This window comes from Bubalus bubalis, chromosome 2 (genome assembly GCF_019923935.1).
Source record: "Bubalus bubalis isolate 160015118507 breed Murrah chromosome 2, NDDB_SH_1, whole genome shotgun sequence".
In the NCBI taxonomy this organism is placed as follows: domain Eukaryota; kingdom Metazoa; phylum Chordata; class Mammalia; order Artiodactyla; family Bovidae; genus Bubalus; species Bubalus bubalis.
The window spans coordinates 24,402,120-24,452,678 of NC_059158.1; the positions used below are offsets into that span (position 1 = coordinate 24,402,120).

Consider the following 50,559-nt stretch of genomic DNA (forward strand, 5'->3'; position numbering starts at 1 on the left):
AGAGGTCTAGGCAGTGGATGGGATTAAGCACTTTTGCACTGCTGGCCTAGCACAATGATCCTTAAATGGAGTCTGTGCATACTCTTGGAGGTATATGAAGGCTTCTAAAGAGTATGCAGGAGTAGAGTGTCTTAATGGGTGGGAATCATCTTCCCAATTTTCAACTTCCATATGGTTTTCTTTCCCTGTGGTCAAAGCATCAGCTAGTTATACTTTTCTAGTTCCCCTTCTAAAGCCACCCACCCTTTACCTTCCAGCTCCTATATTATTATGGTGCATTTCCCTGGGTTGTGGAAAATTCCAGGGTGCAGACTTCCCTGGTGGTCCAGTGGTTAAGAATCTGCCTGCCAATGCAGGGGATGCAGGTTTAATTCCTGGTTGGTGAACTAAGGTGCCACGTGTCGCAGAGCAACTAAGCCCAGGTGCCACAAGAAAAGATTCCACACAATGAAATGAAGAGTCCATGTGTTGCAAGTAAGACCCGACGCAGCTAAATAAATAAACATATTTTTGAAAAGTCTACAAATAATAAATGAAGGAGAAAAGAGAACCCTCCTACACCATTGGTGGGAATGTAAATTGGTACAGCCATAATGGAAAACAGTATGAAGTTTCCTTAAAAAATTGAAAAGAGAGTTACCATATGATCCTGCAATCCCACTCTTGGGCATATATCCAGAGAAAACTCTGATTCAAAATGATACATGAACCCCAATGTTCATAGCAGCACTATTTACAATAGCCAAGACATGGAAGAAAACTTCCAAAAAAGACATGGAAGATATCCACTGACAGATAAATGGATAAAGAAGATGTGGTATATATATACAATGGACTGTTGCTCAGCCATTAAAAAAAATAATGAAATAATGCCATTTGCAGCAACATCAATGGATCTAGAGATTATCATAGTCAGTGAAGTTAGTCAGACAGAAAAACACAAATATCATATGATAGCACTTATATGGCTTCCCAGGTGGCTCAGTGGTAAAGAATTTGTCTGCCAATGCTGGAGACCCAGGCATGATCCCTGGATTGGGAAGATCCCCTGGAGAAGGAAATAACAAGCCACCTCAGTATTCTTGCCTGGGATATTCCATGGATAGAGGAGACTGGTGGGCTGCAGTCCATGGGGTTACGGGAGCTGGACACAACAGAGAGACTAAACCATCATCACCAAGAGTCAGGTACCAGACAACTAAAGACCACCCCTATTGCCCAAGCCTGCTGAAATTATTCATACTAGCCAATCCTATGGAGAAAGCAGTGGCACCCCACTCCAGTACTCTTGCCTGGAAAATCCCATGGACGAGGAGCCTGGTAGGCTGCAGTCCATGGGGTCACTAAGAGTCGGACACAACTGAGCGACTTCACTTTCACTTTTCACTTTCATGCATTGGAGAAGGAAATGGCACTCACTCCAGTGTTCTTGCCTGGAGAATCCCAGGGACGAGGGAGCCTGGTGGGCTTCTGTCTATGGGGTCGCACAGAGTCGGACACGACTGAAGTGACTTAGCAGCAGCAGCCAATCCTAAATATATAGAACCTAAAAAATGACACAAATGAACTTATTTACCAAACAGAAATAGACTCACAGACTTATGGTTACCAAAAAGACAGTCAGGGGGAGGGAGATACATTAGAAGTTTGAGATTAATATATGCACGATACTATATATAAAAAAAGTAAACAACAAAGGGCTTCCTGTATAACACAGGGAACTATATTCAATATCTATAATAATAATAATAATATAGTATAATCTATAATGGAAAAGAATCTGAAAAAGAATATGTATAATATATATTATATATATATATGTATTACTGAATCAACTTGCTGTACACTTGAAACTGACACAGCATTGTAAATTAACTATACTTCAATTTTAAAAAATCCTCAAGGTGGGAAAACCTTGGGAAAGGATAAGCCATTCATTTTTATACCTCTGACTTTTTAATCTAGATCTTCTACAATACATTTACTGTGCTTTGCTTTGCTTACTGTTGTTAATTTCAAGTTCACTTTCAGTAAAATAAATACCTGGAAAAAAAAATAAGAGTTTGTGATTTTAGTCAACCAACCAGGTGGACTGTGAAATGTGAGAAATATTCACATCTTTCTCTTTTAGAGGGATACTCTTCTGCCTCTGAGAAACACTTATTATACCCATGATTTTGGCCTGAGTCCACTGTTCTGCAGCCTTAACAATAAACTGAGTCATGGAGGGGCCTGTGGCCTTGGCCATGAAGAAAGCTACAATGTGGCCCATGAGTTGAGTCACAGTCATGAAGGTGATTGTGAAAATGAGTCACTGAGGTTTCTACTGAAGAGGCCATGATGAAAACCACAGGCTTGGGGCCACGAACGAAACCACGGAAGAGGACACACCAGTGATAGCCACAGAGCAGATCTTAGTGGAGTCATTGAAGAGGGCATGGCCATAGATGCTGGGGAGTGGGAGACATTTTAAGGGAGGAAACCTTGATGGAGAAGAGGATAATGGAGGTGAAGACAAAGAACCATGATGAGGGAGTGAGTCATGATGGAAGACCAGAATGCTCCCAGGGAATAGCCATAGATTATAGCCTGTATCAAGGACAAGAATAACCAAAGCCTTCCTATGTCTGACAACCAAAGTTACAGTGTTGGAGCAGAGTGTTGTTTCACAAGAGACTCATAGCTTCATCAGGCTTAGCAATGATGTCAAGTAAGTATGTTCCCAGGGCTCTCCTCATAACTTAGAATTCTAGGATCAAGGAAGTTGCTTGACTGGGTATTGGGATGGGCACAGTAACAGCTGTTATGGTCACTGCTTCCCCATCTTTCCTCCATTCAGTTCACTTCAGTGCCCTCCAGAGCTTGACTTTGTCTTTAAAAAGAGTCTCCCTCCCTTCTTGTGTCTCCTCCAGACGTTGTGTGATGAAGAAGAAAATTACTAGCCACTCTAAAGAGTCGGACACGACTGAGCGACTGAACTGAACTGAACTGAAGAAATAAAAGTTTATTAATGCATGCTGTATTTAGATGAAATGGTCATTTTTTTTAACTTTGTTTGGCTATCATTTTGCTTCTGAGTGACTTCTACGATTTTTTTTTAATATACCATCATTTAGTCCTCACAGCAACCCCATGAAGTTCAAATTATAATCCCTATTAAGTAGATGAGAAAAATGTCACTCAGAAAAACAGCTAAGGTGCGGAGCCTTGGGCAAGCGGAGGTCGGGCGGCCCAGGCACTGCCTCGGACCCGGGACTCAGGGCGCAACAGCGCGGCTGCAGGGGTGGGGCGGGCTAGACGAGTAGCAGGGGACCGGGCGCCGCGGGTTCGAGGCTGGGCGCCGCGCAAGGAGGCCGCGCCACCCCCGGGGGAGCTGCCCGGCGGCGAGTTTGCCCCGCAGCTGAAATAAGGCTGGAGCCGGCGGGGGCCCTCAGAACCCTCTGGCAACCGGGCTCGGAGTCTTTGGGGAGCAGCTGCTTCCTGGGACGCCCTCCTGGACGTCCCCGCCGAAGGGTAACGGTTCAGGGTCCCCGGCAGAAGGCGCCTCAGGGAGACTCCCGGCGGAGCCCTGCAAGCCGCGGGAGACCACCCTCGGGCCGCGAGCAGGGAGAAAGGGGCTCGATGGGGACGCGGGCCGGGAACCAAAGGAGCCGGAGCGCGGCGGCGCTGGGCCGGGCCTCCCGCGAGCGGGGCTGGGCAGCGCCTTGGCTGGAGACGGGCTCTGGGACTCTCTTGTGCGGGGGGCCTCGGCGACCTGCCCCGCGGGGAGCACGGCTACGGAGTGGCCTAGGGGACCTTCCTCCAAAGAGGCCGGCCCGGGACGAGGAGATGAACGTCTTTAGCACCGAGAAGAACTGCCGTGAAGGGCCCCCGCCCCCGCCGCCGCCGCGGGCTACGGCCTGAGCTGCCTCCTCACCGAGGACTGCGAGCGCTGGGTCCCGCCCGAGGGCAACGCCTCCTTCAAGGAGAGTCCAGAAGAGCATCTCACAGAAGAAACTCAAGCTGAACATTGACGAGAGCCTTAGCGCCTGTATATTTGCGAATTCCACAAGAATTTCATCCAGAGTGTACAAAATAAAAGGCAGAGGAAGACAAGTGACGATGGCGGAGATTCTCCTGAGCACGACACAGACAGTCCTGAGGTTGATCTGTTCCAGCTGCAGGTGAACACTCTCCGACGTTATAAATGACACTACAAATTGCAGACCAGATTAGGCTTCAGCAAGGCCCAGTTAGCAAACACTGTCAGCCAACACTTCAGGAACATACCTGTGAATGAAAAGGAGACCCTCACTTCCTTCATCTACATGGTGAAGAGTAACAAGAGTAGACTGGACCGGAAGTCAGAGGGTGGCAAGCAGCTTGAGTGATGATGAGGCACAACTTCAAGGAATGAAGTATAATGCTTAATACACAGCTGACATCTGCTCCATTTAAGTCCATAATGACTACTAAATTTTATTGTAAATAAAAAAGTTTGAAAGATGAAAAAAAGAAAAACAGCTAATATATCAGTAAACCTGAGCTGTAAGACAAGTCCTATTACTCCAATATGTTGTAGAGAAAAACATCTTTCTACTTAGAAATGTTCCTTGGATTTTTACCTGAGATCCCAATATGTTACTGACCACACTCCTCATCCATCCCCACATGGGACTTCCCATCACAGACAGTGGGCAGATCAACAACCAAGGCCTTTCCTAGGACATCCTAGAATCTGCTTCCTCCCACCCAACAGCTCATTTTCTACCACAACCCATTCTCTTCCTGCTTTTAAAACTCATTCATTCACAGTTCTTTTCTATCTTAAATATAAGCTCCAAAATAACACATTTCTGTTTTGTTTACTGGAGTACGACATCTGACACATAGTAGGAAATCACTAAATATTTGTGGGATGAATATACATCTCCTGCTTGTCAGCTCACTTCCCTCCAGCTTCACAGGCAATGAATATTCTTTCACCCAAACATCTAAAGAATCTGAAATGGAGGGGATTCCCTAGCGATCCAGTGGTTAGAACTCCATACTCTCACTCCAAGGACCCAGGTTTGATCCCTGGTTGGGAACTAAATCTCATAAGATGACCAGCCCTCCCTAAAAGAATCTGAAATGGTTCCTCTACCAGAAAACCTCTGTGGCTGGAGAAGGTGGAGACAGCCTGCTTTGATTACCCATAATATCAAATTAAAACTCCTATAGAATCCTTCCCTGATTTTTTTGCCGTGAACTGTGAATGAAGACACTATCAATCCCATCAGGGGATTGTCAAAGCCCCATTACTGTATTTGTTTTATCCTCCTCTTCCAGCTGTCTTTGTTTCATTTCTGCTGGTCTCATTTACTGTCTAAACGAGGTGGTAATGTGCCCTCAGCTCTCTGGCAAACTGGCATGGCCCTAAGTGTAGGAATTTCTTCGATCATTTCGCTTGTCTGGCATGCAGCACTGATGAGAAGAACCAACTGAAGTTCCTTGGGTGGATAAGTTAACATGTCATCTGGATATGTTAGTCTGGATGATACTGGACAATGAGATTCACAGTGACAGTGAATCTCGTTTTATGTGTCCTCCCAACTAAGTTCTGTTCATCAAGTCTTTCTTTTCACACTCCCTGCCCTGCCCAGTCACCCCGGTTACTCAGGACTTCTCTCCAGGAAGCAAGGTCTTGACCTGAACAGATTTTTAACCCCATCTGTGCCTCAAAGGAGGAGTTCCCTCCACCGTGACACTTTGATCCCCTTGAACTTCCTGCTCCTCCCCAGGCCCTGCCTAAGGGGACCACGTCATCTTCCATTCTCATGCATCTCCTGGCCTCTACAGCCCTCTTCTCTGAGTTCAGATATTCTGTTACCTCCCCATAGCTGGAAGAACAACAGGTCACATACCCAGCCCCTGCCCAGCCCCAGTGATACTATAAAGACCTTCTTCGAAAGAGAAAGTAAGAGGTGACATTCTGTGGAGGGATCCTAAGGGACCAGGCATCCAGTCTGCAGCCCCAGGTGCCCCCTACTGGTGTTTTTCCTTGGGTTGAGGACCCATTCTTTGGAGACCCAAACTCCCAGCACTCCAGCCTCAGATCTCCACCTTGAGATTCTTCAGAAAGAAGAATCTCAGAATTTTTTCTTTCCATTCTAGGCCTAATCACATCTGGGACTCAGGAAACCTCCTTTCCAGGCGTGGCAGTCAGAGTACCTCAAGATGAAGGAAAAAGCATTTTCCCTTGAATGCTGGCTGTTGTTTCATCTTCTACTACTTATAGGAAATGGTGAGTGATATAATCTTGAAGTCTGAATAGCGTTTGGGGAAAATGTTGTCCAGTCCTGGCACACACACTCTGCCTGTTAGCTCTCATTGTCATCAAAGAAGTAAGGACAGATATTTTGCTTTATTCTCTTCCATCCAACCTAGCCTTTGCTCTCTATCCTGTTCCCAGTAACAACTCTTCTGCCCAGAAGTCTGGCCTATTTCCTCTGTAATAAATCAACCCTAAGGACAGATGCATTGGAGTTGGAAGGTATCTTAATGTCTGACCACCCGCAGTAGGCAGGAACCCATTTCCAACATTCCTGACAGTGGTCACCTAGTCTCTAATTAAGCTTGTAAGTGTTCCACACTCACACAGATTGGATTCTTTCTAGAATTTGCCCCATGATGACGTTGACTCATCTGTTTATGCCCCTGAACAAAACAAATCTATTCCCTCTCCATAGGCCAACTTCTCATCTCAATTTCTCACTTAGCTTCTCTCTTTCTCTCTCCCACTCTCTCTCTCTTTTGCATTTGCAGGATTTTAGTTCCCTGAACACAGATTGAACCCACGCCCTTGGCACTGAAAGCATAGAGTCCTAAGTACTGGATCGCCAGGAAATTCCTCTTTTTTCTCTTGACCCTGATCATAACCCTAATCAGAGGCATTAACAAGGAATTTTTGGACTCTTCCTCTAAATCTAAATTTGTGATATTTATGTTAGTTCAGATGATACTATGAAAGGAATAAGTAAGGGGAAAAAAACCACATCCTAGCAGGAGAACAGAGCCATAGGTGAGGTGAGGGTATATATGCAGCTGGAAGGCCAAGAGCTTGGTTGTTGTTGGGATGGAAAATCAGAACAGGGCAGGAAAGAGACATGAAATAGAGGGGAAAAGCACAAGCCTCATCTTAATGCTCGCTCACTAAATAAGGAAGTTGGGTCCCTTCCCAGAATCCTGGGAGATCTTATCATTTTGGGCTACCTGCAGCAAGTTCTATGCCAGGCCAAGTGTCAAGATCACTTGGGGTCCCGTACCTGGCAGCTCCCAAACTTTTGTGTGCATAAGAATTACCTGACAGTAGTGAAAATACACACTATTTCCCCTCCCAAACCTCCCGTTGATTATTCCTCCCCTGGAAGACAGGTACAATTCTGTTTGGAGAGTAGCTCAATATATACACGTTTATATACACATGGACCCTTCAACAAGCTCTTTTATGTTCTTTGGAGAAGGCAATGGCACCCCACTCCAGTACTCTTGCCTGGAAAATCCCATAGACAGAGGAGCCTGGTGGGCTGCAGTCCATGGGGTCGCTAAGAGTCGGACACGACTGAGCGACTTCCCTTTCACTTTTCACTTTCATGCATTGGAGAAGGAAATGGCAACCCACTCCAGTGTTCTTGCCTGGAGAATCCCAGGGACGGGGGAGCCTGGTGGGCTTCTGTCTATGGGGTCGCACAGAGTCGGACACGACTGAAGAGACTTAGCAGCATGTTCTTTATCTGAAGAGTATCATGAATAGTTAGAGAAGGAATAATACCTGTGACCCCAGGTCATGTGACTTCCCAGGTCACGTGACCTAGGACGTAGAATACACAGGTTAAGGGCTGGAGCTAGTGTCAGTCAGCCTTGGTTTAAATTCCTGCTCCATGATCCGCTAGCTGTCTAACCTGGGACCAGGCTTAACTTCTCTGAACCTCAATTTCTCTATCTATAAAATGGGAGTGCTGATATAAAATGGGAGTGAATACCTCTCATGGAGGTATTGTGAGTATTTGAAGTACTAATTCATATGAGGCACTTAGCACAACTAGGAGCATCGTCATTATTCAATAGATGATAGTTATTATTGCCACTGACTGTGTGACTGAGCACATGTGCATGTGTGCGTGCACACACACACATACACACACACACATTATTAGTAGTAGTTGCAGAGTCAAACAAAACTTCCAGTAGAACTAACCAGCCATCCTTTATTAATAAGCCGTAACTTCTACTGCTAACACTACGACCACCTCCCTTGGATTGACCACACTATCCAGTGGAATTGTCACAACCGCTACCATCTCCAGTGTCACCAGCTCAAGTACTGCTCCACCAAGGGAAGAGGAAAACCCTAGCGGACACCTGAGGCCGGGGGAGGTCGTCCTAGTTACTCTGGCCTCGGTTGCGATGGCTGTGATTCTCCTCACTGGGCTTCTCTTCTATTTCGTGAGTGTCTGATGTGCAACAAACCCCCTTTTTTTTCCTGAGGGAAAGAGAGCAGGGAAGTCAGGGAGGAACTAGGCAAGAGACAACAGGGTGACTGCGGGAGTAACGGGATAAGAAAATCAGGAAAGACAGAAACAGCAGGTTAGAATCAGCAAGAGAGGGTCACAAAGCCAAGACATTCAGAGGAAAGTGATGAGGGGAAGATGGGAGCCAAAGAAATATGAGGAGGGGGCAAGCACTGGAGGAGGGGGACAAGACTCTGAAACTACTCAGCTTCTTATCTTCTAGAGAAACTCTCCAAGCCTAAGAAACCTCTTCAACGTAGATCTCTTGCCGCCCCCACTGCTATGCCCTTTACGGCTGTTATGAAGTCCCAGAAGGGTCCAGGGCTACCGTGACTGACTTCAGAGGAGAGCTGTCTTCTCCTGCAGCCAGAGAGCTGACTGGGAGACAAGCATGGCCCTGAGCGTCCCTGAAGGCAGAAGCAACACAGTCCTTGGGGACAGAGGGGCTGCTGACCTGAATCGAGAGGTTAAGTGCCCCCCGTTCCTGCTCCTCCCAACTTGTCTTCAGCCTCCTTCCCAGCTTGATTCTTCCAACAAAAGGAGGCTGTAGCTGTGACTGAATTGTTGAATAAATGCATCTAATATATGTGGAACCAGACACTGCGGGTATGTGTTTATACATTGCTGTGAATAAAGGTTCCTAAAGACCCTCCTTCCCTATGTTCTCCCAGCTCAGGAATCCCTAGAGTGAAATCCAGACTGTGTATTTATCCCCTTTTCTTCCCCATTCCCAGAGGGTCTCCAGGCTGATGGAAGAATGGAATCAGGAAAGGGTGGGGGGAGAAAGTGCTGGGCTTCACAGGTTTGTGTTGCACAATCAGAAAACAGTTTCTGTGTGAGTTCAGAGCACAAGTTCACAGATAGTGAAGCAGAGTAGGTGTTGCTCACAGGGCTGCCCCCAGAGGTGGCACATTGCCTGGTTCCCCGGCCACACAGGTCTGCTCTTCACTGGAAAGACAGGTGTGAGTCAACACCTGTCTCGCCTGCAGGCTCGCAGCCCCAGCAGCCGTCCTGGGCAGAGAAGTGTGATCCCAGTTTCTGCAAGGGTGGGCTCAGCCTCCGCGGCCAGGAGCCAAGTTCTTGGCACTTCCCACAAAGCCAGGTCTCAGAACAGGGCCAAAAAATCCATGTGTCAGCACCCAACGCTGCTGAAAGCCAAGGCCTCGTTAAGGATTCTGGTGCAACTTGCTCATCACACACATTCACTGACCCTTCCTCATGCCAATGAATCACTCACCTTTGTTTCATGTTTTCACTTGGCTTTTTCTGTGGTTCTCAAAGTCTGGACCTTTGCCAGAGCCTTCTTAACAGGAAGACACAAACGGACAGTTCCTAGGGAGGAAGGTAGGGGATAAATTGGGAGACTGGGATTGACATAAACACACTACTATGTGTGTGTGTATATATATATATATAATAGATAACTAATAATGGCCTACTCTATAGCACAGGAAACTCTTCTCAATACTCTGTAATGACATGACCTATATGGAAAAAGATCTAAAAAAGAGTGGTATATGTATATGTATACCTGATACACCTTGCTGAACAGCAGAAACAAATGCAACATTGTAAATCAACTATAATCTAATAAAAAATAAAAAAGTTTTAGGATATCCTATAAAATGATGATTCTCTTCAAAAGTGTCAACATCATGAAAGACAAAGACAGAGGAACTGTCACAGATTAGAAGAGACTAAGGAAACCTATAAATAAATGCCATGTGGAATTCTGGATTGGATCCTGGAATAGAAAAATGACATCAATGGAAAAACACATGAAATCTGAATAAGTTCTGTAATTTAGCAAGTAGTGTTATACCAACATTAATTTCTTAGTTTTTATCATTGTATTTGTTGTTCAGTCACTAAGTCATGTCTGACTCTTTTTGACCCCAGGGACTGCAACACCCCAGGCTTTCTCTGTCCTTCATCAGCTCCTGGAGTTTGCTCAAACTTATGTCCATTGAGTTGGTGATGCCATTCAACCATCTAATCCTCTGTCTCCCACTTCTCTTCCTGCCCTCAATCTTTCCCAGCATCAGGGTCTTTTCCAGTGAGTCAGCTCTTCGCATCAGTGGCCAAAGTACTGGAGCTTCTTCAGCTTCAGCATCAGTCCTTCCAATGATGAATATTCAGGATTGATTTCCTTTAGGATTGACAGTTTGATTTCCTTGCAAGAACACTCAAGAGTCTACTCCAGCACCACAGTTAAAAAGCATCAATTCTTTGGTGCTCAGCCTTCTTTATGGTCCAGCTCTCACATCTGTACATGACTACTGAGAAAACCATGTCTTTGACTATTAGGACCTTTAATTGGCAAATGATGTCTCTGTTTTTTAATACACTGTCTAGATTTGCCACAGCCTTTCTTCTTAATTTCAAATTTCTCATTACTATTTTTGCAACTCTCCTGTAAGTCTAAAATCATCTCAAAATTTAAAAAATTTAAATAAAGCACAAAGCCTCACAGATCTATACATGAAAAAAGGTGGGTCTTACTAAATGCAAATAGTATCTCTTGACTTAAAAAATAAGTCAAGAGGTACAAACTCTGGGAGTTGGTGATGGACAGGGAAGCCTGGCCTGTTGCAGGCCATGGGGTTGCAAAGAGTTGGACACAGCTGAGCAACTAAACTGAACTGACTCCTTATGATAGTCCTTTAAAATATATTCATTAGTTATAGTTAACATATAGGAATACTTTCTTAATTCATCTAAATAGTATTCTCTTTGAAATTATTTAATCCATTCAAATAAAATCAGTAGTTGAAGTAATCAATTAAATTTGGTAAACTGACCATTCATTAAATTGACTTTCAGGGAATCAGCTGCCCTCTGAAATGAAACATTTGAGCCCTTTTTGAGGAATCTGAGGGATCTACAGCCCTCCTGTAATTCCCCAGTTCCTCTTCCACGTAAGAGGACACTGGGAAAGAGATAGGCCCCACAAATGTCAGGAAACTTCCTGCCTCTGAATGAGGACAGGCAGCTATAGTTTTTTGGACAACACTGGACGAGGGAGGGTGGGAGTCAGAAAAGGAAGCAATATGGCCATTCTCATTAAAAGACAACTGGAACTTTCGGAGGTGAGCTAATTTCATCTAGTCACTGAGGAAAGGTTGGTGGACTGAGGGCATTCAAGTAATAGGAGCAAGGAGATGCATCTGCAGGTGGGAGATGAGCTATTGGGAAGGACTTTTGTGAATGATTGATTGAGAGACGAGGGCAGTTCTTAGACAGAGAGATTGGGTATTTCTCCCCCTTCATCAATGATCCTCCTTTTTGGTAAGGACCAAGTGCTCTATGAACACCCTCGGATGTCCTGCTCTCTTCTCACTATCACTATCCCTCAGGCAGGCCTGCCATTAACCTTCCATCGTCACCCCAACTTTACCACTCCACCTGTGGAAGAGGGAGTCCAAGCCCCTCCCTGAGCACCAACTCATGGTGTCTGTCTAGGGCCCTGCATCAGAAAGCGATGCCACTCACACTGACAAGCTTGATCCCCTGTTACTGCCCAACTCTGGGCTCTGGGCAGCACCAAGATCTCCTTCTTGCACTTAGGACAGCTCTCTTCCACCCTGCCACTCCTCTGCATCATTCTTCTTCCTTTGATTGACAGTAAAAGAGCAGGCTGTTCCTCCCTGAAAGAAGGAAGGAAGATTCAGGCATCTTGGATTCCCTTGGTAGCAGCAGATATAAACCCCATACCTGCTGTGCGCTTACAGAGAAGGAAGACAGAAAACGTAGAGAGAAGGGAGGAGGAAAAGGCATCCTGGGTTCCAGCCCATGTGGATTCTCCTGAGATGAAGAAAAGAAAAGGCCCCCCTCCCTCCCTTCTCCTGCTGCTGCTTCTCTTCAGGTGTTTGGAATTGGGTGAGTGAACTGTTTAGGAGAGAAGAGTGCAAAGGTTCCCCAGGATCTGGAGAGCTGGGGGTCGGGATCCCTGGAGAAGGAACCTCTTAGGACTCAGGTAGGGGCCTCCTGGAGGGAGGGTGTGGAAGAGGTGGGAGGACCTTGGGAGCTCCTGAGCCTGCTACCTGCCCCCAGTTCCTGGTCAGAGGAGCAGGTTCCAATGGGTCTGCTCATTATCTTTCTCACATCCTCTTTTAAGGAAATGCTCTATTTTTTATTATTTAGATTTTATGTTTCTGTATGTCAACTCACCTTGGGAAATGAAACATTTGATCCCTTTTTGAGGAATCTGAGGAATTGGCAGGAGGTAGGAGAGAATTGTTTTGAGCAGAGGAACCCAGAACTCCAAATGTATGCCATGTAGGCTGCATAATCTCCCAGTTCTGATATCCTGCAGGTGGGCGTGGTGGGAGGTGGAAAGATTCATCTCTTCCATCTACTTGTACCCTAATTAATGCTGCTGTCAACCCCAACCAGACCATATCCACAGCCCCTTATGACTCCTCCTACCCTCAAAATGGGGTTTCCCAGGTGGCTCAATGGTAAAGAATCTGCCTGTCAATGCAGAAAACACAGGAGACTCGGGTTTTATCTGTGGGTCAGGAAGATCCCCTGGGGGAGGAAATGGCAATCCACTCCAGTATTCTTGTTTGGGAAATTCTCTGGACAGAGGAGCCTGGCAGGCTACAGTCTATAGGGTCACAGAGTCAGACATGACTTAGCGACTGAGCGCACACACACGACCTCAAACCACCTTGAATATTGCTGCTACTGCTAAGTCACTTCAGTCGTGTCCGACTCTGTGCGACCCCAGAGACGGCAGCCCACCAGGCTCCGCCGTCCCTGGGATTCTCCAGGCAAGAACATTGGAGTGGGTTGCCATTTCCTTCTCCAACCTTGAATATTACCTGCCCTCAATCTTGCCGCTTCAGACCCAGATGTGACCCAGGGTCTGCTTCATTCTAAATCATATACCAAACCATGACCAGAATTCTGTCTCTAGTAAGAATCATGGTTCCTGTCTCACTTGTTTACCAGAGACCCAGGCATAACTGGATGAGTGGAGACACATACAAACCTGGAGTCAGAATACCCAGATTGCCGAAACACCAATAGGAGAAGTGAAATTTAGGAAGAGACCAGAACCACAAAGGGCAGAATCAAAGGCTGCATGAGAAGATCCTCCAAGGACATGACTCAGCTCTGGATACACCATATGGTCGAGCATGCTGTTGGAACATGTTTTATCAGAATTAAATCTAAAATATCAGATGATTTTAACTCAAATAAATCTAATCCCATTATATAGGGATATGTGTTATTTGTAAGGGTGAGATAGCCGTGGAGACTATTAAACAGAGCAGATGATGATGGACCATCAATGATCCACGTTAGAAGAATTTTTCTTTTTTTTTTTTTTGAGTAGGAACAAGCCAAAATGTTTCCACTAAAGTCCCAGAGACAAGCCCTGGAGACTCAAAGACAAGACAAAACTCTATCATTTTTAAATTTAAATTTTGGCTGCCTGGGTCTTCTTTGCAGAGTGTGGGCTTTCTCTAGTTGTGGAGACTGGGGGATACTCTCTAGTTGTGGTACGATGGCCTCTCTTGTTGCAGGGCATGGGCCCTAGAGTGCCAGGGCTTCAGTAGTTGTGGCACATGGGCTTAGCTGCCCCACAACACATGGGATCTTCCTGGACCAGGGATCAAACCTATGTCCCCTGTATTGGCAGGCAGATTCTCAACCACTGGACCACCAAAGTTCTGTCATTTTTGGCCCAGGGACCACTGAGAATCATGTCACTGAGGGCCCAGGCATGACAGAGGACTACATCACTCCAGACCCAGTGACCATGGAGGACTACACCACTCCAGACCCGGGGATCACGGAGGACTACATCACACCAGACCTGGGGACCACGGAGGACTACATCACTCCAGATCCGGGGACCATGGAGGACTACACCACTCCAGACCCAGGGATCACAGAAGACTACACCACACCAGATCCAGACATGACAGAGGACTACATCACTCCAGACCCAGTGACCATAGAGGACTACACTACACCAGACCCAGACATCACAGAGGACTACACTATACCAGATCCAGAAACCATGGAGGACTACACCACTCCAGACCCAGGGATCACAGAGGACTACACCACTCCAGACCCGGGGATCATGGAGGACTACACTATACCAGACCTGGGGATCACGGAGGACTACACTACACCAGATCCAGAAACCATGGAGGACTACAGCACTCCAGACCCAGGGATCACAGAAGACTACACCACACCAGATCCAGACACGACAGTGGACTACATCACTCCAGACCCAGGGACCATGGAGGACTACACCACTCCAGACCCGGGGATCACAGAGGACTACACCACTCCAGACCCAGGGATCACAGAAGACTACACCACACCAGATCCAGACTCGACAGTGGACTACATCACTCCAGACCCAGGGACCATGGAGGACTACACCACTCCAGACCCGGGGATCACAGAGGACTACACCACTCCAGACCCAGGGATCACAGAAGACTACACCACACCAGATCCAGACACGACAGTGGACTACATCACTCCAGACCCAGGGACCATGGAGGACTACACCACTTCAGACCCGGAGATCACAGAGGACTACACTACACCAGATCCAGAAACCATGGAGGACTACACCACTCCAGACCCAGGGATCACGGAGCACTACATCACACCAGACCTGGGGACCACAGAGGACTGCACCACTCCAGACCCGGGGATCACGGAAGACTACACTACACCAGATCCAGACACGACAGTGGACTACATCACTCCAGACCCAGGGACCATGGAGGACTACACCACTTCAGACCCGGAGATCACAGAGGACTACACCACTCCAGACCCGGAGATCACAGAGGACTACACCACTCCAGACCCGGAGATCACAGAGGACTACACCACTCCAGACCTGGAGATCACAGAGGACTACACCGCTCCAGACCCGGGGATCACAGAGGACTACACCACACCAGACCTGGGGATCATGGAGGACTACACTATACCAGACCTGGGGATCACGGAGGACTACACTACACCAGATCCAGAAACCATGGAGGACTACACCACTCCAGACCCAGGGATCACAGAGGACTACAGCACTCCAGACCCGGGGATCACAGAGGACTACACCACACCAGACCCGGGGATCATGGAGGACTACACTATACCAAATCCAGAAACCATGGAGGACTACACCACTCCAGACCCGGGGATCACAGAGGACTACACCACACCAGACCCGGGGATCATGGAGGACTACACTATACCAAATCCAGAAACCATGGAGGACTACACCACTCCAGACCTGTGGATCACGGAGAACTATGTCACTCCAGACCCTGGGACCACAGAGAAATACACCACAGCAGACCCAAGAATCACAGAAAACTACACCACTCCAGACCTAGGGACCATGGACAACTACACCACACCAGACCCAGGGCCCACAGATGACTACACCACTAAACATCCAGACACTCAACTGGAGGAAACAGACTCAGTAACAGCAGCGAAACCCCCTGGGCCCCTGACGCCCAGCAAAATCATCCTCATTTCCCTGGCTGCTACCGCTGTCACTGTTGCGCTCTTCGCTGGATTTGGCTTCCTAGTGGTGAGTATTTGGCCCTGAAATGTGAAGGACATTATGGGAATGACAGCATCTGAGGAGGATGAGGTGGGCAAGGCGGGCTGAAACAAAAAACTGTCAGAGGTGAGGAAACCTACAGAGAGCAAAGAGATGTATCTTTACAAAGATAGAGAGAGACACAGAGATGGAGAGAAAAAGGAGCAAGAAGCATAAAAACAGGGCAGAACGGAGAGAGAAAGAAAGGTGTGAGGGACAGGGAAAAGGAGAGTGGAGGGAAGGGGAAGAAAGTGTGGAGGGAGAAAAAGAGCACAGCAAGAGGACCACTGGAGTACAAATATATTGAAACATAATGTGAGCTGGAGTAAGGCTTGGACTATTAAGTAAGTACAGATGCAAAAATTTGTACATTTTTATAAGATGAGAAAGTGGGGCAGGGATAAGAGAAGAGGAGAAAATGGAAGCATTTTAGACATCCTTCATGTCAGAAATTATGTTACTTTATATTAACTGCTACCCACTGGGGAATTCTGCAGATTTTTAAAAACCAAGATTGGGTAGGTTTTTATGAGCAGGGTTACTCTGTCCTGGAGAGACAATGGGTGTCAGTGCTCCAAGGGGAGCTCTGGGTGTTTTTCTGTCTCTGAGGGGCCTTGTTTCTAAAACAGGAGATAAAAGGACTCTGTGCCAGCCCTGAGACTTCCTGTTGACCTTTGGTCTAAAATCCAAGCCTTCAACTTGTGGCCTCTGCTGGACATAGAAGGGCCAGCCCTTTGGGGCCATCCTGACTGAGGGATGAAATGCACATTGGAATCTCAGGGGTGGCTTACATGATAAGCCAGCTCACGCAGGTCATTAAAACCTCATTCATTCCTGTTTGTCATTGATGCCAGTGTGCATTGGACCTCTGCCTCAAGAGGCAAACTCATAGCAGAGGATCTGTTTGTGTGATTAAGCCAAACGTAACGCTTTATTCAGTTGAGGTGTCCATGTTTAAGTCTACCAAAAGCACACTGTGAAACTAGAGCGTTCTGAAAGATGGCTGAGCAATGAAAGGCAAACAGGAATGAAAGCTTTCGTATGTAGTTGACGCATGCATGAGTCACGTTCAGTATTCATCAGTAGATAGAGGCCCTTCTTGACTTCACTGGAATCACAAACAAGTGGCCTTTTGATCACGTGGTTCACGATGAAAAGTCAGATACTCTCGCTCCAGGCTGGGGGAGCCTTTCCTCCCTCCAAACCAGCCTCTGAGTGCTGGTACTGAGTCACCACTAGCAAGGCACCTCTTAACCTCTTGTAGAGACTAAAAACAAGAGACGATTCCAAAGACCCAGGGTACAGGAAATAGAAGGAAAGTTTGTATTCCCAAACTTACTAAATTCTTAACTTTTAAATATTTAACCCCAAAAGTTTAGAAAACAAGAATCATCTGTGTTTCTATACCTGCCCCAAATTCGCTGATCGAAATAGTTTTATTTTGGCCACATGACTTCAGTGTTTTTGAAAACTTCATCTTTTGCAGTAAGTCCCAGGATCCGAAGAAAGTGACAAATAGGAAGGAGTCATAGAGATGAGTGGGGAGGTCTTTATAAACCACAACCACCAGGATTAAGAGAGGAACAAAGTCTAAAAACAAACCACTTTCTTCCTCCCTAGAAAAATTATTTCCTGCAGCCGTTAAATCCACTCCCCTGAGTTGTTTATCATCCCCACATCATGGATTGGAGTACACCATAAGGAGAATCCCAGCAGCGCCTACGTTTGGTTCTTCAGCAAATGAGACTCCTCTCAGCCTCTACAGGACCCCACGAAGTGTGAATATGTGTTCTTAGGCCTCCACTCTCCTCCCAGTCTAGAGCCCTGGAACCACCAGATGAAGAAGGTGGCCAGCCCTGAGAATAAGCATTTAGGGACACTCAGAAGAATGCCTGTCCACTTTGAGTATCACCTAATTCTGGCCATGGTTATGTCTTCAGGAAAATTACCTTTACCTATCTACCAGGTTTGGATGTGAAAACTATTTGGGGAAGATACACGTAACTCAAATATAAGAGATACTCATTAAGTCTGATCAAAGAAATGAAGCAAATACTTGTTTCTGTCTAGGTCATGTATCTAAATCCAGTTATTTTAACAAAACAGTTATTAAGGGCCCAGCATGGGTCAAACACTCCATACCTTTCTGTCTGTTCATCTCGGTCCATCTAGGTGAGGGATACAGCTTTCTGTTCTCTCAAGAGCACCACATTCAAGGACGTAGAGTCGTCTACAGGATGAAGCCAACTAGTCACTCATCAAGTATGTACTGACTACCAGGTGGACTAGAGGGAAATTCAATTTTCGTTCTTTTTGCTGCTTCCGCAGATCCTGGGGTTGTATCACTACATAGGATAATGGCATAAGGATACGCAGGGTAAAGGAAACTCTTAGAGTCAACTGGCCCATATCAATTACCCCCAAGATACCCATGTCCCTCTGGGTCAGCAGTTCTGCCAAAAGCACAGGGTCTTTTCCAAGTCCACCTCTCTCATCTTACCATTTAGTCTCCATCTCCAGAATGTGACCACCTCTGCAAGGTGCTGCTGGGAAGGGGGCCCACAGAGAGATGCATGGCCACCTGGTCTCTGGATAGTACTGAAGGTAGAAAAAGACAAGGTGAAGATGCTGCAGAAACATCCCGAAGGACAAATAGGAAGACTCAAAGAGTCAGGGAAATCCCTCCCTGACCACTCCTGGGACCCTGGCCTACAAGGCTTGGTAGTGGCTTCCACGTCATATTACGCTCATACTCGTTGTGACACTATAATTTATTACATGCATCTATGCGTGTCATCTCTGTAGTGACTGTATACAGTTCATCCAGTGTGAGTCCAGCCCCACTCAGCTAATCCTCTTTTCTTCTTTATAAAGCCCAATATTTCAAGAAAGTCTTTCTTTAGGTATTGTTACGCAGAAGAACAAAATCCAGGTGACCCCAACTGCCAGATGCTGTTACTCTGCTGCCCAGACTAGGGAGATCGAGCAAGCACACCCCTTAAAGAATTGTGCCTGAACAGGATTTATGCCCGTTTGGGTGTGTCACCACTCACAGAAATGTCTGTGAGTGCACATTCCAGCCCAGTCTCCTGTCTTTACAAACGAGAATGTTTGGTGAAGTTGTCCAGCAGTAGTGATTCAACATTCTCCCTACAGAAGGTGTTGTTTGATACCTGAATAACACGTAGTTATTTTTCTAATCTAGTCATGACCTTTTCTGCGATTTATCTAAAACCCCTAACTCTAGAGTCTATACATCACCATACATTTTTCCTTTATGGAGCATCCCAACAGAAGTTCGCAAGTTGAATCTCTTTTAATTCACTGTATATATCCTTCCATTGCTTACTGTATATCTCCTTCCACTAGAATGTTAGTTCCTTGAGAATAGGGGTCTTGAGAGCAATGTAAGAAATAAGAGTTGGCAATAATCATTTTCTTCATTCTCCCCCATTACATTAGAGTTTTAAACATAATCTAAATGGTTGTCATCAAAAAGAACCAAATAACCAATGTTGGCAAGGATGTGAAGAAAAGAGAACCCTTGTACAGTGTAGGTAGGAATGTATATTAGTGCAGCCTCTTGTGGAAAACAGTATGGAAGTTTCTCAAAAAACTGAAAATAGAACTGTCATATGACCCAGCAATTCCACTCCTGGGTATATATATGGAAAAAAAAAAAAACCATCAAAAACACTAATTCAAAAAAATATATGCACCCCAATGTCCATAGCAGCACCATTTACAACAGCCAAGATATGGAATCACCATAAGTATCCATCAACAGATGTATGCATAAGGAAAATATGGTATACGTATGCAGTGGAATATTACTCAACCATAAAAAGAATAAAGTTTTGCCTTTTCCAACAATATGGATGGACTTGCAATATAAGAAGTGAAATGTCATACAAAGACAAATACCATATGCTATGACTTTTATGTGTAATCTAAAAAATAAAACAAACTAGTGACTATAACAAAAACAGGCAACAACAAAAACAGGCTCACAGATATAGAGAACAAACCAGTGGTTACCAGCAGGGAGAAGGGAGAGGGGAGGAAAGATAGGGGCAAGGGATTAAAAGGTACAAACTACCATGTATTAAATAAAATAACAAGGATATATTATACAACACAGGGAATACAGCCAATATGTTATAATAACTCTAAACAGGATATAACCTTTAAAAATTGTGAATCACTATGTTGTACACTTGAAACTTATATAATATTGTATCTCAACTATACCTCAGTTCCAAAAAAAAAAGAGTAGTTAGTCTCATCTTAAATGTTTCAATTCAAAAAAATGTTTCAATTCAAGCTCTTTCCTTTAACTGCTGTATTTGCCTTTGTCTGGTATTAATGACAGAAGGAAATGGCAACCCACTCCAGTGTTCTTGCCTGGAGAATCCCATGGATGGGAGAGCCTGGTGGGCTGCCCTCTGTGGGGTCGCACAGAGTCGGACACGACTGAAGCGACTTAGCAGCAGCAGCAGCAGTATTAATGAAAGTTCCTATAACAAATAGTAAGATATTGAAGACAGTAGAAGCTTGAAGATTTTAAATTGTAACCACACATAAGTGCTGAAGCTAAAAGTACCAAAAATCTCCACCAAAATTTGATGAAATAAAAAATACCCTATTTTACTTCTAAACAAACTATTAAGGTAACAGTTTTCCTTTAAAAACTATTAAATGAAATTATCATTAGATCAAGGTTGTCTTGAGCAAACACAAATTTTCCAATGAACAATGTTATAAACAAATGCCTGAATCTAAAAATACAAAATCTATATACCACCCTCCTCCCCACTTGTGGAACAACTTCAGTAAACACTTAGCTAATTGTCTTTCCCATATTAATTCTTTACTACATTTTGGGGGGGTTATTATCTGTGTGTGTGCTCAAAATTATAAAACAAATCATTTTAAATTGAAATTTCAGTTTGACATTAAAATAGAACACTGGAAAGAAGGTGCAAACAAATAAAGAAGTAGGAGACATGTCTTACCATTGGCGGTATGTCCTACTTCAATTGGCAGCGTTTTTCCTTTCTTAGTGGGACATGAGTAATGGTGTATCTTAAACTCAGTGTCTTTTTAGAGTTGATGAAATAAACATATTTTGGGATAAACAAATGAACACATGCTTGATTTTGGTGCTATTTATTCAGTTTTGGTCTTGTTCGGAAACACAAAGAAATTAAAATTCCTTTAATGAGTGTCCAGTAGATTCTTTTGAGAACAAGGATGTCAGACTAACAGAAGTGAATGACATAGTTCTTGCCCTTGAGGACAAGAAAACCAACAATTCCCTTGTAAGGTGCTTTAATAGACGTATGTATGGGGATGGGGCCCAAAGCCTAGGGTGGGTCCCTCAGCTGCTGCAGACCCAGGAAATCCCAAGGGAGAGAGGGTAATTGACCTGAGCCTTATGACACGTCTATGGGCACTCTGGGCCACTTTCACACACTTGGTCTCTTTTTATCCTTACATTGGCTCTGTGAGGTAGGAAAAGCATCCCCCTTTTTGAAATTCAAAGACTGAGGCTCAGAGGAGTTAAATAAATTTGTCCCCAAATGGTGGCTCAGTGGCAAAGAATCCACCTGCCAATACAGGAGATGCAAGAGACTTGGGTTCCATCCCCAGGTCAGGAAGATTTCCTGGAGAAGGAAATGGCAACCTGCTCCAGTATTCTTGTCTGGGAAAACTCCATGGACAAAGGAGAGGAGCCTGGCGGACGATAGTCCAGGGGGTCGCAAACAGTTGGACATGACTCAGTGGCTAAACAACAACACATGAATTGGGAGTGGTAGAGTGGGATGGAAAGAGCGGAGTAAAACTCGGGTCTTCATTCACTGTTTTCCTCATTAGAGCTGAATCTCAAGTGAACTTCAGCACCCTCCTCAGTAAACCTTTCTCCTTCAGCCTCTTCTTCTTTAGGCTTGCAGTGACAGGTCCTCAGACCTAGCGTTTAAGCTGTTTTGAGTTCTGAGCCAAGCAAGACAAACTGGACACCGTCCCCATTCTTGGGGAGACCCCAGCCTGAAAATGAATCTGGGACACACAGATACAAATAAACCCATCTCCATGTGAGCAATGAACAATAGGAAATGTATCATCAGTTTTTATATTGAGGGCATTTATTTACCTTGACAGGTGCATTCTGCTTTGTAAAATAGTTGTAGCATCTCAGGCTCCACCCTCGAAAGAATCTGAAGCTTGGACACAAGTAGAGTTGCTCCATTTTTGGTTCAGGACCCCACCCCAAGAGTTTTCAAGGCAGCATCCCTGAATCAGGGCAGATTCAAGGAACTATGACTTTCTCCACCCAGGAGAGTTTTTCAGCGCCTATGCTCTACCCATGAGAGAGATGGTGTGTGGTGATTCATTTAACCATCCATCGGATCTTGACTAAGGACACATAGGCCAGTTACTCTGTGTGGCTCCGAGGACACAGTGGAGAGCCATATAAAGAGCTTCTGCCTTCAAGGTGCATGGAGGGAGCTGGTAGACATTGCTATCAGGTAGATGCAGAAGTTGTTAAATTTCTTAATGTTACACCTTCTTTGGGAACCTTAAAAAAGTCATAAAGCCTTCAGCAGTGACATTTACTATCAGTCATGTAACCATAAGGGCAGCGAGCAAGGAGAGCTTGAATGCATGCTTGAGCAGAGGTGTTTTCTCTCACTCTGAGACCATAACAGATCCATTCTTCCTTGTTCTGATTAGTATTCACTGCTTGTGTTTAGCTGCCTGCAGTTGATACCCGATTTGTGAATGGCACTGAGGTACAATGCAGGGTTGGAAACTGGATCACAGACCTGCAAGTATTTAAAAAGTAGAACTCACTAGTAAAGTCAAATACATAAATGTCAGGATGATAAAAACTGGCATAAGGGAAATTTCGATGTGGTTAAAATTGTTAAATTGAAGATTTAACTTAAAATACAGTCAGCATAGGAAAAGAGATAATGAGAGGCGGAGGTAGGGGGTGCGGGGGGCCGGGGGAGAAGGAATGCAAGGATGGTAAAAAACGTCAATGAAACTGGCAATGGTAACAAAAGGCCTGAACAAAAAGAGGCTCCTGGGAGGCCTGTATCTTCCTGATGAAATGTCTCGATGCGCCCTCTAGTGGCAGCGGCTCGGTAGTGGTCCTCTGAGAGGGGAGCCTCTCCTAGAAATGCATCACCTTTGTGGTCTCGAAGGGGAGGAGGGCTGGCATCGCACAGGGTCGCACCCCAGCTCCCTCCTTGTCTTGCACTTGCTGGGCACTGAGCACAGCATATGTTCACACACGTCTTGTAATTTATTAAATATAACTGGCTTTCAGTGAGTTCCTTAACATTTCAGGAGTTGTGCTTTCCCACTTGTAAACAGCCACACCACTCATTCGTTTACCTATTCATTCATCTATGCACATTTATTAAGCACCTGCTCTGGGACAGGGATTGCCTTCAGCACTGAGGCTACAGTAGTGACGGGGTGTCCCACTTCTGCAAGGGTTTTTGTTCTAGTGTAGGATTTCTAATGATTTTTGCCACGAATGAGTCGGTCATTTTTTGAGTGTAGGTAAGTTATGGAGTGAAAATAGACACCAGAGAAGAAACAGCCAGAAAACTTGGGTTCTAATCTAGTTCCACTGCTTAATAGAGTGTAATCTCGCTCAGCTTTAGTTTAGATCACTGTAATATCAAGGAAAAGCTGCATTTTTCTCCATAGCACAATCCTTCAAACTACACATAATGACAGTCAAAACTGCAGTGGAAACAGTGTCCTTAGCAACCAACAGTCCTTTCTTTTCTGTCCTAGGTCAAGAAAGTTCCAGAGTTCTCTTGTCACCTTCAGATGTTAAGCAGTATTGTTTTATATACTTAAATGTCTAATCTGAAATAATTTGTCACTTTCAGATGTTTAAACAGGGGTCAACAGGTCCACACTGAAACAGGAGTTTGGGGCCAAAACCTCAGGAATAAAAAGAATTCTTTTACTAGCTACAGAAAGCTATGCCCAAGAAAAAGATGAAACTGATTAATTAGCATGCATGTGAAAGGAGAGGAAAATTACACTGTTGAAGGAGAATTTGGTGACAAATTACTGATAAATTTATAGACAAGCTTCAAAGGAACATCTAATGTATCTACATTGTTCTGGTTATAGTTTCATCAGGCTTAGCTGGGAATCTGCTCCCTCAGTCCTTCTAGAGATTTCAAAAGCTCCTAACAGCCTTTGTAAAACCCCTTCCTATTTAACATACCTAGAGTAATCTCTAGTTCCTTCAGTCAACCTTGTATCCCCTTTCCCACCACAGGTCCCTCTCCTCCCCTCATGGGTCTTCTCCTTCCAGAATCAGTCACCTGCAAGGCTCCTACCTCCCCTCAGCTTTCACTAGCCTTTCTTTCCCCACCCCCACCCCCGGGGTGACTTTTGCTCAGGGGCATTTCCCTCCACCCTCACTGCCCTATTTTCATCACCAGGAGGAGCTTTCCTGCTAATGATCCCTGAGCACAGTGCCCAGCCCCTAGGGGAGGACCTGACACCCATTCCTTGACACCCATTCCTCCTTCACCGCCCCCATGCAGGCACCTGTTCTTGGCCCTCGTCCAACACAGCCCCTCCCACTCCTGCATCCTAAACCTCAGCCTCTGGATTCCTCCACTCTCCAGGCCACAGGTGCTGGACTGCACTTGCCCTGGTCCCTCTCCAGCTCCCCCCATTAGCACCTTGCCCTGCTCCCACCCTTGTCCGAGTGCCTTGGGCCCTCACCAAGTAATTAGTAACAGGCCCACTCTTGCGATTCCCAAATCACCACCTCACTCTCACCCTCCTTCACCCAGGGCACTTCTCTTCTCCTGTCTTCACCCTAACCCAAGGAGGGGTTACCCTGGGTAACAGATGTTTAACAGATGCCCTGTCCCCCAGTCCCAGGCCCTCACCACTATCTCCTCTGCAGCCTCTTGCCCCTCCTCCACAGTGGGAATACTGCCCTTGGTCCACTGCCCACCTCCTTGGCTTTCATCACCCTCTCTTTGGTTCCTGGATACCAGCGGGCTCTCACTACCTCAACAAAATCTTTGTTTTATGCCACTTGGTCAACTGGTCTTTCCCTAGAGGGCCTCACCATGCCTCTTTGCACTCTGCACCCAGACCAACTCCTTCACCTCCCCCAGGTTACTGGCCCACCTTCATCTCTCTTGGGGCCACAGCCCAGCCCCTCAGGCCCCTCTGCCTCCTGCCTCACCCTCCCTGGAGCCCGCCTTGTCCATGATGAGCCCACACCAGGGGCAGCAGCCCTCTCTCTCCATCTCACCTGGCCCCCCTCTGACCAGGGATCCCTCTGGTCCTGGGTCTGACACTGCCCTTTCCTCCCTCTGACTCCACCTCCCCTCACCCTGCTCTTCCTGCCTCTCCCCTTGCCCACCTGCCTGGACCCTTAGGGAGCCGGTGCCTCCCTGGCCTGGCACTTGTCCTACATGTGTGTTCATTTCCACCCTCTCCCTCCACTCCTCGATTCCCCTCTCCCTCCTTCTCTTTCCCATTTTTCCCGTATGGAAATCCTCATTCTGGTCCCTTGTACACATGCATGTTCTGCATCCTCAGCACCTGGAGCAGGTCAGGACACAGAACTTGTCTGTGAAACATCTGATGTGCACTTGTCTCCAGAAAGCAGCTTCATCTGTGGTTCCTCCTTCCCCAGGATCCCACAGTCTTTGTTATATCACGGTGCTGTTCCAGGATGGATCTGTGCAGGCCAGCTTTTTTGCTGGTGGACACTTGGATGGTCAGGCCTTCCTGCACTATGATCACATGAAGGGGAGGGCAGAGCCCTGGGGAGTCTGAGCTGAAGATCCGGAAGCTAAGATGTGGGACAAAGAATCCAAGTGAAACTGGGCAACTCAGATTGGGACTCAAATCCATGTCCTTTTAACTGACATCACATCTGGTCTCAGGACTTACTGATTCTCAGGTTCTTGATGTCTCTTCTCAGAATGAATTCAGTGAGAGACAAAGTGGTAGGTAAAAAGTGGATTTTTTAGAGAGAAACACACTCTGTAGACATTGTGTAAGCCATCTCAGAAGGCGAGAGTCGCAAGAGGCCATGGAGTTGTCAGTTTTTATAAGACTGGGTGATTTCATAGGCTAATGAGTGGGAGGAGTATTCCAGCTATTTTGGGAAAATGGTGGGATTTCAAGGAATTGGACCGTGGTCAGACTTTTGACCTTAATGATCTGCCTTGAAACCCTCATAGAACCTGTGGGCGTGTCATTTAGCTTGTTGATGTGGAGTGCATATCGAGGCTCAGGGTCTAGCAGAAGTTGACTCATCTGCCATCTTGGACCTATTTGGATAGATAATGTCATTTGCAGTGACAAGGACAGACCTAGAGATTATCACACTAAGTGAAGTCAGTCAGTCAGAGAAAGACAATGATTCCACCTGAAATATCACTCATATGTGGAATCTAGTTTTTTTAAAAGATACAACTGAACTTATTTACAAAACAGACACAGACTAACAGCAAAAACAGATTTATGGTTCCCAAGGGAACATGTTGTGGGGAGGATTAAATCAGAAGCCTGGGATGAACATACATACATTACTACAGAAAAGACAGATAACCAACAAGGACCTACTGTATAGCCCTGGAAACCCTACTCAATATTCTGTGATACCTTATATGAGAAAAGAATCTAAAAAAGAATGAGTATATGTATATGAATAACTGAGTCACTTTGCTGTACACCCAAAACTTCTATAACATTATAAGTCAACTATACTCCAATAAAGTTAAAATATCAAAAAATAAATGTTGTACCACATTCTTCTGCTGCTGAAAACAATCTTATAATTCCCATCTCACTCAGAGCAAAAGTCAAAACACTTCCCGACCTACAAGTTCTGGCTGTACCTCTGACCTCATCTCAGTTAATCTGCTCCAGCCATACTGGCCTCCTCACTTTAACAGAAACACACGGACATCCTCCTGCCCATTGCATTTGCCTGGAGGTTCCCCCTGCCTGGAAAGAACCTCCTCCAGTCATCGGGGGTAACTCAGCATGTCCTTTAAATCTTTCCCCCAAGGCCACTTTCCCAGTGAGACCCACAGTGACCACCCTAGTACAATAGCCACCTTCCTTGTCCTCACACTCACACTGTGCATCACCTTCCCCACTGCATCTTTCTATTGTTCCCATCCTTTCATAACAGAACACTTTCCTTATTGAGCCTACTGATAAGACATAGTCTGTCTCCTACCACTTGAATACATGCTCCATAAGGCCAGCAATTTTTCTCTTTAACTTCAGTGATGTTTCCCAGATGTAAAACATTGTGTCATGTATCTGGCATGCAGCCGGTATGAATGAATGATCAGTGTAATGTGCTGTGTACGTGCTCAGTCACTCATTCACGTCCAGCTCTTTGCGACCCATGGACTGTAGACCCCCAAGCTCCTCTGTCCATGGAATTTTCTAGGCAAGAATACTGGAGTGGGTTGCCATTCCCTTCTCCAGGGGATCTTCCCGGCCCAAGAATCAAACCTGCATCTCCTAAGTCTTCTGCATTGGCAAATGGATTGTTTATCACGGAGCCACCTGGAAAGCAGAATCAATGTCAAGCACCTCCCTATATCTTTATTTTGTGACCTCAGGCCAAATGTTGTATTGTGGTAGCTACAGCATTACATCTACTCACACTGACATCAGTGCCACTTGTGTGTTTCTCACAAGTACTGTTCTTCCCTTCTTGGCAACCAACCCTCCTTCACACTGCATCACAGGATATTTTTCTTTTCAGAAAACAATTAGTGCTGACTTATGAGTCCTATTTTCTAACCAAATATAAACCCAAATTAGACTCTGCTTTAAGGGCTTACCAGGTGGCAATAAAACATGGTATTTCATTTACACTTCATGACAAATAGCTACTATCCTTAGTCATAAATGAGTTCTTAGAAACCAGTAACATTGATATTTTGAGGGAAATGGAAAAAAACTGAAAAATGAAATAAAAGACTTGATTAGTAAGGATAAAGCATATATGAAGATGACTAAAATGATCATAAAGGAAAAGCAATTTCTTTGCTTTTACTAAATTTAATTTAACATTACCAAAGACACTTAGACATACTAAAACTGTACAAACATCTGTAAAGTTTTACAAAACAGACCCACTCAGACAAACACTACGGGACAAGATTGATGAGGACCTACGGGGAAATCTGTAGTTTGGATCCTGATTTTCAATAAGATATGAAAAAGGAAAAGAAGTTAAGACAAAGATGGAGACAGCCCAGCCCGGCCTCTGTTGGATCAGGAAGGACTATCAGAGAAAACAGTCCAGGGTGCGGAGGGGTCGTGGTGGACAGAGGAGGGCCAGGCTCACCACTTCTTTACATTATGCTAATAGCAGCACAGACACATGCAGATGACTTCTGCAGAAAGAGAAGTCAGCTCTTCAAGTCATAATGCAGGGGTGGGATATGGAATCTTGCATCACTCAGGCTCCACAAGGTAGCTGTTTCACACTGTGAAAGAAAAGAATCATGAACCAGTGTAGATCAGTCATATAAGGGCTGACATTCTCCACAGCCCCCCACATGCTCACATGTTCCACTCAAAGACCCCCACCACCCAGTGTGTCTCCCCTGCACCAACTCCTCTCCCAGTCAAGACCCTCCAGGGTCTCACCTCTAGGATCCATGAGAGCTCTGGTCACACACATCAGAGCTCTGGTATGATGAAAGTTAACTGCCTGGGGGAGAACAAGACCAGGATGTGGTCAGAATCCACAGGAAAGAAACTAGAGAAGGAACGTTGAGGAGGTGAGCCCCCATGACCTCTTGTCCGCACCCTCAGAAGGTCCCAGGAATCGCATCCCCTCTGTACTTACTTTCAGCCTGAGTGTAGTGCCGTCTTTCACCTGCAAGAAGAAAACATCATGCGAGAATCCATGGAGAAGACTGAATCATGATGTCCTAGAGAAACCCCCTACTTTTGGACCCCAGAGAACTTTCTGGAACTGTAACCAAAAATCCAGGACAGAATCAGGAATATAAAGAAAGGAGACGTGGGGGGGTCTGGACCATCTCCAACCCTTCTAGAGGTCTGAACTCAGTGGGGACCTTCCCCTCTGACTTTCAGGTGCTGAGAAACAGGTCCCAACTGGAATTATGAAGGTGAAAAATCTATCTTTCATTTTCACATGTACTTTACAAAAGGGTCAATGTTAGCATCAGCTCCAGACCAGCAAGCCCATATGTATGGATGGTATTTCCCAGGAACAAGGCAGCCAAACTTCTACCTGGACTTGAAACCCCTCAGTGAGACAAGAAAACTCAGATCCCTCCCTCCCTTCCCTACCTGAGCGGTTCTTCCTCCAGATCACAGCTCCAGTCACCACAGCCACCACGAGGAGAACCAGGCCAACAATGATGCCCATGGTGAGGAAGGAGGTCTGAGGAGGTTCTGTGGAGGAAAAGAAAGAGGCCCTGACCTCAGGCTTGAGTCCTGACCTTTGAGTCCTGAAGGGCTCCTGCTTTATCTGAGAAAAGCTACATCCCATCTCCATCCTTACCCCATCTCAGGATGAGGGGCTCCTGAAGCCCCTCATGCTGCACACGGCACGTGTATCTCTGCTCCTCTCCAGAAGGCACCACCAGGGCCGCCCACTTCTGGAAGGTTCCATCCCCTGAAGGCCTGGTCTCCACAAGCTCCATGTCCTGGGTCTGGTCCTCCCCGGCACGCTGCCAGGTCAGTGAGATCTCCTTAGGGTAGAAGCCCAAGGCCCAGCACCTCAGGGTGACCTCATGGCCAGAGAGGGGGTGACAGGTCACATGTGTCTTTGGAGGGTCTGAGGAAGAAGAATCAGAAAATTCACACTTTGTTACTCCCATGGGCCACGGAGGAAGCATCACGTGACCATTCTGAGAAATGATGAGAGAATGAGTTTGAAAAGAAAAAGCACAAACACCAGCCTGGGCTCTGGTGTCTGGGAAAATCTCCTAGTCCTTGTAAAGTTCTGGAGTCAGGGTGAGAGCCACGGTAGGATGCTCCACCTTAAGGGGGAGAATACAGAGCAGTGGTCCTGACTTCGTTGGAAACTGAATGACTCAGAAAAGCTGGAGTCTGGCCTCTTATGATGCTCTAGGTCTGAGAACAGGCCTTGAGAAAGTCATGGGTCACAAGATGGCGGGCAGGGTGAAAGGGCCCCGCTGACCAGTGATTTCAGGGATGGTTTCCTGCTTCTTCCCCAAAGGCACTGGATTCCTTAATTGTTCTTCAGAGAAATGAAGCTACTGGCGAGTCACCTTCTTGTACAGAATATTGAAATCTGGGCGCATTCCTCCCTCTCCTGACAAGAACCTGGGGCGCTGTTCCCACAGGGACCCCATTTTCCTCTCCTCATGGGAAGCCAGCTCCAGCCCGAGGGGAGATCAGGGAGGCCCCGCGCCCCTCGTACCTGCGCGCAGCAGCGTGTCATTCCCGTTCTCCAGGTGTCTGCGGAGCCCCTCCACGCACTCGCGGTTCAGGTAGTTCCTCACCCGCTCCGCAGCACCACGCTGCTCAAACTTGCGTTTGGAGATCTGAGCCACCGTCTCCGCTGCGGTCCAGGAGCGCAGGTCCTCGTTCAGGGCGAGGTAATCTCTGCCATCGTAGCCGTACTGATCATACCCGCGGAGGAAACCCCCGTCCGACCCCACGTCGCAGCCGTACATCTCCTGGACGGTGTGAGACTCTGACCCGCCCCGACCATCCGCAGGGATTAAACCCAAACTGAAATGAAACCGGTTCAAGTTCCCGCGAGCTCCTCCCGGGGGGAGGGGCGGGTCTCACAGTGTTGGGGTGACCCTCGGAAACGGAGACTCGGGGCGACGCCGCCGGTTCCTGGGGATGGGGGTCGTGACCTGGACCCGGGCCCGCGTAGCTCACCGGCCTCGCTCTGGTTGTAGTAGCCGCGCAGGTTGTTCAGGTTCGCTCGGAAAGTCAGTGCGGAGTCCTTGATTCTCCGCGTGTTCCGATCCCAATACTCGGGCCCCTCCTGCTCCACCCACCGCGCCCGCGGCTCCATCCTCGGATCCGGGGCGTTGCTGTCGAACCGCACGAACTCCGTGTCGTCCACGTAGCCGACGGCGATGAAGCGGGGCTCCCCGAGGCCGGGCCGGGACACGGCGGTGACGAAATATCGCAGGGAGTGGGAGCCTGGGGGCGGGGAGGGGTGAGACCCGGCCCGACCTCCTCGTGGTTCGGGTCCCGGGCCTGAGGTGACGGAACTGGGAGGAGGGAAGGGCGAGGGGCTCGTGAGACGGAAACGGTCGGAGAAGGACCAGGACTTGGGGGGCAAAGAAGAGGGGGAGGGAAGCAAGGGAGGGACAGGACGGGACGGGGGGAGGGGGCAGGTCAGGGCGAGGGCGGCTGGCTCGCTCTTTCCCTGGGGGTCCTGCCCACCCACCTCCCCGCAGAGGCCGTTCCCTCCCGACCCCGCACTCACCCGCCCAGGTCTCGGTCAGGACCAGCGCACCCGGCAGCAGCAGGAGTAGGGTTCTCGGCCTCATGACCCGCATCTCCCGGGTCTGGGGAGAAGCGAGTTCAGCGGGTGGATGAACACTTTGTAACCTGGTACCGCGGAGATGAATGAACTGCAGCTAGAAATTGGACACCCAATGGGAGTGAGACCTGGGCCCGCGTCACAAGTGTCCAGATAGGAGGGCCGGACACAGATTGTGAGAGAGAAAGTCAAACACGTGTAGACGGGAAGCCCCTAGATGGAGCGTCCCGGCCCCAGCCAGACACGGCCCTTGAATCTGAGACCCTGAGACCCTTGCCCTCCGGGGAACCTGGGACGTTGTCCTGATCCCTTCTCTCCTGCACCGAGAGCTTTTTGTCACACTCCCTGAGTCCTGGCCCAAGGGCTTCTGGCAGCGATTTTCAAAACATTTTTGGTCAGAATATTTATACAATCCAACAGATTAGTGTGGACCCCAAGGGTAATTTTGTTTATAGTTACTTCCATCGATATTTTGCATAGTAGAAATAATAGAGTTAGAATTTGCTTATTCATTTATTTAGAATAATGTTAATAACTCACACAGTTAACATGGAATATAACTATTTCCCCAAATAAACACTACAGTGGGAACAGTGGAGCTTTTTACATTTTTATATTTTTGCAAGTCCCTTCTTGTCACTCTCATTAGAAGATCGCTGGATGTTTATGTTTGCTTCTATGTTAAATCCATTATTTTGGTTGAAATCTATGAAAATAAAAAGCACACACACACATAATAGTATTTTAAATAACTTTTCAGATAATTATCTAAGTTCATCCTTGATCCAAAACTAAAACTACAAAAGTGGTAGTTTCTCAAAGGCTATTTTCAAAGTGGACCTGAAACGATATTATTGAATATTTCCTATTCTATTACACTAAAATCCATAAGCTTATTTTGCACATTGACTGTCTTTTATACTAATATAAGATTTTTTAAAACTAATACAATGCTTCACTAAGTTTTGTAGATCTTCCAGCATCATTCATTTTTTGCAGTAAACACTGTATTCCATGAAAGAGAGGCTTTCAGCTCACACAAATAATTTTCCTAGGGACATAATACTTTGGAATGTAGCAGAAGTGCTTGATGTGTACTTCCTATGTCATCTTAGAAGATTTTTTTTTTAGAAAAATAATTTGCATTTTGAAATATGACCATAAGCCTTTTGATTTTCCTAAAAAAAGCAGCTCATTTTTGCAATAAGAAGTACAACATAGCAATATTTGTGCAAGGCCTATGTTAAGATTAGAACCCCATCTTTTGAATTTCATCTAAGCATGAGAATTTTGAGAGGCTGATATTCACACCAGGTTTTCTTAAGTTACTCTAACACAAGTGGATAATAGCAGATTGTAGAATTAACATACCATTCTATGCCCTATTATAACATGATATACTTACTTCTGTTCCTCTTGCAGTGTATCATATCTTTTACAGCATCATCAGAGTAAAGCTAATGTTCACCAAGCACACTCATTTTAAAGAAAAAAATATAATCTATTTTATGCCACCATTCATTGCTCCAGGAAAACAACACCATCAAGTTAAGTCATGTAGAGCTTTACTTGTCCGTGTAATTCTTGCCTTGTCAATTAAGTCTCATCCTTAAACTTTACTCCATCAGTTCAGTTCACTTCAGTCACTCAGTCGTGTCTGACTCTTTGTGACCCCATGAACCGCAGCACGCCAGTCCTCCCTGTCCATCACCAACTCCTGGAGTTTACCCAAACTCATGTCCATTGAGTAGGTGATGCCATCCAACCCTCTCATCCTCTGTCGTCCCCTTGTCCTCCTGCCCTCAATCTTTTCCAGCATCAGGGTTTTTTCCAATGAGTCAGCTCTTCACATCAGGTGGCCAAAGTATTGGAGTTTCAGCTTCAACATCAGTCCTTCCAATGAATACCCAGGACTGATCTCCTTTAGGATGGACTGGTTGGATCTCCTTGCAGTCCAAGGGAATCTCAAGAGTCTTCTCCAACAACACGATTCAAAAGCATCAATTCTTCAGCGCTTACCTTTCTTTATAGTCCAACTCTCACATTCATACATGACTACTGGAAAAACCATAGCCTTGACTAGACAGACCTTTGTTGACAAAGTAATGTCTCTCCTTTTTAATATGCTGTCTAGGTTGGTCATAACTTTCCTTCCAAGGAGTAAGCGTCCTTTAATTTCATGGCTGCAATCAACATCTGCAGTGATTTTGGAAGCCCCTAAAATAAAGTCTGCCACTGTTTCCACTGTTTCCCCATCTATTTCCCATGAAGTGATGGGACCGGATGCCATGATCTTAGTTTTCTGAATGTTGAGCTTTAAGACAACTTTTTTACTCTCCTCTCTTGGAGAAGGCAATGGCAACCCATTCCAGTACTCTTGCCTGGAAAATCCCATGGACAGAGGAGCCTGGTAGGCTGCGGTCCATGGGGTCACTAAGAGTCGGACACGACTGAGCGACTTCACTTTCCCTTTTCACTTTCATGCATTGGAGAAGGAAATGGCAACCCACTCCAGTGTTCTTGCCTGGAGAATCCCAGGGACAGCGGAGCCTGGTGGGCTGCCGTCTATGGGGTCGCACAGAGTCAGACACGACTGAAGTGACTTAGCAGCAGCTCACTTTCATCAAGAGGCTTTTTAGTTCCTCTTCACTTTATGCCATAAGGATGGTGTCATCTGCATATCTGAGATTATTGATATTTCTCCTGGCAATCTTGATTCCAAGTTGTGCTTCTTCCAGCCCAGCATTTCTCATGATGTACTCTGCATATAAGTTAAATAAGCAGGGTGACAATATACAGCCTTGACGTACTCTTTTTCCAATTTGGAACCATAGGATCTGATATTAATTCCCCAAGGGAATCAGAGGTGTCCCTGGATCCCTAGAGTGGTGAACACACAGTAGGACAATCAAGGAGGCCAAAGTGAGCCCAAGAAGTTAGAGCTGATGGTGAGATTTCATGTGGGGAATACCTGTGATCAGGGGGTCCTGGCTGAGGGATGATATGGGAAGGCTGTCAGTGTCCAGGGCCTGGCAGGCGAGGTAGCAGCCAATTTATGATTACTTCCTGTCAAGACGGCTCCAGAAAAGTTCCAATTTCAAATACATTCTCAAATCTGTCAGGTCCTGATCCCAAATGTATTCATTCAGCAGTATTGGCTCATGCTTTGTCCAGTTTGGCTCGTGCTTTGGGCTGAGAGTCTGTAATACACTCGAAACCAAGGTATAGACTCTGCTCCCACATGACTGAGTAGCGGTTGTAATGGAATACGGTGAAGGTTGTTGTTGACATAGTAGCAGGTAATTAAAACCATCACTTTATCTCTCTCCCACAGTTATTATAAATATTCCTCATTATTTGCACCCTGATGTTTCTTAGAATATGAAGGATTTTAGTAAAGTTCCCCCAGGAAGGCAGACTCAATGCTTTGGGGACAGGAGACAGTATGGACTTGACCTTGACTACACTGAGCGGATCTTCCACTTTGGACGGCTCCCACTGAGACACACTGCCCACCTTCCCATGGCGTCAGGGACATTCCCACTGTCTTCTGAGCAGAACACTTAGTACACAAAGACTCATGTCACAAATCTGTGGTACCATGATTGAAAAGCATCTCTAGTACATTACATAGACTGTTGCACAGATAGATGTTTATGGATGGATAGAGAGAGGATGGACAGAGGCTAGATACAGATTGAGAACTGAACACATAATTTTACCAACCATGTGTCACAGGGACAACTTATGTCAGGGACAACTTATGACAACTTATACTTATTACTTGTAGTGGACTTTTATTAGCTTCCAAGTGAGATGAAAGAAGAAAAGCAAATCAATGCACCTTAAAGAAATCCTCTAAGTTCAAACATGTTCCGATTAATGCTAACTTGGGAAAAAACGACTTTTGAATGGGGGTGGGGGTGCGGGGGGCCGGGCTGAGAGTTTGTCATAAGCAGCCACACTCTGCCCTCTGGTGGCCTTCTGTGAAATAGCACAAGTGCTGCCGGCTCCATGGTTTTGTCAGCAAAGAAGCCAACATTTCCACTTGCCACCTTCACAGTCCTGCTCTTAGAGCAAATCAAAAGTTCTCTAAGGTTCAGTGCCTACTAGAGGAAGTCACTGTTTGAGTAGCACACAAGAGGCCACTTCCCAAGTGTAGTGTTTCAGGGAGTGTTGATTGAGCCCCTGAGTCAGGCCCTGCGTCAGGCCCTAGAGGGGAGACTAGAGAGGAGGTCGCTGCCTCAGGGGAACTGCAGGGGGAGGGTGGGAACACACGGGGTTCACTTGTCTACACCCCAGCTCTGTGGTCTGCTGGGGAGAAGTTAGTCTATCCAAGCAAAGCAATTTATGGCACTTTTCTGTTTATATTAATGATAAAACATTTTAGAAAATTATCACTCAACATATCTGTATGATTTCATCTAAATTTATATTGGCTCAGATAGCAATCTTCCTACAGGCAGCGGCGGACTGGGGAGGCAGTGGTCTGGCTTGGCCTGTCAGGGCACCGGCGGCTGCAGCTCCAGCCCGGTGTCCCTGCAGTACTGGGCGGAGGAGACGCCCCTCGCGGGCAAGTACCTCCCGGCGGATTCCTTCCCAAAGGACTTGACTATGATGTGAAGCAGGAGGAAGGGGAGGCGGCAGCCTCGGGCGGTGGAGTTGGGGCGGGGGCCGGCGGAGGTTGCGGCCCGAGTGGGGCGCTGACAGCTCCAAGTCAAGGATTCTGCCCATGAGCCTCCGGGGCAATGGGCAGGTCCTGCATTCAGAAGATGGTGTTTCATAAAACGTCACCCAACGAGACCCTCTTTTTGGAAAGGACCGTCAAGACTTACAAAGATGACATTTCTAATAGCTTCTTTGTGAATTTCCAAATATGGGGTTTTCCTGGGCAAATGGACTTTTTTGACCCAGCTTTTGCTTTGAGATGATCTTCAGGGGGACAGGAACATTGATACATGTCACTGATGCACAGGATGACTACATGGAGGCTTTAACAAAACTTTACCATTTCTAAAGCCTACAAAGTTAACCTAGTTAACTTTGGTTTTTATTCACAAAGTTGATGGTCTGTCTGATGATTACAAAATATAAACACAGAGGGACATTCATCAAAGGGCCAATGGTGACCTTGCAGATGCTGGGCTAGAAAAACTCCATCTTAGCTTTTATTTTACTAGTATTTATGACCATTCAATATTTGCAGCCTTTAGTAAGGTTCTGCAGAAACTATCCCACAGCTACTGGCCTTGGAATACCTATTAAATACCTTTATATCAAATTCAGGTATTGAAAAAGCTTTTCTCTTTGATGTTGTCAGCAAAATCTACATTACAACAGATAGTTCTCCTGTAGATATGCTGTCATAGGAACTTTGCTGTGACATGATTGATATTGTAATTGATGTATGTTGTATGTTTGGGTTAAAGGAAAATAGAAGTGGAAGTGCTTACCACAAAGAGTCCAAGGCCATCATCAAGCTAAATAACACAACTGTCCTGTATTTAAAGGAGGTGACTAAATTTTTGGCACTGGTTTGCATCCATAGGGAAGAAAGTTTTGAATGAAAAAGTTTAATAGACTATAACTTCCATTGTTTCCGAAAAGCTATTCATGAGGTTTTTGAGGTGGGTGTGACTTCTCACAGGAGCTGTGGTCACCAGACCAGTGCCCCCAACCTGAAAGCTTTGACACACAATTGCACACCATGAAATGTAATCTAGCCTGGACGCCAGTGGTCAGGGCTCTGTGCCAGCGTATTCTTCACACCAGGGTCAGAGACCACATGTTGCAGGACATGGGAGTTGCCGCTTGTGGGAATCTGGTGCCTGTCCCACTAGAGATAAGGGGTAGAGTTTCTCATTTGGATGAAAACCCCTTCAGCCAGTGGTGTGCAACTGACACTACTATTTCTTTAAAAAAAAGGCAAAAAAGAATTCCAGAGATCACAGAACTGTGTGTCTTTCTCCTTTTGAGGGCCCTACTTTAAGTAGCTGGGATATTTTGGACCTGGAGATAATACCACTTACCCATCCTTACCAGGGAATGTTGCCATCAATTACCAGTTGAAAATAATAGAAAGAACTGAATTTTTATGCTTCACTTAGGTTTTCATTTGAGTAGTCTCTAAAAATCCTGCCTTGCTTAAGTTCTAACAGTGTCTCTCAGATTTCAGTTTTGGGCCTTGCACACCTCAGACCTTCTAAATGCATTTGCTTGCTAACTCAGAAGACACATGGTCTGACTGCAGCAAAGGACATTCCTATATTTGTTTCTGAAAAAATGAGACATTTTTATGCTGCATCAAGTCAAGAGCAAGTCTCAACAGTGGCTGCTGTGTTTGTTCCCTAGGAAGTGTTGAGGAATAAACTTTAAGACAAAAGAAAATCTTTGCACCTGTGTTTTGGGTACCAGATATCTGGGTTCCTTCCCCTACATTAGATAAATGATTCTGATCACTGTTTAAAAAGGGAATTTAACAGAGTGAAGTAAGTCAGAAAGAGAAAGATAAATATCATATCCTAACGAATATATATGGAATCTAGAAAAATGGTACTGAAGAATTTATTTACAGGGCAGCAATGGAGAAACAGACATAAAGAATAGACTTATGAATGTGGGGAGAAGGGAGAAGAGGGTGAGATGTATGGAAAGAGTAACACAGAAACTTACATTACCATATGTAAAATAGATAGCCAATGGGAATTTTCTGTTTGGCTCAGGAAACTCAAACAAAGGCTCTGTATCAACCTATTCAAAGAACGATGCTTTCATCATCATCTTTGTGCTGCTCCACTGCTGGGACTGTCAGGTAGCTGGGGACCAACTCAGTCTCCAGCTTCCCTTTCCTCAGGACAGGGGGCTTCCAGGAGCTCTTGCATCCCAGAGGCTACAGAAGATACATTCACAATGTGGATTTAAGATGATGACTTAGGAAAGATAAGAATTTTTATACATTTTAATTTTGTTTTACTGAAGTACAGTTGATTTACAATGTTGTGTTTATTTCTGCTATACAGCAAAGTGATTCATTTATATATATATTATTTTTCATATTTTTACCATTGTGGTTTATTAAAGAAAGATAAGAATTAGTAATGTGTCAATCAGGAGTTATTAAAGCAAACCTGCTTTTTTTTTTCTGCATGTAGGTGGTGGTGAAAATAATTACTATGTTAGTTTGCTATCCTAGTCTCCACTTTTTAAAGTGTTTTTTTATTATGGCGGAAGTCACATAATGTAAAACATACCATTGTAACCATATTTAACTGCACAGTTCAGGGACATTAGGTACAGTCACATTGTTGTGCTACTCTCACCATTATCTATCTCCTGAAATTTTCACCTTCCTAAACTGAAGCTCTGTCCCCATTAAATAGTAACCCCCAATTCCTCTTCTCCACCTTTCCACCCCCCAGCCCCTGGCATCTACCAATGTATTTTCTAACTCTATGAATTTGACTATTCGAGGTACCTCATATAAGTGGATTCAAACAGTAATTTTCTGCACCCGATGTATATTGGAATGCATTTTTGAGGTTAACTTAATATATGTCCTGGGCTTCCCAGGTGGTACTAGTGGTTAAAAAAAAAAAACAAAAACAAAAAAAAAACCCGCCTGCCAATGCAGGATGTTTAAGAGACACAGGTTCGATCCCTGGGTCAGAAAGACCCCCTGGAGGAGGGCATGGCAACCCACTCCAGTATTCTTGCCTGGGGAATCGCCATGGACAAGAGGAGCCTGGTGGGCTACAGTCCATAGGGTTGCAAAGAGTCGGACATAACTGAAATAACTTAGTACGCACATGGAAACTCTATTTTTAGTTTTTTAAGGAACCTCCACACTGTTCTCCATTGTGGCTGTATCAATTTACATCCCCACCAACAGTGCAGGAGAGTTTCCTTTCTCCACACCCTCTCCAGCATTTATTGTTCATAAACTTTTTGATGATGACTATTTTGATCATTGTGAGGTGATACTTCATTGGAGCTTTGATTTGCATTTCTGCAAGGAGATCCAACCAGTCCATCCTAAAGGAGACTAGTCCTGGGTGTTCATTGGAAGGACTGATGCTGAGGCTGAAACTCCAATACTTTGGCCACCTCATGGGAAGAGTTGACTCATTGGAAAAGACCCTGATGCTGGGAGGGATTGAGGGCAGGAGAAGGGGACGACAGAGGATGAGATGGCTGGATGGCATCACCGACTCAATGCACATGAGTTTGGGTGAACTCCGGGAGTTGGTGATGGACAGGGAGGCCTGGAGTGCTGCAATTCATAGGGTCGCAAAGAGTCGGACACAACTGAGCAACTGAACTGAACTGAATAATTAGTGATGTTGAACATCTTTTCATGTGTTTGTTGGCCATGTTTGTCTTTGGAGAAATGTCTATTTAGGTCTTCTGTCCACTTTAAACAAAAAGTTTGGGTTGTTTGTTTTTTTGATATTGAGGTACATGAGCTGTTTGTATATTTTGGAGATTAATCCTTAATCAGTTGCTTCATTTGCAAACATTTTCTCCCATTCTTAGGGTTATCTTTTCATCTTGTTTCCTTTGCTGGGCAAAAGCTTTTAAGTTTCATTAGGTCCCATTCATCTATCTTTGTTTTTATTTTCATTACTACTGGAGGTGGATCAAAAAGACCTTGCTGAGATTTATGTCAAAGAGTGTCCTATAGTCAATATCTTGTAATAACCTATAATAAAAAATAGTCTAAAAAATAATATATGTGTATTTATATAACTGAATCATCTTGCTGTGCCCCTTGCTGTAAGTCAACTATATTTCAAGAAAATATATATATTAAGAAAAAAAAGAGGATTTTCTGCCTATGTTTTCCCTAAGAGTTTTATAGTGTCTGGCCTTAACATTTAGGTCTTTAATCCATTTTCAGTTTATTTTTGTGTGTGGTGTTGAGGAGTGTTCTAATTTCATTCTTTTACATGTAGCTGTCCAGGTTTCCCAGTGCCACTTATTGAAGAGACTGTCTTTTCTCCATTGTATATTCTTGCCCCTTTGTTATAAATCAGGTGACTATAGGTGTGTGGGTGTATCTCTGGGTTTTCTGTCTATTTCCATTGATCTATATTTCTGGTTTTGTGCCAGTACCATACTGTTTAGATCACTGTCACTTTGCAGTATAGTCTGAGGTCATGGAACCTGATTCTTCCAACTCCATTTTTCTTTCCCAACGTTGCTTTGGCTATTTGGAGTCTTTTGTGTTTCCATACAAATTGTACAGTTTTTTTGTTTTAATTCCGTGAAAAGTGTTATTGATAATTTGATAGGGATTGCACTGAGTCTGCAAATTGCTTTGTGAAATATATTTATTTTCACAATATTGATTCTTCCAATCAAAGAGCATGGTATATCTCTTCATCTGTGTTATTTTTGATTTCTCTCATCAGTGTCTTATAGTTTTCTGAGCACAGATCTTTTGCCTCTTTAGGTAGGTTTATTCCTGATATTTTATTCTTTTTATTACAGTGGTAAATGGGATTGTTTCCTTAATCTCTCTTCCTGATCTTTTGTTGTTAGTATATAGAAATGCAAGAGATTCCTGCATTAATTTTGTATCCCTCCATAGTCTCTGTGATTGTTACTTATACCTCAAAGCAAATTTCAACATAGTGAAAAGGCAAATAATATCTTAGTGATGCTATAAAAGTAGTTTTCACTTCATGGATCTCATGAAAATTTCTCACTGACATCAAGGGTTCCACAGCCAGGGGGTCTCCCAACTGATCCCTGCCTTTCCTCTTCTTCATTTCAGAGACTCCTTCCCCCTGAGCTGGACTCACTGCTCCCCAAACTTAGCTGAGAGCCCTGCCCTGCCCTCCTCTCCTCAGGAGAGGAGAACTCTCTCCTGAGTTCTCTAGGCAAGAACTCAGCCCCTAGTAAGCGATGCAAGCGAGTGTCCTCAGTCTGGGAAGGGAGGTGGAAGGACAGGTGTTTCCTTTGGACCTGGGAAGAGTTTGTACTTGAAGGCTCCAGACCCACTCATAATCTAGTCTGGTTTTGTTACACACCAGCTTAATATGTGTTCATATCCCATATGGAAATCTGACATAGTGTCTAAGAGAAATAATATTAGCCCTTCCATCTCCCATGTATCTAATGTATCTGGCTTGAGGCCCAAAAATCATGAAGAGCAGTTCGGCCTAACAAAACATTCTGTGATGAAGGAGTTGTTCTATATCTGTGCTGTCCAGGCAGGTAGCCACTAGCTACACATGGCCATTGGGCTGAGCACTTTAATTTTATTTAATTAGTTTTTAAATATTTTATTTTATTGAATTATAGTTGATTAACAATGTATCAATTTCTGCTGTACAGCAAAGTGACTCAGTTTACATATATATATATTATTTATACTCTTTTCCATTATGATTTAATCACAGGCTGTTGAATATAGTTCCCTCTGCCATACAGTCGGACCTTGTTGTTTATTTATTCTATAGATAATAATTTGCATCTACTAACTCCAAACACCCAGTCCATCCCTCTCCCAGCCCTCCTCCCCCTTGGCAACTACAGATCTGTTCTCTGTATCTGTAAGTCTGTGCTTATTTTAATTTTATTTAATTTAAATAGCCATATATGGCTAGTAGCTAGCATAGTGGATAGTACATATTTAGAGTGTTCTTAATTTTCAGTCTCTTCCCCCAAAGGATACTGTGTGACTCATAGGCTGATACATATTAAGTAATAATCTTCACATAAAAACTCTTAGAGTCTTAAAATGAAGCATGCACAGAATATTTCATTAATATGTATTTTAACAACTAGCATGTTCAGACATTAAGTGGTCATGGTTTAGTCCCTGAGTCGTGTCCAACTCTTGCAATCCCATGGACTGTAGCCTGCCAGGCTCCTCTGTCCATGAGATTCTCCAGGCAAGAATACTGGCTGCTGCTAAGTCTCTTCAGTCATGTCTGACTCTGTGCAACCCCACAGACGGCAGCCCACCAGGCTCCTCCGTCCCTGGGATTCTCCAGGCAAGAATATTGGAGTGGGTTGCCATTTCCTTCTCCAGGGAATCTTCCCGACCCAGGGATTGAATCCGGGTCTCCTGCATTGCAGGCAGATTCTTTACCCACTGAGCTATGAGCTTTTTTATCACCTTAAGGTTGTAATTGTTCAAAACTGCCCATCACTGGAGATAATCCTTGTCTATATTATATTGAGCTTTTGGTGTTGTTTTCCTTAACTGGATAAACATAAAGAGATCACAGGGGAGCAGAACCCAGAGGCAGAGGGCTGCCCAGGATGAGATGAGGAGATCCGGCACATCAGCCCTGCCCAAGATGTGCAGGGAACCTGTCCCCATGGGGCAGAGCTGAGGGTTGCAGGAGAGTCTGTGCAAAGAGATGAAGTTGGTGGAACAGCAAATGTGCTCACAGATATTCACGAAGACAGGACTCTGGGGAGAGGTGGGAATGAGTTTAAATAAGTACAACAAAGCTAAAATATTATTTATTTCAGGGAAAAGAAAGTTCTAGTTATATCTGAAGGAGAGGGGTCTGTGAAAGAAGAACCAGAATGAAAAATGATACATAAAACTGAAAAACAGAGAAGGAGTATGGTAAGGGGCATGCTAGAGGCATTGAGATGCCAATCAGAGAATCAGCCAAAAGAACTAAAACAGCTGTCTCTGAGATTCAAGAGATGGGGTGACATGGAAGCTTAAGGACATCAGTCTAGATATCAAGTATTACAGAAGAGTTTTACTTTTGAAAACTTTGTGCATATATTCATTAGATAAAAATAAAAAGGCAACCCAGTGGGTGAGAGAACTGTTTCTGCTAGGAGAGTCCTAGATATGGAGCAGTAGTTGGAAGAAAACTGGACATGGAGTGGTGGATGTTTGTGGGAGGACTTTGTTATATTTAGTTAGTTTTGTTGGACTTTTTTTTTTTTTTTTTTTTAGTGGAAGGAATTGCAGCACATTTGTCAGCAGGACTGAAGGAGCCAGTAGAGTGGGAAATTGATGACACAGGGGAGGATGGAGCCAGATCCTGTGCCCACGCTGAGGGGCGGCCTTAGACGGGAGGGCACCAACCATCATCGCGGTGGAAGGTGAGGATGCAGGTGCAGGGGTGGGAGTGCAGGAGGAGGAGGATGAACTTCTCACCTATGTCCTTTCCTCTTTTCTGAGTTTAAAAAGAAGCTCACCATTAACAACAGGGAGTGGGGAGGCAGTGGAGATTGAGGAGGAAGATGGAGGTGAGAACAGCCTCTCAGGAGGTGTGAGACTGAGCTGACCCAGGAAGTGGCATCTGGGGAGTGCAGGGTGAGGCCCCTGAGGTCTGAGCGCCTCCACTTAGAGAGAAAAAGTTCCAGCCCTTGGGCAGCAGCAGGAAGATGTACAATAAAAAGAAAAGGCAGCCAGATATCTCCAGTGTAAGGATTACCTCCCAACCTGACATTAAAAGCCTTGCAGTCCTGGACCCAAATCTAACTTCTGGCCTTGATGTTGACCTAGGACTTTGGGGGGTCACAGGTCAGGGAGGCTCCCCAGAGCCCCATAGGCTCCAGCTGAGCCAGGCCTTCGGCTAAACAGGATCAGCAGATTCTGGACATAAAACTGGAACCTGATGAGAAGGAGGAGCGAAAAGCTGCCTTTGTCTCTCCCCTTCCATCCACAACCGGTAAACACGCACAACAAAACAGAGGTGCCTCTGCCCAACACCCCAGGATGCGGAGAATCCCACACAGTGTGCGTAAAGATGGGTGGACAGGGACACAGAGAGGAGGTGGAACCGAGGGAAGGGCAGGAGCGGAGCCCGCGATCCAGTTGTCCAGCTGCGGCGACGGAGCCGGAAGCCCCAGCAGTAGCAGCAAGGTGACCCGGGAATCCAGCCTTCCAGCCTCAGCGGTGCCCAGAGCCCCAGGTAACGAGGCAGCCACAGAAGTGGGTCCTGGGGCCCCATCCCACCAGCCACTGAGATGCCCATGACTTCGGCCTCTCCACCCGCAACTCACAGCAGCGGAGGAGAACCTAACAACACAGGACATGGCAGAGGTGCCTGCACCACCACAGCCGCCTGCATTCCCCCATTCCCGCTATGGGTCAGAGGATCCCCGACACAAGCGAAGGACCTACTATCGTGGTTTACCAGGCAGCGACGCCAGCGCCACTGGCTTCAACAAGGAACCAAAGACTCTGGAGTCACAAGAAGCAATGAGGGGCCACACCCTTGACCGGGGACTGAGGTGCAGGGGTGGAAAAAGTGCCAACTCTCACAGGCAGGGAACGCAAGTGAGCGAAGGCGAAACCTGTCCTCTGGCGCCACCTCCTGGAAGAGAGGGGGAAAGCCTCTACTCTCTAATTTCGTGGATTTGGAATCCTACAGAAAAGTGTTCCTTGGCTCTCAGGATTATCGTGGCTTCTCAGACTCGCTGATGCCATCAAGAGCCTGCATCCAGGCACAGCAGGTGATCTGCAGGCTGAGAGGATGGTTTGCAGAGTGAGCCAGCGGGCGTAGTAGACGAAGGAGAGAGTCAGGTACTGAGAGTGAAGAGAAGAAACTAAAAGAAATGGAACCTGTACAACTCAAGGTTAGTACCTCCTTGGTTTCCCAGGCAATTGAAGCAACAAGAGATTAGGAATAGAGTCTTACTGTTGGTAGGAAAACTTAGGGCCTATTTGCCCGAGGTTCCAATATATGGATCCCAAGAAATAAGTAGAGAACGATGAAGATTGTGTTTTAGGAAAATAGCTTTTCCCACTTTGTATCAATGTGGTAGACATTAGTAGCCTTAACTTAAGCAGGATAGAGCCTTCATTCTCCCAGGGAGGAGTCATACAGCTCCCCTGTGGGAGACAAGAGAAAACAAGAGGTGGGGAGTCTCAGTTGCATTCAAGCCCTTGGTTCTAGTTGTACCTGAGATTCACTTGCTCCCTGGCTTTTCTTTGGTTTGTTCAGTAAGACAATGACTCATCCTTTGACAAGACTGAGTCAGATTTCTGCCTTTCAGTAGAAACAAAGCTGACGAATATATCTGGTTTCATTTTTCTAGAAATAACATAGTTTTTATTTGCCCAAATAATAGAGCCAACCTCAAGGAAGCCTTATTTATTGTGAACATTTTTATTTGTACAACTTCATGTCCAATCACGTTTGCTTCACATTCAGAAATCTGAAGGGGATTCTGAAGGGTGTGTGAAATCTCAGAGCAACACTCAGGGTTCTAGATTCTGCAGATAGAGAGGCTGTGATGCCTTCTGTTGCCTGAAACATTTAGAAGTGAAATAGTGTGTGTTCACAGAAAGTTTTACCAATAGAATTCAGGACTTAAAGAGCAACGGTTACTGCATCTAGAATTGTGTCCAGAGAATAGAGCCGTTTATTTTTCTGTACTAGCACATAAGCCAGTAATACAGCCAGTCACCCCGGGGTTTGTACCTGGTTTAACAGTAAAAGGGTTTAGCTTCCTCGTGAGGCCCAGAGTCCTCCTTCTCAGCACCCAGTGGCCTTTGTGCTGTGTGTGATCTTTACAAGCCACACGCAAGAATAGCTGTTCCTCCTGGAAACAGAAAAAGGCCCTTTCCCTGTGCTGCTCACAGAACCAAACTTCTGTACTGGATCCTCACTGGGCTCCAGTGTTAGGGGTCTGGGGACCAAACTGGCCAGAATCCACTTGAGCCCAAGTCCCCTCGTGAAATGTCCTCTTGCTAAATGGACAGCCTGGGGCTTCCTCAGTGGGTCCGAAGAATCTGTGATGCCTTCTGTTGCCTGAGACATTTAGCAGTGAAACTGTGTGCATTCACAGAATTTTTTACCAGTAGAATCCAGGACTGAAAGAGCAACTATTGGTGCATTTAGAATTGTGCTTAGAATACACTAGCAGTAACTCCTTAAATCTCGATGTTGCCTATCTTGCACCCGGAAGGGCATGAGGCCTTCCCCACACTCACCCTATTATCAAACGCTTCCGCGTATGGACTGCCCATGGGGCTTGGAGCGTGTGGGTGGAAGGCCGGATGGGACAAGGCTCTACGGGGGTCGTCACCAGAATTATGGTGGTGGAATCGAGTGAGTTTGTGGATGTAAGGCTCTGCAGGACGGAATGCCGCATGTTATTTGCTGTCGCTCTGCCTACAGGAGAAACCTGAGTTGCCCTAGAGTAGGGATTCGGTATCCTGTCTCTCATTTATTTATTGGAGCGAAAAAAATCTGAGGGTAAAAGAGACCAAGTCCTTAGGTCCCAGAGAGTATGGAGAGAAGAATGAATGAGAGGAGGTGGATTTAGGTGTCACTATGAGCTGAGTGATCCGAAAAGAAGCCAAGACCACCTGAGACCTTGAGACAGACAGACAGACTTCAGGAGCAGAGGGACGGGGAGAAAGAGACAGAGCCCTGGCTAGTACTTCTAAAACCCCGGGGCTCACACTTATTCAGTAAGAGCTGATTGTTTGCTTCTATTCCCCATTGTTGCCGCTTGTTCCTGCTTACAGAGCTAACCATAAGCCTTGCTCCTTCCCGCACACCCTACCTCAGCCTGCCCTCTAGTGGCAGCCTGCGGAGTGACAGGAACGCGCGTTACTCCCTTCCCGTCTTCAAAATGAGTCATCTTAACCTACCTGCTAAGAATCCGGCTGCAATGAGGAAGACCTGGGTTCGATCCTGGATTGGGAAGATATCCTGGCGAAGGGAAAAGCTACCCACTCCAGTATTTTGGCCTAGAGAATTCCATGGACTGTATAGTCCATGGGGTCACAAAGAGTCCAACACGACTGAGCGACTTTCGCTTCACTCAACCTACCTGGTAGAATTGTAGTGAGCAACATTGATGGTTGTAGTTTTGGCAGCGATAGAAATGGCAATAGTTGTAGCAGCTATGCTAAGTGAATTACATGAGTCGTCTTATTTAATCTATACAAGTTGGGTGCTCGGGTGCTCAGTCGTGTCCGACTCTTTGCAACCCCATGGACAGTAGCCCACCAGGCTCCTCTATCCATGGGATTTTCCCGGGCAAGGATACTGGACTCAGTAGCGATTTTCTCCTCCAGGGGATCTTCCCAATTCGGGGATCTAACCTGCGTCTCCTGCAATTGGCAGGCGGATTCTGTACCACTAGCACCACCTGGGAAGCTGCAAATTGGGAGGCGACTTTATTATCTCCATTTTATAAATGAAGACTTAGCTGCTCCAACCTGCCCCAGGTCAGCAGCTACTAGTACCAAAGTGAATGTGTTCACACAGTAAGCTGCCTAACACTTTCCATCTCTCCTTAATGCTGGTTCCTTCCTCTGTCTTCCCCTGGAAAGCATCACAGAGGGGTTTACCTCATATAAAATGAAGTAAGAGAACTGGTTGTACTGTGATTTTTGCCCAGGAATCTCCCTTCTGAGCTCTAGAACAATCCCCACACCCAAAGAGAAACTGGGACACACCCAAGATATTGCTGAATCTCTAGTTTAGAAACCATTTAACTCCTGAGATGGAATACTTTTGCCCACCATCCAGCATGCCGACCTCCTAGTAGGAAGATTCCTAGAAGGGGAAAGATGACACAATCCATGTGCCTCTGCTCTTGGTCCAGCTTAACCCATCAAGACATTCTAGTGTAATCATGAATTCTTCATCAAACTGACATACGAAGTTCTCTCCACCCAATCAGAATATTGTTTGGTGACCAAGAAATCAGAGTCAAGAGAGGTGGGTTCTTTGGAAACATTTCATCCAGGTTACAGTAAATCCCAGTCCTGGAATAACCATGGTATTCACTTATACCAGCCTGGTTTTAAACAGGGCTTCCCCAGTAGCTCAACAGTAAAGAATCTGCCTGCAGTGCAGGAGCTGCAGGAGACGAAGGTTCAATCCCTGGGTCAGGAAGATTTCCCCTGGAGGAGGGCCTTGTTTTAAACATAATCTAAAATAGCTTAAACAACAAAAATTACAACCAGGGAAATGAAGAGTTAGAAAAATGGGATAAAACCAAGAGTAAGGTTAATATAAACATCATGCTGGAAGGAAAACTACAGATTTGTAACTGAGCTCTCTAGCAGCCAGTTCAAAGAGGGAAACACAGCCATTACCTGGCAGTTTACCCAACGTCTGTAAACTAAAAAGAGACCAGAGTCTCTCAGGAGATGCAGAGCTATTCCTTTTCCTGGGATAAGGAGGTCCCCATAGAAATGGTGGGATAAAGTGAACAAAATCCCAGCCACATCTTTATCATGAATACAAGTTTCACAGGATTTATTTATTTCTTCCAGTGTCCCTGTGATGGCTGGTGGTACCATGTTTAGGCAGAGTCTCTCAGAATAACGCAATCCATGTGCCTCTGCTGTTAGGTCCAGCTTAACCCATCAAGGGATTCTAGTGTAATCATGAATTCTTCATCAAACTGACATAAGAAGTTCTCTCCACCCATCTTTTGATACGTAGAGCATGAATTAGTTCAGTGCTATTATACACTTGACATCACAGCCATTTGGTGTGGTTAACAGTAGGTTACAACAGAAAGAATGCTCATGGCCAGAACAAGCCTGTCTCCCTACAGGGAGCAATTAAACAACTCACAATTTGTATCCCCTGGGTCTCCCTTTCCTGGATCCTGTGAAGTTCACCCTTTTCTGCAGCCACATTTTTTTCTTCAGATAGAGTCCAGTACCCTGAAATCAATTTTTTCTTCCTGACTTATAGTCTCCAGCCAGGCATGTTTCCTTTGTTTGGATTTAGTTATTCCTAAACTTCCTTAGCACCTCTACAATTCCTTCCCCAGATGGTGTCCCTCATGTATTGTGCAATTTCGCCACAACTTTAACTCATGGGTGATGAACTTCCATCTAACTAGTAAAGGAAGCCCTTTATTAGCTGTGTGAGTTTAGGCAAGTTACCAGACCTCTCTGAGCCTTATTTTCATCATTTATAATGTTGATAATGCCTACATTGGAAGGTTGTTTGGAATTAGAATAAATTATAATAATAGTAAGATCAGGACTTCCCCGGTGGTCCAGTGGTTAAGAATCCATCTGCCAATGCAGGGGACACAGGTTTAATCCCTGTTCTGGGTGGATCCCACATGCTGTGGAGCAGCTAAGCCCATGAGCCACAGCTGCTGAGCCTGCGCTCCATAACAAGAGTCACCGCAATGAGAAGCCTGAGCACTGCAATGAAAAGTAGTCCATGCTCGCTGCAAATTTAGAAAGCCTACGCGCAGCAACAATGACCCAGCACAGCCAAAAAATAAAAGTAAATAAATCAAATTTTTTTAAAAAATAGTAAAAGCAACCAAAGATTTATTAAGTTCTTATTCTGGCAGATGCTACGGTCAGCATTTAACAAGCAGTTATTTGTTTGAGTCATCTCAACAATTCTATCACACGGGAACTGACTATCCCCGTTATACAGATTAGGAAGCTGAGGTTTGGAGAGTTTAATACCTGGCCCATTAGTTACAGCAGTCATAACCATAAATGATTCAATGCCACAAAAAAGGCAAAAGGCAGGAGAGTTCAGTGAGGGGTCAGGAAAGACTTCTTGAACCAGGAGTCATTTACAGATGGGTTGGCCTGTTTGTTGGTTTGGTTCCTTTGTTTTCATTGTAAACCTAGTGTTGTATGTATTTGCTCCTTGAAAAAGTTCGAATAGTGCCTGTGGTTACTAGCTTCCACTAGCAGGGGGTAACCGCTGAATAACATCCTGACAGAACTTTCTCCATGAATATACTACTTGAAACAGATCTAGCTGTATGTCTCTCTTTTTTTTTTTTTTCCTGAGTATCATTTTTTTTTTTCTTTCCACATTTTCACTGAGAAGAGGGGTGGATGACAGGAGTAAGGGTACAGAATGGCCAGGGGCTTGAAGGCTGGGCTCTGGGTGGGTGTGCAGGGCAGGGAGCTAGGTGTTGGCTTGCTTACATGCATT

The 50,559-nt window shown here is 45.5% G+C and overlaps 2 protein-coding genes, 1 long non-coding RNA gene and 2 pseudogenes across 4 annotated transcripts; 4 read left to right on the forward strand and 1 right to left on the reverse strand.

Moving 5' to 3' along the window:
- The first annotated feature begins 3,154 nt into the window (after window positions 1-3,154).
- LOC123332273 lies at window positions 3,155-4,612 on the forward strand (annotated as a pseudogene).
- Window positions 4,613-5,924: 1,312 nt separating this feature from the next.
- Window positions 5,925-9,129, forward strand: LOC102398772. The gene is made up of 4 exons (XR_006549125.2): window positions 5,925-5,999; window positions 6,136-6,265; window positions 8,240-8,466; window positions 8,755-9,129. It is a non-coding gene; the product is annotated as an uncharacterized LOC102398772 (long non-coding RNA).
- A 2,794-nt stretch (window positions 9,130-11,923) lies between these two features.
- LOC123328044 (soluble scavenger receptor cysteine-rich domain-containing protein SSC5D-like) lies at window positions 11,924-16,187 on the forward strand. Its single transcript, XM_045162062.1, is given in 6 exon segments — window positions 11,924-12,410; window positions 12,413-12,447; window positions 12,450-12,470; window positions 12,847-12,862; window positions 13,876-13,937; window positions 14,161-16,187. Coding segments are annotated over 6 exon segments (2,178 nt in total). The 5' UTR covers window positions 11,924-12,340; the 3' UTR covers window positions 16,135-16,187.
- Window positions 16,188-26,645: 10,458 nt separating this feature from the next.
- LOC102398125 (BOLA class I histocompatibility antigen, alpha chain BL3-7) lies at window positions 26,646-31,774 on the reverse strand. Of its 2 annotated transcripts, none has more exons than XM_044938334.2 (8): window positions 31,622-31,774; window positions 31,063-31,332; window positions 30,593-30,868; window positions 29,708-29,983; window positions 29,494-29,598; window positions 29,024-29,053; window positions 28,822-28,885; window positions 26,646-28,658 (listed from the first exon to the last, which is right to left on the reverse strand). In XM_044938334.2, the coding sequence occupies exons 1-7, from the start codon at window positions 31,692-31,694 to the stop codon at window positions 28,878-28,880; spliced, it is 1,038 nt and encodes a 345-aa protein (XP_044794269.2). In that variant the 5' UTR covers window positions 31,695-31,774; the 3' UTR covers window positions 26,646-28,658; window positions 28,822-28,877. The 2 variants fall into 2 exon arrangements, with proteins under 2 accessions (XP_044794269.2, XP_025116427.3); XM_025260642.3 differs by having other exon boundaries at window positions 28,822-28,933.
- Window positions 31,761-37,440, forward strand: LOC102413447 (annotated as a pseudogene).
- The last annotated feature ends 13,119 nt before the right edge of the window (window positions 37,441-50,559 follow it).

Bases quoted from the DNA above. Each gene is read 5' to 3' on its own strand.
- LOC102398125 (XM_025260642.3), bottom strand. From the start codon at position 31,694: ATGCGGGTCATGAGGCCGAGAACCCTACTCCTGCTGCTGCCGGGTGCG. The intron at 29,984-30,592 runs GTACGAGGGGCG...CTTCTTCCTCAG, and splicing joins TGACACGCTGCTGCGCGCAG to ACCCTCCAAAGACACATGTG. The intron at 29,054-29,493 runs GTAGGGAAGGGA...TTCTTCTTGCAG, and splicing joins CTGGAGGAAGAACCGCTCAG to GTGAAAGACGGCACTACACT.